The 71,917-nt window shown below is 36.6% G+C and overlaps 5 protein-coding genes across 8 annotated transcripts in view; 4 read left to right on the top strand and 1 right to left on the bottom strand.

The window, feature by feature from the left end:
- The first annotated feature begins 19,451 nt into the window (after positions 1–19,451).
- Positions 19,452–23,879, top strand: LOC133870185 (phospholipase D alpha 1-like). The gene is made up of 5 exons (XM_062307249.1): positions 19,452–19,510; positions 19,781–19,913; positions 21,104–21,166; positions 21,302–23,174; positions 23,293–23,879. The coding sequence occupies exons 2-5, from the start codon at positions 19,821–19,823 to the stop codon at positions 23,730–23,732; spliced, it is 2,469 nt and encodes an 822-aa protein (XP_062163233.1). The 5' UTR covers positions 19,452–19,510; positions 19,781–19,820; the 3' UTR covers positions 23,733–23,879.
- A 6,753-nt stretch (positions 23,880–30,632) lies between these two features.
- Positions 30,633–34,367, top strand: LOC133871951 (uncharacterized). 4 transcript variants are annotated; one of them, XM_062309425.1, is made up of 7 exons: positions 30,633–30,852; positions 31,010–31,132; positions 31,715–31,856; positions 32,462–32,723; positions 33,487–33,574; positions 34,000–34,066; positions 34,161–34,367. In XM_062309425.1, the coding sequence occupies exons 2-7, from the start codon at positions 31,077–31,079 to the stop codon at positions 34,212–34,214; spliced, it is 669 nt and encodes a 222-aa protein (XP_062165409.1). In that variant the 5' UTR covers positions 30,633–30,852; positions 31,010–31,076; the 3' UTR covers positions 34,215–34,367. The 4 variants fall into 4 exon arrangements, with proteins under 4 accessions (XP_062165409.1, XP_062165410.1, XP_062165411.1 ...); XM_062309426.1 differs by lacking the exon at positions 31,715–31,856 and having other exon boundaries at positions 30,645–30,852; positions 32,467–32,723; XM_062309427.1 differs by lacking the exon at positions 31,715–31,856 and having other exon boundaries at positions 30,645–30,852.
- A 16,892-nt stretch (positions 34,368–51,259) lies between these two features.
- Positions 51,260–55,493, top strand: LOC133871786 (EIN3-binding F-box protein 1). Its single transcript, XM_062309202.1, has 2 exons — positions 51,260–51,602; positions 52,739–55,493. Exons 1-2 carry the CDS (start codon positions 51,578–51,580, stop codon positions 54,661–54,663), a joined length of 1,950 nt encoding a protein of 649 aa, XP_062165186.1. The 5' UTR covers positions 51,260–51,577; the 3' UTR covers positions 54,664–55,493.
- Positions 55,494–57,278: 1,785 nt separating this feature from the next.
- On the bottom strand, positions 57,279–68,690 carry LOC133870835 (dihydroorotate dehydrogenase (quinone), mitochondrial). The gene is made up of 11 exons (XM_062308073.1): positions 67,433–68,690; positions 66,004–66,086; positions 63,841–64,164; positions 63,342–63,597; positions 61,860–61,940; positions 61,666–61,773; positions 61,556–61,585; positions 60,473–60,610; positions 59,645–59,682; positions 59,424–59,523; positions 57,279–57,568 (listed from the first exon to the last, which is right to left on the bottom strand). Exons 1-11 carry the CDS (start codon positions 67,565–67,567, stop codon positions 57,494–57,496), a joined length of 1,368 nt encoding a protein of 455 aa, XP_062164057.1. The 5' UTR covers positions 67,568–68,690; the 3' UTR covers positions 57,279–57,493.
- A 2,362-nt stretch (positions 68,691–71,052) lies between these two features.
- LOC133870490 (uncharacterized) overlaps positions 71,053–71,917 on the top strand; it is a 1,248-nt gene continuing 383 nt past the window's right edge. Inside the window, exons 1-2 of the mRNA XM_062307636.1 lie at positions 71,053–71,502; positions 71,601–71,773. Coding sequence (XP_062163620.1) covers positions 71,101–71,502; positions 71,601–71,773 — 575 coding nt within the window. The 5' untranslated portion in view covers positions 71,053–71,100. The remainder of the gene's footprint in view (positions 71,503–71,600; positions 71,774–71,917) is intronic.

Below are 71,917 nucleotides of genomic sequence, written 5' to 3'. Positions count from 1 at the left end.
GGACTTGTGTACTCCCTATAAATAGACCCCTAAGCTTCAAGAGAAGTGTGCTTGGGCTTGTACTTAAATTTAGACAGAAAATTCTTCTTGAAGGTCTGACAAGTTGAAGAAGAGAAGAACATGGCAGGAGGCCATCCCAACACTACGATGAGCAGCTAAATTCCTAATAGGGTGTTGATGTAGCCCTTTCCAAGTAACAATAGTTTAATTGTATTTTAGTTTGGGATTTTCTCTATGCGTGATGTTTGTATAACTGTGAGAATTGATTTTAATGTTTATATTCAATCATTATGAATTTCTTATCTTGTCTTAGAAAGTCTTTATATTGATTAAACTCAATCCTTCATATTTTCTGTGATTATGTGAATGATTGTTATGCAACGGTTTTAATTGATATATGATCAAGAGGATTAGATAGACCATACCTAGGGAAGACGGATTGTACTACACCCTAGTTTAGTGTAATTTAGGTAGACAGTCCGTGCCAACCGAAGATGGGTTATACTATTCCATTGATTATATGTATATCCTAGTAAAGACGTAGCTAGTCCATGCCTAGGGAAGACGGGTCGTACCGCATCTTAGTGTGGACGGTCCGTGCCAACCGAAGATGGATTATACTTATTCTTTAGAGGTAATTTCTTGACTACTCGAGTGAGACGAGCCCTATATCATGCATAGTATGAATTTTCCTTATTAATTTACGATTGATCATTGTTATGCGGTGAGTGGTGAAATCAATTCCCTATTTTTTATCTCATCCCTACTATTTTAAATTTATGTCTTTTACTTTTATGTATTTATTTTTAAAAAACAAAATCAAATCAAACATATTTTAAATTAAGTTACTTTTAATATCAAAAAGCTTGATAGCAATTCCTACGCAGTCCTTGAAGTTCGACACCCTTAATATAGCTCTATCCTACAAGGATTCGTACTATTGCGAGTGGTAATTTTATTATTGATATATTTTGGTAAACAAAACGACCACATCATGTGCCTTGTCTTTGTCTTGTACATCAATCTATTTCAATTGGTTATGATCCACCTTGCTGCAACCCAACCAAGAGATAGGTCAATCAACATGTATTTAAATAACTATTAACCAGCCCACTTAGGGTAACAAAAAAAAAAAAATAGTAAGTGGCTAACCTTTGGTTGCCTTTTGTATACGAAAGACATTCTCCTTTTTCTTGGTCTTCGACGTATGCTTGTTCCTTGAGGTATTCTTCATCTTCGAGGTGTCCTTGCCGGTTGACGTGATGGACTTGATGGGGCAGATGGGTTTGCACCTGATGGACCTGCAAGGGTAGATGGGCCTGCACCTGATGGACCTGCAGGGGCAGATGGGCCTGCATATGGTGTGCCTGCACTTGATGGCCCCGCCCATGATGGGCCTGTATCTGATGGCCCTGCATCAAATGTGCTTCCTTGCCACATATATGTCAAACACATTAGTCACAGAAATATAGTCATTCAACCACTATATAGAAATATAGTCATTCAACCAAAAATATCTATCTTCGGTTTCTTAGGCTGTTTGAGATACTTTTTCCTATTCGAGTTGTCGGGCTTGCGGCAAATCCTAGCATTGTGCCCCTTTTCACCATAATTTCCACATTGCACATCGTAACCCTTGCGACTCACTTTAATGCTCTCGTTTGGCTGCTTATCAACTCTTCTTTTCCTCTATTTTTTGGGCCTCCTGCGCTAGTTCCTTGGCTGCGGTGGTTCTATAGGTTCCACACCCTCATCAGCAGGCCACTCATCTGAGCCAGGCATAGAATTCATCCCGAAGGCATAGGACGTTCTATATGTATCTATCATGTACCAATAGCTGACATAAGTCTCGGGTTTTTCTTTATTGAGCTATATCGCACAAATTGCATGTGGACAATGAATACCATTAAGTTGCTACCTCCCATAGCCACATGTTCTTCGTTGAAGATCCACCACCCGCCGAGCCTCATGGGTACTATCGACCTCAAACTGCATCTGATTGCTCCAACGACAAATATAGTTCTTTGCCTTTAACTTGTTTCTTTACAACTTCTTCACAATCTTCGGACAAATTATGTTTGGTGTCATTGTTGCCCCATCATTTTCCTGACTGAACTAGTTCATAATTTGCCTCCGTCTAGTCTCGAAACATGTTAGTATCGACTGGCCTCTTGCTTCCAACATCCAAGCATCGAAGCTCTCGGCAATGTTATTTAGCAAGATGTCACTGCAGCTGGTGGTTCGAAATGTGTGCTTTGACCACATTTTTAGGTCAACCCCCTCAATATACTCGACAACTTTTTTGTCCATACCTCCAATGACAGAGATGTAGTACTTAAATTAGACTTCATTGGGTGCCCTAGTTGCACCCCATAATGCATCCTTGAACTTCTTCCCCTTCATGTTTGCATGCAAGTGTCTGACACAATAACGATGTTCAAGACTGAGCATTAGATCCTCCAGAGCATCGATTAACCCATGTGCAAACAAAAAATAAATGTCAAACAAATGTTATTAAAATAAAAATGACCATATAATAATTGAATTAGATATTACCTTATGTCGATCTGACATGAATGACCACATATGCTCCCACGGATAACCAATATCCTCTAACAGTTGGACCAAGAACCATGTCCATGTATCCCTGTTCTCAGTCTCGCATACGGCATATGCAATAGGGTATATGTCATCATTACTGTCACGGTCGATGGCGGCATGCAACTGCCCACCCCATTTAGTCTTAATGAAACAGGCATCAACACATATCATCGGCCTGCATCCTGCCAAGAATCCTTCTTTACACGCCTCCAAAGAAACATACATTCTCTGGAAGAACACTCCTTCCCTTTGGATGTAAGCCAAGCTACTGAGATTCCACTTCCGCAGTGCACTGCAATACTCTCGGGTGTGACAATATTGTGAACCATCTCTTCTGTCGAGGATATTAATTGCAATCTTCTTTGCACGATTGCAACTCAACAATGTCATCTGTACATTGAAATCTCGGCATATCATTTCCCTCAACGCCCTAGCCTTAAAGTTTCTTTGGTCTCGAAAAATCTTTACATATTGATTTGTAGCCCACCTTATAGTTGCTTTCTTGTTGTAGTAATCGCTGCCATAATTATGCTCATCATAGAGAGTCTTGATTTAAAAATACTTTCTATTCGGAGTCCAGGAAGCATGTATTTTCCAATGACATAACGATTTGCAGTGGGTGGTTACCCGTTTTTTGTCGTTGTGCACATACTTGTAATCGAAGTTATTTCGCACTACGAATAATTGCAATGCTTCCTTAAATTCTTTGGGGTTCGTAAACCTTAACCCTAGATTCAACTCCACTTTTTGACTTTAGTCCCATTTTTTCTTCCACTCGGGATATCTTTTCTTAAGCTTTACAGTTCCTTCACTGTCTTCTTCGCCACTATCTAGACTGTCGAAGTACTCACTGTCATATGAATCCGCGTCCGGGTCATTTGCTGCATCGACTCCAATGCCCGCTTTGGAATCTCTATCCCAAGTCCGAAACCAGGTATTTATATCATCATTGGGTTGCGTAGGACATCATTTTCCTTCTCTACAAACATGTCCTCCTCCTTGCCGTCTGTCAGAATGTCTCCACCAAGATAGGCCATCCTGTGTCCATATAGTGACCCATGATGGTAAACAAGTAGCTCAAATGTTGGATCTGACATATTCTGCACCCTATGAATTAAACAAAAAAGAATCGTCAAACTCTACCAATAAAAACTGTAAAATTAACTACCAAATAGATGGGCAAAGAAAGTACGTAAAATTAAATTGGAAGACTAGATCTGCTTATAAAATATTAACAGTTTAAAACCTTCCCTCCAATTGTAAGGACAAGGGACACCAATACCATCCGATGTATGCACATTGTTGCAGTAGTTATATGTAGCATTTTGTTGGGTATCATTAGCAATGTGAATAGATAAAGCAACTTGTCTGACATACTATGTAATGCGCCTCCCTTAATCTCTACAACTTTCAAAATTATATTTTAATATAATAATATAGTATCTAGAACTGTGTAAAGGATTTTGTTCATCTATACTTTTGTCTTTTTGAGGATGGTTCGCTGTTAATAACAAGTTCATTGAGAACTGCCTAGCATCAGTCGACAGGCAAAGACAACCATGGCTAATGTTTCTTGCACACAGGGTACATGGTTATGACTCTTTCACAATCTCACGAAATTATAGGGACATCTGGACCTGTATTGATGATAGTTCTACTGCTCTAACATTTCTCATTAATTATATTTAAGTGTTTCATGTGTTCGCAAATCTGTGGACCAAAATATGTGCAATAATGTAATTATTACACTTTGTGTAATTTTTCCCGGCTTAATGTTCTATTAATGTGTATCTCTAGTTTTTACCAAGTTGAGCATGTTTTGATGTGCACTGTTGGTGAACATATTATGGATTAGATCCTTTGTCATGTCTTGACACTTAGTTGCAGGGTGAAACTAATCCAATAATAGTGCTTTTTGTACTTTATTGTTCCATTGTGCCCAGTTGGGACCCTCTCTTTGGATGTGCAACCACAAACACAATAAACAGATAAAGACAAAGACATACAATAAAGTAATACATTCCAAAATGCAATGTGTTGGACAACAACCCAACTAAACTGGTTGTTGGTTTTCTTTACCCAACAAAAGACAAAAACACGTGATGATGGTCAGGCCCTACCCAGCTTTTTTCCACCCACAACAACCGAAAGTTTCGGTTTTTATAACCTCATCACTTTGCCCAACAACCGGCAAGCATTTGTTTCAAAAACCAAAACAAAGATTCAACCGACAATCACAATACACAACCCATATATATAGCACAAAACACATTTCTAACAAGTCCTCTAAAAAACAAAAATGAGCAAAATACCTTGGAATGTGCCAATTTGATGAGCGAAATCCCTTTTTTCTACATCCGGTCGAGGTTAGGTGTGAAATCGACGAAAAGACCACAAGTTACGGAGCACCGGCCAGCCGGTTCTGTGGAGTTGATGGGAGAGAGTTCGGGAGGGAGTCGGCCGGTTCTATGGAGTCAACAAGAGGGAGTCAGCCGGTTCTGTGGATTCGATGGAAGCGAGTTCGGGAGGGAGTTTAGGGATTACGGTTCTTTCGTCCTCTTCTCTTCGGCAATTTCTTTTTGATTTCTTTTTGAAATAAACGATGCTTCTCTTCACTTTCAATTTTTTGTTTGAAATATTTGAATATTTCAGTTTCAGTTTATTTCTTAAATTGTAGAAAATATTTTTCCTTCAAAATAAACAAATGACATGGGTGTGTGATGTGGAGGTGTTTGGGTGATTTGGAAATTAAGTAGATGCTATCGTGCCTGACTGGACAGATGTTGACTTTCTAGTGGTGCTAAGTGTCAGTGACGTGGTGGGCCGTTAGTTTTTGGACGGAGAAGTTAACCCATGTACTAATTCGGTCATTTCCCAAAACTTACGTATCATCTGTGATGCAAATTGAAACTCAAGGACTAAAAAATAAATTTTTTGAAACTCATGGACCAAAAAGGTGTTTAACCCTAAATTAAATTGCAAAATAAGTAAGGGGTTTCTAGAGAAGAAAGTGGTGGATTTTAAGCTTGACAATATATTCACTAAGTGTAATGCCTAAGAATTTTTTTCAAATAAAATAATGAAAATATATTCTCAAAATGCATCAAATAAATTCCAAAATCATTATTTATAAGTTACGTAGATGCCTTAAAACAAAGAGATCGATTGGATTTCGATAAGGGATCCAAAACGGACCGAGAAGGCAAAAAGGTCAAGATAAGAATAGGAGCTCGGTTGACTGAGGTGCACAGTAACCATACTTGGATGGATGTTGACGTGGTGGATGATGTGGCAAAACTTGGAGCCAAAGCTATAATGACATAGCGAAACTTGGAGATAAATTTATGTTAATGTCATGAAACTTGGAGCTTAGGCAGTTAGGATTGGACCAGCTCATAAACTGAGCTTAGTCGACTGAGGTGCTATGTGTATATATAGGGTCGAAAATCAGTAAAAAAAATTCTCATACCAACTTTCTCCCCTTTTCCAAGGTTTTGATTCTAAGGCACTTTTAATAATATTTGTAAGGGTTTTAAGGCTTTAGAGTACTAGAGAAGTGGGCTCTCGGTCTCAAATTTCAAAGCGTTTTAAAGGAAAAATTGCTTGGTATAATCTTTAACTCTAGTTTTAGTTATTTAATCGTTTATAATTTTAAATACGTTGTTACAATGCCTAAATAGGTTTACTTAGTTAAGAAATATATTTATAGCGCCGTCATAATGCCTAAATAGTTTTGGAGTAATAGTTACCTATATTTATAGTGTCGTTGTAATGCCCAAAGTAATAGTTAGATATTATAATAGCGTCGTTGTACTGCCCAAATGAGTTTACATTATTAGGTTAATATATTTATAGCGTGGTGGTAATGCCAAAATGTTTTTAAAGCAAATGTTAAATATTGTAATAGTGTCGTAATAATGTTCGTAAAAAGTTGTACGTGGAAAAGCTACATTTTCGTTACAATGCTTGGGTAACATTATAATATTTTTATTAGGAAAAATTATATTTTAGTCCCTTGCCATGTGTCATTTTTCAATTAAAAAATAATAATTTTTTTAAATATATATTAAAAAAAACTAAAAAAAAAATATAGCCCATTTTGGTCAAGGGGGTGGCTGAACCCTAACAATTTTTTTTTTTTGGTGACCAAACCGGCCTTGGGGCCAGCCCAGGCCAAACGAGGGTGGCTGAGCCACCCCCAAGGCTCTTGGGGGTGGTTTCGGCCACTCCCATTTTGGCCCTTGGCCTCCCCTAAGGCCCATGGAGGTGGTTCGGTGTAGCGCCCCAGTTGGGTGTTACATTCGGCCACCCCCAAACTGGCCTTGGGGCCACCCCCATTGGCCAAAATTGGGGTATATATATATATATATATATATATTTATTTATTTATTTATTTAATTGAAAAATGACACGTGACAGGAGTATTATGAGTATATTTCGACAAAATGAATCTTTTTGAAACTTTTTGGTAGTTTGGAGGGCCAGAGTCCAATGGTTGGTAGTTTGGGGGGATACTTTTAAAACGGCTGGTAGTTTGGGAGGGCTTAAATGTAATTCTCCATTTTTATTATTAGAATTGTATCGTTGTAATACTAAAATTGTGATAGCCAAGTTTGAGGTTATATTAATGTACTTAGTGTGGTAAGATAAGATTTAAATGTCATTTTCATAAAATAATGTAAAGGAGGGGGTTCTACATGCGGTTTGTTTACACATAAGCACGTCGTTATACTGCCCAAATTTCTTTAAGATAAAAGCAAAGCATATGAATAATGTTTCTAGGCATTTGAGAATTCTAGGTTTTGGATAAGACTTATGATTTTGAAATAAGGATCAATTAAAACATAATGATTAAAGGTTTTATTCAGTGTTTAAAGACCATAAGATTTGATAGAGTCTTAAGATTTAAAATGAGGACTTGATCTTATCTGTTTGATGCAGTATAAATGTAGAGATAGTACGGACTTAATACACAAGGGATAATTTCAAAAGATTAAGCCAAAGTGGTAAGTACGAATTTATTAACTTTGAACTAATGTTTTATAAATGCTTATGTTTTATTTGTGATAATGAGACCTACTGTATTTATAATATGTTCATATATACAGAGTATTTTATAACTGTGTTTTACATTAATGATTTAATGGATATTTAGAGTATTTTATATATACAGAGTATTTTATAATATGTTTTACATTTATGGTTTTTGAAAGGAAAATGAAGTTATGATTTAATGGATATTTAGATTTTATTGTTAGATATTAATGCAAAATCCATAGATAGGAGCGAGTTAAACTCTTATTGGAGAGTGAGGAAACTCTCACATTGTTTATTAATGATTGACGAAACCCTCACCCTACTACCTGGCGATCGAGGCAACTCTCACCCTACTGCTTGGTAATTAAGGTTACTCTTACCGTCCTATACTCTCATCCTGTTAAAGTCCACTAATAATGGGAAGTTAAACTCTTATTCTACTATTTTCCATTGATATCTGCAAGAGTTTTTTTCTTTTTCTTTTTTTTTTTTTTTTTTTTTTTCATGTATGTTTGGATAATTGTTGTTTTACCATGTGATATTAATTATTTTACTGCTCTATAGTATGAGATATGAAGTCTCGTATATTTTGATTAATTATATATGTATAAAACATCTCTATTCCATGTGATTTGCCAAACAACTATGATATTTGATAAACTGCTTTGTGAAATTTCTGCATGAGTAATAGTTGATTAGCAAACAGTATTTAGAGTGATTTTCAAAGAAAAAATGAGTTCACATCACACTCATTAAGGTTAAAATGTTTTTCTTTACTGAACCATGTATACACGTTTCCATCTGTAAAATTGTGGTAATTTTACAGGCATAGTTGATGAAGATGTTGACGTAGATTCGTATGCTTTCTTAGGTTTCTAATATTGAGGCATTCATGAAGTCTCTAGCTTTTGGATTGTTGGCTTAAGCTAAGTCAATCTGGTTAGATTTGTAGATATGTCGCATGTGGCATGTTTTGATGATTATGTATCAACAGTAAGGATTAAGCTTTGTAATAACTTTATATTATGAAATAAAAGCTCTAGTAAGTTTTATAAATGAGTTTGTGGTGTCAAAGAAAAAGAAAATTTTATTACAAGTGATTTTATGTTACGAGTATTTTAGTAAGCAGTAGCGTTATACGGAAAATTTGTAAATATGTCGCATGTGGCATATTTTGATGATTATGTATCAACAGTAAGGATTAAGCTTTGTAATAACTTTATATTATGAAATAAAAGCTCTAGTAAGTTTTATAAATGAGTTTGTGGTGTCAAAGAAAAAGAAAATTTTATTACAAGTGATTTTATGTTGCGAGTATTTTAGTAAGCAATAGCGTTATACGGAAAATTTGTAAATATGTCGCATGTGGCATATTTTGATGATTATGTATCAACAGTAAGGATTAAGCTTTGTAATAACTTTATATTATGAAATAAAAGCTCTAGTATGTTTTATAAATGAGTTTGTGGTGTCAAAGAAAAAGAAAATTTTATTACAGGTTATTTTATCTTGCAAGTATTTTAGTAAGCAATAGCATTGTATGGAAAATCTAGATATTTTTGCTCGTGGCTTGCATTTAAAGACATGGTGTTATATAGCCTGCTGTAAAATAAGAATTTTTTATAGGTAGAAAAAAAAATAAAAATAAAGCATAAGTCTATGACTTAGTGAGTTAGCATATAGGAAAACATGTCATGAGGTAGTGAACTCAACAAGTTTGTAAAAGATTAATAAATCACATGCATTATTAAATAGTAGGGTCATTGTCAGAATAATAAGGTAGAAAATCATGCTGATGCATTATAATAATATATATATGATATCACAAGTGAACAAGTCATAGTTATTCCTCATATGGCCTTCCTGTACCTTTTACCTTCTTATGGTGAGGTTTGCTCGTCCTCGAAAGAACATTTAGTACAACATCGATGTCTTGATAAAGTTCAATGCTAGCCACCACTAATTGTAATACCCTTATCATTGATTATGGTTGATTGAGCTTTGGACGGGTTAATGGGTTTGTTAAGATTCGTTAGGGTTTGTTGGAAGTGAGAATGCTGACTTTTGTTCATGGCCGAAAGTTAGAGTAAAACCCTAATGCCGAATGTTTGATGTTAGATGTCTGAACATTCGAACGTTTGTTGTATGTACAATCGACCATATATTAGAAAGTACAGCCCGCGCGTTTGGTATGTATGTCAGATCGTATATCAAACGTTCACATAAACTCTAATAGTACAGGAACGTTTGACAAGTGGCAGTATTGCAAAAATTAGATCATTCTTATCCCCATCACTTTTCTCCCCTATAAATACCCCTCTCATTCACCCTCTCACCTCCATTCTGCCCCTCTATCCCTGACATTCCTAGAATGTATGTCTTAGAGAGAGAAGGATCTCTCTTGGCCCCTTGTTCTTCAAAAGGGGTAACTTTCCAAGCCTAACTCGATTTTGTTAATGTTATTAGGTTGTTATCTTTTTACTTATCTGTTGTTTAGTTAGTTTTAGTGCCATAACTTATAGTTTTGTATCGCTAGTTTGGTTTTAATACTAGATTAGTGTTGGATTAATAATTTGATGATGTTTAACGTACCAATTTCTACATTAAGATATATGTTATTGTGGCTTAGGAATCTGTTAGGGATCATGTTAAGAACTTAGGACTTGCCTAGAAATGGTTTGGTTGGGTTTTAGTTCAAAAATGGGTTTTTGCCCAACATCGAACGTTCGACGGTCAAGCAGAAAGCCTATTTTGAGAATATTAGAACTTAAGCCTAGTTTTAGCTCGGGATTAAGATTAATAATAGGCCTTTTTTTACATATTTTGAAATTGTGGAGCCTAAAGAGGATTTTGTGGAGGAGCTTTACGATACAAGTGAGTAAAACTCACACGAATACATATTATTATTATATTTCCGCATAGTATGATTATTTTATATATCAAACTTGCATATTTTAACTCACACGAAATAATTTTTAGAACAGTGTAAACTCCAATTCTGTCAAAATGAGTGCTGAATTAATAAGATGATGAAAATGACGTTTTGTAGATGCATGCATATAAAAGACTGTGAAGAATAATTGCATCATATGACATAGTACACTAGTACGTGCGGGATAAGGGTTATGGGCTTATCATACATGTTAATTTTATGGTCAAAGGTTTATTTTTATGTTTGGTATTTGATCCAATGGTTCTTGTGACCGGCGCAACCAAGTTTGATTGGTTGTCACTATAGACGAACATCATTACTGGTGTGGCTACCTGTGGTCGGACTCGGTCAAGCTGCTAATAATGCACAGTAGCGTACAATATGCGGGGCACCGATATTATATTACAAGTCCCTCAGAACAACATCAATCTTGCCGGAAGGGGCCAATATCTCAGGCAGACCATATAGTGTTGAGCTACGACATGATTATCTTATTACAACATATATTATATCCATATTGCATTCATGATGACATTGTCAAATAATGAACTGTAACGCTGCATTTTTGGATGTGATTTATAAATAACTGAGTTTTGATAACTTGCACACCATGTGTATTTTACTCTCTAAGTCGTGGACTTACGTTTGTATCTTTTCCACCTGTGAAACATGTAACATCCAATTCCACATTAGAAAGATGAGGATTTACTCACATGGAGTGGGTGATTTATAAAGATGGTCATAAATACTAAAACCTACATTGCCTAGTTAGTAGGTGAAATTGAGTTTTATAATGGATTCTGAAAAAGTTTCAAATTGATTAGTCTTTTGAGTTGATAGCACAGATGTGACTAGTGCTTTTTCCTGGGTCGTTACAAACTATTGTAACGTCCCACATCGCCTAGGTATGGGAATGTGGATATAATTATATGTATATTCGCACCCTTCTTGGCATAATATGTTTTAAAGCCATGATGATCATGAACCTATCAAAACTTCGCAATTAAGCATGATTCTGCGAGAGTAGTACGAGGATAGGTAACCTCAAGGGAAGTCTAGTTAAGGGGAGCAAAAAGTGGACAATATTGTGTCGTTGGGGGTGGGTCGTTACAAATAGTATCAAAGCCATTGCCACGCCTGAGTTCCGTTAGGGTGGGTCGTTACAAAACATGTAATGTTTTTATAGTTGGATCACCTTTAGATGCTAGGTTTGAGATGGACCTCGAAGCAGATGAGGCCATTTGGCGTAGTGATATCAATCTGGTTATATTTGAGGACCGATTGCAGGATTTTGAAGGTCGTTCATGGTAATTAGTACTTTTGGGTGATGTTGTAGCATTTTAGGCTCAATTGTGTATTAAGGTTCAGTTTTGATCTTTTATATCGATGATATGTATATTAATTGCAGTTAATGTGATGACTTTTGATAGATGCTCTGTTTATAATTAATGCTGATAGAATATTTTATGTTTTCGTTGCGTAGTACTCTCTTTTTTAGGAGTAAAGATCCCTGCGTCTTATTTCTTGTGGAATGGGATTGGTAGGCGAACCATAGAGTTAATTAATTTTTCTGGGCGTTACACTAATGATACCGCAAGGTATGACCTTCATCCATGGATGGTTCCACTCATCATTCTGACCAATGGATCCAATGCAACCTAAAATTTAACTAATTTGGATCATAGGGTCAAGCCCATATACTAATATACACATGATCCAAATCCTTCACTCATATTTCTCATGGTAGTCATGTCCGATGATGCAATTAATTAGTTATTTCAATTTATATGCATGCGCGATGCACCATTCCTTTTTTAACACTCCATTTACACAAAAATAGAGTTCATGTTATTTATACAAAATATTTCATGTGAGTATAAATAACTCAAAAGACAAAACTCCTCTAAAAACAACTCAAAAACACAAGGATCTGCATGTAAACACCTTAAATAGTAAGAGATACATAGCAAGGTAAACAAAATAATCCATGTCTTCCAAAGGCTCCAACTTTTGAACCCTAGAACCCTCATCAAACTATCATAAGGCATACCAAGAGTCTCTAGCAAAATCCATACACCCACACTCACGAAATACACTACTCAAAAGCTAAGTTAATGACGCAAAGGGATCCGAGTCAGACGATACTGAACTGTCAGATTGCACATTGATGGCGCTGAATTACCTAGAGCCGACGAATCAGCGCAAGATTGGCAAGAAATTGTGATCTGACCTAATTGGGGCAATTTCCGAGTGTGCTACAGTATTTTGGCCATAACTTTGGCTACGAGTATCCGAATCGCGCATATAACCCCAATTCGAAAGCTCTCTTCAGCGCACACATTGTGGCCACCCAGCTACACTCGATGCGTCTCGTTTTGAGCCCCAAAATCCGCTGTTTTCCTTTCCAAAAACCTAATTTTAGATATTTTTTTTCCATTTATGGTAATTTTTCATTTATTGTTTAGGAGGTGATTCTAAGCCCGATTTGGGCCAGATTTTTGGTAGCCGACTTATTTTATTCTATATTTCGTTTTATTAAGGTTATTAGGGTTTTGTTATTTTTGGCAATTTTCAGCTATATTAGCCCGTCTTGTGGGCGTTTTTGAACACACGATTGATTATTGATATTTTCTCAGAGTTTGTCTCTGTGTTTTGGGGATAATTATTCTGTTTTCTTCCTTACAAATTGCCTATTGAATAGCCTGCAGAATAATCACTATTCTGTCCTGCGTCAATTGGTATCAGAGCTTCAGCACTTTCCTGATACAAGTTCTTCATCAGTTTCGATGGCTGGTGGTCGTGGTGGTTGTCGTGCGCAGGTTCTGAATGAGGAAGCTCCGCACCATGATCGTAACGTTCAGGATGTGATGATTGAGGATTTACAGAGGCAAGTTGCACCTAGCGGCGCAGGAAGTCGGTAATCATGAGATGAAGAACTCCGATTTCGATTCCACCTTCGATAACCCGTATCACAATCCTGCTCCAAATTGGGGGCACCGTGGTCGGAAAAGTCATCATGGAGCCGTCGATTTTAAAGTAGACCTGCCCAAGTTTTCTGGCACATTACAAGCCGAAGGTTTCTTCGATTGGTTGAATGATTTAGAGCTGATTTTCGAGTATAAGGAAGTCCCTGATCGCGATAAAGTGAAATTAGTCGCCATCAAATTAAAGGGTAGAGCATATGTGTGGTGGGAGCAGTTGAAGCGATCAAGAGAGAGGCAAGGCAAAGCCAAGATCACTAATTGGGAGAAAATGAAGAACAAGATAAAGAGTCACTTCCTTCCTTTCGGCTACACTCAAACCCTGTTTCAGCGACTTCACTCGTTGAGGCAAGGCATGAGATAGATGGATGACTACACAGAGGAGTTTTATCAGTTGGTCGCACAGAACGATCTATCTGAGACAGAAGAGCAGATGGTGGGGTGGTATTTGGGAGGATTGAGACAGCCCCTACAATGCCCTCAGCCTGCACTCGTTGTGGACCGTTTCTGAGGCCTATCAGCGTGCACCTGTCGCGGAGAAGCAGCAGAACAAGCGACCAGTGGTCAAAAGCAATCAAGGCAATCGCCCGGTTCGGCCGCCAACGCAGGGTAATTCTAACCCTAATATTAAATATTTTAGATGTGGTGAACAAGGACATAGGGCGACTGATTACAGGAAACCTGCCAGCCAGAAGGGCAAGAACCTCCTACTTGAGGAAGACGTGGTAGCTACACGTATGAAGAGATTGGAGATCCAGTGTATGACGATGATGGAGATGAAGATGTACTTTATGGGGACGGCCTAGAGACTCTGGTCATTCCTAAGAGTCTACTGACCCCCAAGGGCGACTTTGGAGACGATTGGTTGATAACCAATATTTTCCACACAACTTGCACAGTGGCCGACAAAGTCTGCAAAATGATCATTGACAGTGGTAGTTGTGAGAGCGTAGTGTTTGAAGAGGCTGTCTAGAAACTGCAGTTGAAGACAAAGCGACATCCCAAGCCCTACAAGCTGTTATGGCTCAACCAGAGGAGTGAGGTAAAAGAAGATAGACGATGCCTAGTGTCATTTTCTTTTGGCAAGAAGTATTTTGATAATGCTTGATGTGATGTAGTATCTATGGACGATTGCCATATATTGTTAGGCAAACCTTGGCAGTATGATCGCAGTGTGGTGCATGATGGCAGTAAAAATACATATTCCCTTAGCATCAAAAGGAAGAAGATTGTGTTATCACCTCGGCAGGACGGAGTCAATCCTGCCCCAGTAGCCAATAATAATACCTTCTTTCTATGTCCAAGTTGAGTGTGAAGTTAGAGCTTATGCTTTACTGCCTTGTGGAAATAGTGCAGTAGATGAGACTCCATATTTGCCACCAGAGGTCCAGCAGCTGCTAGAATAATTTTCTGACCTAATGTCAGAAGATTTTCCTTCCGAACTACCACCTATGCGAGATATCCAGCATCAGATTGACCTGATTCCTGGGTCGATTTTGCCTAATAGGCCAGCTTATCGCCTCAGTCCCAAGGAAGCGGAAAAGTTGCAGCCACAAATGGTAGAATTGCTGGAGCGAGGCTACATCCGTGAGAACATGAGCCCATGTGCAGTTCCTGCCCTGCTAGTACCAAAGAAAGATGGTTCGTGGCGTATGTGTGTTGATAACAGAGCAATCAATCGGATCATAGTAAAATACAGGTTCCCAATTCCCTGCCTGGATGATATGTTAGATCAGCTGTCCGGCTCTAAGGTCTTCTCAAAATTTGACCTTAAAAATGGCTACCACCAGATCAGAATAAGGCCTGGAGATGAGTGAGTGGAAGACAGTGTTCAAGACGCAGCATGGTTTGTATGAGTGGATGATGATGCCTTTTGGGTTGTCCAACGCACCCAGCACATTTATAAGGTTCATGCACCAGGCTCTGCGGCCTTTTATGGGGAAATTCGTTGTGGTTTACTTCGACGATATCCTCATCTACAACCCGACTTGGGCATCACATTTTGATCACCTCCGAGCTGTTTTCAGTGTGTTGAGGATGGAGCGCCTATTCGTCAATCAGAAGAAGTGTTCTTTCTTCACTACTTCTGTAACTTTTCTAGGTTTTGTTGTATCTATTGATGGTGTTCATACAGATCAATCAAAGATAGATGCAGTCTTGGAGTGGCCCCAGCCAAAGACCTTGCACGATGTCAGGATTTCCATGGGTTGGCGTCTTTCAATTGCTGATTCATTAGGAATTTCAGCACCCTGATCGCTCCCATCACAGAGTGTCTCAAGGGACGTGAGTAGTTCCAGTGGTCTGAGGAGGCAGAGACCAGTTTCCAACTAGTTAAATAAAAGATGACAGAGGCACCAGTTTTGACACTCCCTGATTTCGAGAAGGTGTTCAAAGTATTGGTGGCGTTCTTAGTCAGGAGTGGTGTCCCGTAGCCTTTTTTAGTGAGAAGCTATCGGGATCAAAGAAGAATTATTCCACCTATGATCTGGAGTTCTATGCCATCGTCCAGTCTCTGAAGCATTGGTGCCACTACCTAGTACGAAAGGAATTTATTCTTATCACTGATTGTAAGGCTCTGAAGTACATCAATGACCGACACAAACTGAGCAGACGACACGCCAAGTGGGTGGCGTATTTACAGGAGTTCACCTTTGCACTAAGGCACCAAGCAGGAAGTCTAAACCGTGTCGCAGATGCCCTGAGCTGTCGTACGTTGCTTCTCACCACCATGAGTACTAGAGTTGCAAGGTTTGACGCTTTTACTAATATGTATGCAGCCGATCCTTCCTTTGGGAAGATAATTCAGGAGGTAACAGATGGGCATCGTTATGATTTTATTTTGCATAATGGTTATCTGTTTCGTGGGTTAAAGTTGTGCATTCCAGATTGTTCACTAAGGCAGCAGATTATTAGTGAACTTCATAATAAGGGTCACTTCGAGCAGGACAAAACGTTGGCTCTTATCTCTTCTAATTACTACTGGCCCAAGTTGACCAGTGATGTGGCTCACTTTGTGGAGCGCTGTTATGTATGTCAGAAGTTCAAGGGTGTTCTCACCAATGCATGCCTATACACCCCATTACCGATTCCTGAAGCTCCTTGGCTCGATGTCAGCATGGACTTTGTGTTGGGATTGCCCCGTACCCAACGGGCGTGTGATTCCATTTTAGTTGTGGTTGACAGGTTTTCCAAGATGGCCCATTTTGTAGCTTGCAAGAAGACCATGGATGCTGCCTGGATTGCCCATCTTTACTCAGGGAGAGTGTGCGTCTCCATGGTGCTCCTCGATCCATCACTTCAGATCGGGATACCAAATTTATCAATAATTTTTGGAGGAGCCTATGGGGAAAACTAGGGACAAAGTTGAATTTTAGCAGTGCCTGCCACCCCTAGACGATTGGTCAGACAGAAGTGGTGAACCGGAGTTTGGCAGGGACTAAACCGAAGCAGTGGGATTTGGCCCTACCTCAAGCAGAATTTGCCTACAACAGATCAAAGAGCAGGACTATAGGAATGAGCCCATTCGAGATTGTCTATGGTCAAAATCCACCTGGGGTACTGGACTTAGCTCCTATCCCACGTGTAGGTCATTTGAATCCTAAGACAGATGAGCTGGCCGAACATCTTCGAGGCATCATGAGCAGGTGAAACTAGCCATTCAAGAGAGCAATGCCAAATTCAAGGCTCGGGCGGACCGTCATCGTCGTCAGGTACTTTTTTATGTGGGTGATTTTGTTTAGGCAGTCTTAACTCCTGATCGGTTTCCTATTGGCGAGTACAATAAACTTAAGGAGCGGAAGATCGGACCCTATGAGATATTGCAAAAGATCAATGACAACGCCTACAGGTTGCGTCTTCCCAGTCATTTGAAGACTTATGATGTCTTTAATGTGAAGCACTTGAGTCCTTGTTTTGCGGATTTTGATAACATTGCTGTGAACTCGAGGATGAGTTCTTTCCAACTCGGGGTGACTGATGCAGGGGGATCCAAGTCAAACAATGCTGAGTTGTCAGATTGCACATTGATGGCGCTGAATTACCTGGAGCAAGCAGATCAGCGCAAGATTGGCAAGAAATCGTGATCTGACCTAATTGGGGCAATTTCTGAGTGCGCTGCAGTAGTTTGGCCATAACTTTGACTAGGAGTATCCGATTCGCGCATATGACCCCAATTCGGAAAGCTCTCTTCGGCGCGCACATTGTGACCACCCAGATATGCTTAGTGAACCTCGTTTAGAGCCCCAAAATCTGCTGTTTTCCTTTCCAAAAACCTAATTTTAGATTTTTTTTTTTTTTCATTTATGGTAATTTTTCGTTTATTATTTAGGGTTTTGCTATTTTTGGCAATTTTCAGCTATATTAGCCTGGCTTATGGGCGTTTTTGAACACACGATTGATTATTGATATTTTCTCATAGTTTGTCTCTGTGTTTTGGAGATAATTATTCTGTTTTTTTCCTTGCAAACTACCTAATGAATAGCCTGCAGAATAATCATTATTTTGTCTGGCGTCAGTTAAACAAGTATAAAACATGAAATGTACCAAACTTACAGTGTAGGGTTTACTACTTTTAAATGTAGTCCCAACCAACCCTTTGATCAGCCTTTGTTATAAAAAAAATAAAATAAAAAATAAAAATTCAAGGGTTGGTTGTAACTACCACATCAGTATTATGGAATAGTTGTGAGATACAAATATGGTGTATAACACTTCTCCTTGGACTAGTTAAAAAATAAAATAAAAACCTCAAGAGTTGGTTGAGGTCGATTCTTACATCAGGATTGTAAGATAATTGTAAAATAAAAATATAACTTATAATATTACTCATTTCAATTAATGCCTTGAATTTCTTGCAGTACGAAACTTGCATTAAAATTGAGATTCAAAATTTTTGGAAGGACTATCCAATTTGGTTTTTCTTTTTGCAAAAAAAAAAAAGAAAAAAAGAAAAAAAAGGGTCCATAAGCAATAAAGGGTTCAGGCCGCCGGTAGGTTAGAGGTTGATCCCATTAGCCGTAGGTTTGTTTGTGCAAAGCTGCAATAGATCGAATTAAACCAGCTAGGAGCGCCCACTGACTTGTTTTTCATGAACAGCTAGCTTAGCTTGTTCTAACTTCTAAGTCCTGGTCTTGCTAATCAGTCGTCACTGGTTAATTTCTTCTTCATCTAGCTAGCTAGCTAGGACCCAATGTCTCCTTATACCCACCTTCTCTCTTAAATACCCCACTCTGATCACCCTCAAAAGTCTGACTTTTTCTTGTTTTCTACTGTCTCATGAAAATGGTGATCAAGATGAATTAATATATAAATATACATATACATATAGATATGCATTATGGGTACGTTGCTTGCAGTGTGGGTAATTGGATTAGCTACTTGTCTCTTTCACACATTAATACCGATCGACCTCTCATGATATTGACATGCATGATAAACCCAATAAATTAATCATTTTTCTCTAAATTTTGTACGTGAGCTAGACTTCTTTCTTTTTCATTTTCTTAACATCACGTAAAACATAATAAAAATCATGATATATATATATATATATATATATATATATATATATATATATATATATATATATATATATATATATATATATATATATATATATATATATATATATATATATATATATATATATCATAAAATACGTTATGTATTAATTAAAACATTACGTTTTATTGCCGTTTAGAATCACCCTTTTCATTCAAGGTGACCTTTGTACGTAAGTAACGTTATCCCCAGCAATACAAGCCCTAATTGGAAGCAAAGGTGGGAACTGATTCTAGCTTGAATTCTCTAAAGATATATCTCTTCCGTCAAGAAATTATGTCCATTAGATTCCCTCTCTCTATATATATGGATCGATTCCAACAACAATGCCATGTACTACATGCACTATTAATTTCTCTATTAGCTAGGGTCAAGCTAGCACTGCCTGCATATACACCACGTACGTACTTTTTCTAATGTCTTATTATATTGTCTACATGTCGTTTTATGGTTCGGATTAAATTTTATAGATTAATTAATGGTGAATATATGTTTGTTTAAAATTTTAAACAGCCTGACACTATGTACGTTCGTACACATTTAAATATAATAAAACAAAACTTAAACCATTAAATTGATCGTTTCAATTACTTCTTATGAATCGTATGATATATAGTTAGTGCATGCATGCTAGTGACGTTCTTTAATTTCTTGTTTTGGTTTGGTCTAGATCGATATTACTATCAAGGGAGATTTTCAAGTGAGGAACAATGCGGCAATTGCTCCACGGGACACTTTTTGTAACTATTTATGAAATTGGTAGGAGATCAGACAATGGATGCAGCTTCAAATTATGCCAAAAGGTACATTATGTGATTTGTAAAGGATAAAATTAAAAGGACAGCTCTTAGAAAGAAAGAAAAAATAATAATTTTGTTTTTTGTTTTCCAAAAATTCTCTTTTAATTGGGCTTCCATATATAAGGTTTTGTTTTGAAAAGGAAGGACAAAAAGATTATTAGAAAGGACCCTTCCTATGACTTTATATATATATATAGGAAATGAGATTAATTCTAATTGGGTATAAATGCTTAATTGTTTGAATAGGACCTAAAAGCTGATATTTATAGCTGAGATAATTCTTTAAGGCCAAAGGCCTATGCTACCATGCACGATTGATACCTTTTTTCCTTTACTCAAAACTTAGATAAAATGTGAGAATAAAAAGAAGTTCTTTTGACTAATTGCTTGTCAATTGTCATAGGAAGCTTTTAATTTTTTGCTGGTGCAGTTTTGGAATTTTCTATAGAGTGGGGTTGATGTTTTGGAATTATATGCCAATTAATAGGAACCAAAATAGCAAAAATGGATCATGTTGGAGATCTAGCTTGCAACGAACCTCTTATATATTAGACTTGTTCCTGGTAATTTTCCTAGGCATCCATTTGAGCAATTTTTCAATGGAGATGGGGAACAATTCACTAATCATAAATTCAGAATTTCATGAACGATTGATGAGAATGGAAAAATTGCCAATATCATCATAGAATATTATACCTGGCTCATGATTGATGCTAAAATTGAATGCTAACCATGTACGTTAAACCTCAATTGCTTGTAGAATCACTAGAATTTATTTCCCCTTTTCTAGCAACCAGATCAAGCATAAGATTTTAACTCACAAAAAAATGAATTGAAGCATATATAAGATTAATTTAAGTTTCAATTGTATTCTATTCATTAAGAGTTTTATCTTTAGTAGGTAGCCATGTGATACGTACAAGCGTGTGATCGAGCTACTCATCGATCCTATTAATGTTAAGTTTATTAATTAGCAGAGAATGGATGATAGTAGACTCAAACAAAACATCTCAATTAGAATTATTTTATATCGCGCAATTTTGTTTCTCTTAATTAATTAATTACCCCAAGTCTTAAACATTTTCTTTAGATCAAATTCAAACAGTTTTTCAGTATTATATATATATGTTTTCCCTCAACTCTTTTTCACCCTAGCTTGTGCATTTTGTTTTCTTGAAATTTTGGACAATAAGGCTACACAAAAGTCTGGTAAAAGGTTTCTAGCCCAAGTCAAGAGAGTTGTGTGCCGGTCTGAGGTATGTTATATATTCTTCTTCTGCTATTAACAATCTCATCCTCCTTTTGACTGGTAATTTTTTTTTTGTTTTTGGTATATCAACTTCATCATGATCATGATGTCTTCTTTCTCGACATGTCGGGACACAATGCAGATCTTTGGGTCCGAACTCTATGCAACAGTTGATTTAGATAAGGCTAGGGTTGGGCGGACCAGAAAGATAGAAAATGGACCCATGAAACCCAAGTGGCTCGAGTCTTTTCGCATATACTGTGCCCATTATATCTCAAATGTTGTATTCACTGTCAAAGAAACTAACCCTGTGGGGGCGACTCTAATCGGAAGGGCCTATGTACCTGTTGAGGATGTCATAAGAGAATCTATCTTCGAGAGCTGGGTTGACATATTGGATGAAGACCATAAGCCTAGAAGTTCCAAACTCCATGTCAGGTTACAGTTTGTTAATATTAACAAGGACAATAATTGGTCTCAAGGAATCCAATCTCCCCATTTTCAGGGAGTTCCTCACACATTCTTCCGTCAAAGACAGGGTTGCAAAGTAACTCTATACCAAGATGCCCATGTCCCATCTAACTATTTCCCTCCTATAATTCTGTCTGGAGGAGAGCTTTATAAGCATCAGAGATGCTGGGAGGACATCTTTGACGCAATCAGTAACGCAAGACACCTAATTTACATAACTGGATGGTCTGTGCATACTAAGATAACCTTGATAAGGGATAACCAGGCAAGAGTAGAAAAAGGAGATGGAATTACATTAGGAGAGCTGCTTAAGATGAAGGCTAATGAAGGTGTCACAGTTCTCATGCTTGTTTGGGATGACAGAACTTCTGTTAAGGAAGTGAAGAAGGATGGTTTGATGGCAACTCATGACCAAGAAACTGCAGAATACTTTCGAAACACAAACGTGCGTTGCTATTTGTGCCCTCGCAATCCTGATGATGGGAAAAGCATAGTTCAGAGGTTTGAGATTTCTGCCATGTTTACTCACCATCAGAAGACAATAGTTGTTGACAAAAAAGGGGGTGTTGAAGGATCAGAAAAGCGGAGGATTGTGAGTTTCGTTGGTGGTATTGATCTTTGTGACGGGAGATACGATACACCAAAACATCCATTGTTTGCTACTTTGAGCACAATCCACCATGATGATTTCCATCAGCCCAACTTTACAGGCGCTTCAATCAAGAAGGGTGGGCCAAGGGAGCCTTGGCATGACATTCATTGCCAGCTAGAAGGGCCTGTTGCTTGGGATGTCTTATACAATTTTGAACAGAGGTGGAGAAGGCAGGTTGGGGAGCAGTTTCTGATTCCGACAACCATGTTTGATGAAATTGTAATCCTTCCATCAAGTACAGACTGTACAGTTACATCATCAAATGACGTGGAAACATGGAACGTTCAGATCTTCCGATCTATTGATGGTGGTGCAGTTGTGGGGTTTCCTGAAAACCCTAAGGATGCGGATGCAGTAGGCCTTGTTACTGGGAAAGATAACATCTTTGACCGAAGCATTCAGGATGCTTATATCAAAGCTATTCGGCGAGCCAAAAACTTCATCTACATTGAGAATCAGTATTTCATAGGGAGCTCGTTTGGGTGGAAATCAAATAATATAGTGGTTGAGGATATTGGTGCTTTGCATCTCATACCAAAGGAGCTCTCACTAAAGATTATTAGTAAGATTGAAGCAAAGGAGAGGTTCACTGTGTACATCTTAATCCCAATGTGGCCAGAAGGTATACCTGAGAGTGCTTCTGTTCAGGCAATATTAGATTGGCAGAGGAGGACAATGGAAATGATGTATTCTGATATTGCTCAAGCCCTTCAAAGAAATGGTCTTAATGCCGACCCCCATGAGTATCTGAATTTCTACTGCCTTGGGAATCGGGAGGCAAACAAATTTGATGAATACGTGCCCACAGAGACCCCAGAACCAGACAGTGATTACAGTAGAGCTCAGCAGGCCCGTCGCTTCATGATATATGTTCATGCAAAGATGATGATAGGTACGTACGTAATTAGTGATGACTTCTTTAAGTATTTATAGGGTTTATTTTCTTCTTTTAAGTATTCTAAGGTTTACTTGTTCAATATCAACCTGGCTACTATGAAATATACTTGCAGTTGATGATGAATACATAATCATTGGATCTGCGAACATTAACCAGAGATCAATGGATGGAGCAAGGGACACAGAGATTGCGATGGGTGCATTCCAACCACAACATTTAGCCACCGACCAACAAGCCGCCATGGGTCAGATCCATGGGTTCCGAATGGCATTATGGGTTGAGCACCTTGGAGGGTATAGCCCGAAATTGCTACATCCACAAAGCAAAGCATGCTTGGAGACGGTGAATGACACTGCTGAGGCGAACTGGAAATTATACTCGCAAGAGATATTCAAGGAAGATCATATGTTGGGTCACCTGCTACCCTACCCAATCCAAGTAAGCCGCAATGGAGAGATTACAACACTCCCAGGGTTTGAGTTCTTCCCGGACACCAAGGCTCCTGTTCTGGGTACCAAATCCGACTACCTCATTCCAATGCTTACCACCTAGAATCACAAATATGTAATTCTCAATATTCCATTTAGTATAATGGAATAAGATACAAATTAATATTACCCATATAATTATTTAAATATTTTTAGAGATATTTGGATTTTTTTTTTAAAAAAAAAAAAAATAGACAACGGCTAAGTACTACTAAGTTGTTTTTATTAGGATAAACAACACAAATTTGCCCGTCTGGTGAGGTGATTGGGTGGAAGATGACAGATTTCTTCCTCAGAATAAAACCTATACTCGATTTTCCTTCGGATTCCACCATTCTGACTTCATTTCTATTTCCCCAGTGTAAGAAAATCTCAGGCTCTGAGGGTTTACACGCTCTCTGATTCCTCTCCTCGGTCTCTATATCGATCTACCATATATATATATATATATATATATATATGAAAAACAATAGAAAAATGACTTGCCACAACCAACATATCGATTTTTCCTTCAACTCAAAAATCCCAGAAACAAAGAAATACAGAAAAAGGAAGAATTTTGGAGACATCCACTTGGGTTTTCCTCGTAAACCAAAAGCAAAGATTAACGAAATAAGTTAAAATTTAATGAATCAAGTGACAAGGAAAATGAAAGTATTAGAGGAAGTTTTCAGAAAACCAATTTGGCTTTCTCAGATGTTCAAAAAGATAAAGATTTTCAGCTTTGAGGTGGAAGGAGATGGTCTCCGCCCCATTTTGGGTTTTTTTCTTTTCTTTTCTTTACTTTTTTTTTAAAAAAAAAAAATAATAATAATTAAGTTTTTAAGTATTTTTAATGAGAACATGGCCATGTGTCACCCCATCATTTGGCCACGTGAATTTCGGTTAATTTTATGGTTGGAAGTTTGATGAAAGTACAATCTCCATTTGTAGTCATAAACAAAGTATCTTCTACGATATAAAATAAAACTGAGACGGATAAAAATAAAGTTTTTAACTACGGGAGGGTAACTAATGAGCATTTAAACCTTGTATTTATTTAATTCCTTATTTGATTTGGACATTAAAGGGACATTTGTCAACATTTTATACTGACACTTGTTGCAATTCTAAGGTTCTATTTTATGGTCCAAATTAGATCTCGTAGAGTATGATGTATATATTGCCACATCATTTAAAATTTTAAATGATGTAGCATCATGTACACCATGTAGTGCCATATACATCATTAAATGTTACAAAACAAAATCTTAACTGTAAAATGAATAGTCTCTATTTCAGTTGAAATGGAAAGGATTCTATTTTATCTGGCGGCAGCTATATATATATATATATATATATATATATATATATATATATATATGTTAGGTTGCATCGAATTCAACATAAAAATGATTTATGAGAAGAAAAAAAATGTTCAAATTTATTAAATAACAAAAAAGTGGAAAATACACTTTAGGCATCCTTGAACTATAACTACTTATTCACTTACATTGCTAAACTTTTAAAAGTGGCATCTGGATAACTCATACTACCACTTTGTGTCAAAAGACCACTCTAATAGCGAGTCATTAAAATGGATAGAAAAGTGGTCACATGCATGTGCACTACAGGTGACCACTTTGACGTGTTAGAATAAATTATGATATTGAACTTATTGGTTTACGTTTCTTAGTTTAGGTCGATTTATGTTTCATTGTATAAATAAATTTAGGTTTCTTTATATAAATTGACTTATTCAACTATAAATAGAAACATATATATTGTAAATAATCAAGTCAAACAAAGCACAAATGTAGCCGTAGGGGTCATTGGTCTCTATTCTCTAATACCGAACCACCTGTAATTCTTTGTCTTTTTTTTTCTCTCGTGCTTCCGCTATTATTTTCCTTATTTTAGATTTCCTCACAAATTTCAACATGGTATCAAAGTTGCTTTTCTGTGGACTCCAGTGTTTCCTTTTAATTTTTCCAGTTTTCCACACGGTGGTGACTCCTCAATAGTTTATGCCGGCATTCTTCACAGTCGTTCATCCACTGTTCTCTTTGTAATTCAGCCTTTCAAGCCTAAGCACATGTTCAGAAAGCTTGGCAGCCAATCTACACAACCCCGTTTGATTTAGCCACAGTACCCAGTCAACACCACACGCCCCCACAATCATCCGATAGATCTGCCTCCGAAGAGTACTCCAGAGTCGCTGAAATCAACATGAAACCACCATGCACGCGCCCTCATGTGCCTCCAGGAGTTTTTGTCTCGCATTACACGCACCATCATCGTCCTCCACACGCCGACTTAATCAGCCAATTTCAGATAACAAACCAAGATCCAAGATCGTACTAAGCCAATCTACATGTTCATGAAAATCACACATCCCAAGGAGCATCCACGTGATGTCTCTGCTGTCTACATGGTTGTTTCACGTGCCAGAGCTCACCCGTTTAGCTTCTTGCGCACCACACCGGATCCCACCCTACAGCTCCACCACTGTGTGTTGCACCCCATCGCAACCTGTGAATCCATCTGCCCACACATCACATCGGATTGTAGCCCATGGATTCACCTGCAAGCATGTTACACTAGATCGGAGTTCGTGGCTTCACCTGTATACACCAAACTGGATCACACCTTTTAAGATCATTGCCACCTTTTTTGCTACTGCGTGCACCTAATCCGCGCCCTCAGCCTCATTGTGTACAAGCCGACATCAGATTAGCTCCCAATCAAACCAAGCTCACAGTCCAGTTTGTGTTTTCACCCACACCAAATCTGAATTTGTGCAGCAAATAATAATAATAATAATAAAGACAGAAAGCAGAAGAAGAGCGGTCCAACCGGACCACATCACGAGCGCCATGTGTGAGTTGAGTTCGGTGCACCGTCCCGATGACCACCCATGTGGGCTCATTGCTTTTGGTTTTTTGGCCCGTTGTTGACCCTTTTGGATTTTGGCTCAAGTCGGCCTAGTTGTGTTTGGCCCAAGTCGACCCTACATTTCGAAGCCACCAATGGTGCCACCTATTGCCGCCCTCCTGCCAGCCTCTATCTCCTCCAGCTTCTTTCACCGTTAATATTCATCATTGCCCTACGTTTATTAGCCACCTGCCGTTGTCGCTAGTCGCTTGCTAGCCTCTGTATCCTCCAACAGCATCCACCGTCAATCTTTACCACTAGCCTCTGTTTATCAACCATCATCTAAGGCTCGTTCCCAACTTCTGTCGTCACTGTCGTCGCTAAAAAAAAAAGACTATTGTTTCTAGTTTCCAAACTCAAGCTTTCAGAATCTTCGTCCTGGAGTTTGAGGATAGATATTACAATATTTTGATATATATTTACCTTATTGATTTGTGTTTCCTAGTATATGTTGATTTATGTTTCCTTGTATAAGCCGATTTAGATTTCCTTGTATAGGTCTACTTATTCAACTATAAATAGATACCTATGTATTGTAAATAATAAACTCAATGAGAGCACAATGTAACCCTAGAGGCCATTTAGAGTGGTAAAGGTAGGTGTCTAATACCAAATGTTACGTGAACGCATAACAGATCTAGTAACTCAGCCTTCGGCAAGAATAGGAGCAAAATCCTGCTTCTTGTTCTTACCTATTTTGATAATTTTGAAGAATTAGCGGTAGGAAATTAGAGGATCTTAAGACTCTTTATCAAACACAAGGTTTTGGTTAATTTTTTAATAACTTCTTATTCAAGAGTTCATCTCTTTAAATAGATGACATAACCTTCATAGGATTGACCATAGGATTGATCCACAGCTCGAGACACTATTATCACGATTCAACAAAATGACCATTTTACCCCTCTTTGAAATCACTTACCGGCTCCTGGCCTCTCCATTTCATTTGAAATGGAGAGGATCCTTCTCCTCTATTCGGAAGTAGTAACATAGGACTCAAACTAATATAATCGAAAGCGATAACAAAGAACTCAAACTAACCTAATAGAAAGCAATAACATAATACTATAGATAACGATAACATAAAACTGCAAATAACTTATCCTTCTTAGAGAAAGACTCCTAATTACATACACTTGAATAAACCTAGACTCACTACACGACTCCTGCCTCACTTCCTTATCTATATCACATCCATATCATAACATTCCACCCTCCTTAAAACAATCCTTGTCCTCGAGGACAAATTGTGGAAACTGTTGTTGCATGATATTGTATGTCTCCCATGTTGCATCCGCAGGACTATAGCCACGCCAGTGAATTAAAACCTCTTTCTTACAGGTTGTTCCCTGAGAGTCCTAGATGGCCATAATTTGCTAGTTCATTGAATTTTTTCCTTGTTATTGAGCACCAAGCATAATAGCATCTAAAATCATATCAGCATAATCCCCCTTTTAACATGGCTCAACCCCACCCACACCTTAAGACCCCTGCACACAGGCCCGTGCAACTGAGTCTCTCCCCATGGCTACTGTGACTTGAATCTTCCCCATGTCTCTGAGTTTCAAACCCAACTACTCAGCGATTTTATGGGTTGAGGAAATTATGGGTGCTCCCGGAGTCCATCAATACTCTCACCTTCAATTTGCCCAAGTAACCACCGACACGCATGGTTTGCAGATTTGGCGTTCCTGTTAATGCTTGGAGAGATATTAGCGGCTCTTTCCCAAACCAATCATTGGTGTCATGGCTTTCTTCTTCTGTGCCTTCTTCCTCCTCTATATATATATTCCTTTGATGACAAATAATATTTACATCGATGGCTTGGAACGAACTTGTCGTCGCAGTTGAAACACAACCCTTTAGCTCGACGATCTTGCATCTTTGCTGGTGAAAGGTGACCGCTAGGAATCAGTTTGGTGTGCGTCAGACTTGACGAATGCAAGGGTGGAGTTGTGTCCCTTGGACCTATGCGTCGATCTTCATATATTGGAGGTTTCTTCAAGCTCCAATTGTGTGCTTCATATAACTTGGCCACTCTGATGGCTTCTGTCAAAGAGTTGGGTCATGAGGCTTGCACCTCCGTTCTCAGCGAATCTTTAAGCCAGCTAATGAAGCATCCCAATTGATGTGGGTTAGACATCCTTCCAACACGGCTTAGGAGTTGTTCAAATTGTAGTTGATACTCCTTAACAGATCCGGTCTGTTGTAGCTTTGTGAGATTTCCAAAGTGATCTTCAAATACAATTGGGCCATAACAGATGTGGAGCACTATCTTTAAGTAGTCCCAAGTTAGGACTTCTTCACTTTCTCAAATAGTTGATACCACATTTGAGCATCTCCTTCGAGATGATAAGCTGCTATGAGTAGTTTCTCATGGACCTCTGTTCTTTGAAACTCAAAGAATCGTTCTACTCTGCAGATCCAACTCGTTGGATCTTCCTCCACGTTGTATCTTAGGAAGTCCAGTGTAATGACCTACCTCCAACGACACAATATTGTCCATTTTTGTCTTCCCCGAATCAGACTTCCTAGGATGTCACCCATTCTAGTACTACTCTCGCAGAAGTACGCTTAACTGCGGAGTTCTAATAGATTTATGGTCATCACGGCTTTAAAACGTGTTGTATTAAGAATGATGCGAATATACATATAAGCACATACACATTCTAATACCCATGCGATATGCGACGTCACAATCACCCCCTCTTGGGACCCAGCATCCTCGCTGACGACCCTCATGGGATCACCATATTCTTGGCATCCCAGCGAGTGCCCATTGGCGACCTCCATGAGCTTGTGCACGCTCCCCCATTTCAGGTTGGGCAATGGTTCTGATACCATTTGTATGACCCACCCCCAACGACACAATATTGTCCGCTTTTGACTCATCCGAATCAAACTTCCTAGGAAGTCACCCATCCTAGTACTATTATCGAAGAAGTACGCTTAACTGCGGGGTTCTGATAAGTTCATGGCCATCACGGCTTTAAAACGCGTTGTGTCAAGAATAATGCAAATATACATATAAGCACATACCCATTCCCATACCGAGGCGATATAGGACGTCACATCTAGCTTGGTTAGTTTTGGTGTTGTTGAGCCAGAAGTATCGTGATTTTGCAGTAACATGGGACTCAAACTAATCCAATAGAAAGCGATAACATAGAACTTAAACTAACCTAATAGAAAGCAATAACATAAGACTGCAGATAACTTATCATTCTTAAAGAAAGACTCATAATTATATACACTTGAAGAAGCCTAGACTCACTACACGACTCATGCCTTCTTTATCCATATTACCTCCATATCATAAGAGGAATGCTAGATATCATCCCCTTGTCCTCCTTTTGTCCTCCCAAAATTGATGTGGCTCTTAAAATCACCATTGAATTTATGATAGATCATTGTTGGATTTTGATCCAATGGTGATTTTAAGAGCCACATCAATTTTTAGAGGATAAAAGGAAGACAATGGGATGATATGTAGCATTCCTCATATCATAATACCAAACCACCTGTAATTTTTTCTCACTCTTTGATTTAAAGTTAGTGCATCGAACAGTATATATGAAATCAATGTTAATAATTTTTTTTAAAAAAATATAAATAATATAAAATTATGTATACCATTTAATACAATAAGTTTAAATCATGACCATAAATAACTAAATGAGGAGATCCTTATTTACTTAAAATAACGTCAGTCACTTCAAAAAGATATGTTATTTTTTGCACAACTCTTATATAATAATTGTAAATTTTTAAAAAATACTGAACACATTAACATTGTTATATAATTGTTATACAAAATTATTGTACAGCTAACATATCTCCGCATCTAACATAAAATAAACGCGGTAATTAAATGCGAAGAATAACGTCGTCCATGTGACAAATAATGGTTTAACCGTCATTTACTGTGAAACCAAACAAACCCTTAAAACACAGCAAATCACAATTCTTGCAAGTTGTAACGTATGAACAAATCGTACCAAACTTGTTAGTTGTTACCCAAAAAAGAAAGAAAGAAAGAAAAAAAGAATAATCTTTTTGTTAATTATTCTTTTCTTTTCTTTTTCTTTTTGTTCTAATCCAAACGAATCGTGACTCTCATCCTTACACCAAACGGTCCAAACCTTCTCTTCTTGTGCACTCAATTGGTCTGCATCACAAAGTACAGAAGTAGAAGAAAAACAAAGGCAAAGAAAGTGATTAAAATAATAAACAAAACAGGGGGCAATCCAGCCAGCCATGCCATATCTGAGGTCTGATCAAGCCCACAGAATTTCTTCTCTTTTTTTTTTTAATTTTTTAATGAGGGAAATTTCGAGGGAAAGTTATGGGAATTTTTCCAGGGAACCAAACAAGGCTGATCTGTATTTAATTCTGGGTCGTTGTTCGACTTCGTGATTGAATATGCAGGACCGTCAGGCCAATCCTTCAAGGACTTAGGGCTTTGCTTGAGAGATCTCTGCTTGGACGTGTATAAATGCAGCACTGTAGATACGTTCCGCCTTGGCTCTCTCATCTTCTCGCATGCATGGGGTGAGTTGTCTCTTCTTCTATTACTCTAGGCCCTGTTTGGTTGCTGAGAAAACTGAGGAAAGGGAAAGAGGAACTCGGAAATTTCAAATTTTGCTTGCTGAGAAAATATTTGAAAGAGGGAAAAATGGAAATAGAAACGCATTTTTTAGAAGCATTACAATTTACTTTGGTGTGCAAGAATATAAGACTGTCTGTTCAGATTGAGAGAGCTTCTGTTTGGCTCAGTTGAGTTAAATTTGCAACTTTTTGGAATACTGAGATTACGAGAAATACAAGATTTTAGATTCTTTCTTTGCTTTTCTTTTTTTCTTTTTTTATTAACTTTCTGTGTGAGCATACAGAGGGTGTCAGGTTTTCTTGTAGTTTATGGTTTCTTTGTACTTTCTGGAATCTTATGGACTGGTGTTTGCTTGTTCAGCAAGCGAGCTTTGAGTGTGAGTGGACAGGGAGACATGCTTGGGGCTTTTTCAATTTCCTTTTTGGTTTGCCATACTTTTCTTGGAGTCTTGGGAACTTGGTTAGGCTATATACATAGGATTTTGGCTTTTCTATAGGGGGTTATATAGGAGCTATGTATTCTAGGTGTTGTTTGTTAGCTCAATCGGAGAGATGCTTCGGGAAGAAACCCTGCTGTTCGTTTTGTATGTTTTCTGGAGCGTGCTTCCGCGCTCTTGTGCTTTTGATGATGGAAAGGGTCAAGGCTAAATGGAAGAAGCTTTTCAGTGTAAGAAAGAGATTTTTTTTTCCTTTTATTTATGTTTTGTGTAGAAATGAAATACATTTGTTAGTGACATACGTAAATATTGATCTGGTGGTGCATATTCGATTTGTTAAGTTTATGGCTTAATGTGGTGATTTTAATTCTTAGTCTCCTTTTCTTTAATAGGAGAATTGGTACCAAGAATTTTGCTTCAGCTTGTTTCACTTTGCCAATGTCAATATATTTGAAAGATCAAATGCAGTCATTTCAACAACCCCCCCTCAAAAAAAAAAACACTCTTTAAGTCTTCTTTTTGTTTTGTTTTTTCTATTTTCTGTTGAGAAATTCTTCTGTAACAATTTTCGGATCAATAAATGCAAATTTTGCACAAAGTTATATGCGTGGCGTGGATCTCTTTGTTTCCATTTTTTTTTTCTTTTGAAGGGGGGGGGGGGGGGGGGGGGGGGTGGTTGTTCAAAGGGGAGAGAGGCAGGCAAGGAGTGAAGCTCATGTATGAGTATATTTATAGTATAACTCACACAATAATTGTATTCGACATCCTTAAATTTTGTTTCAAACACTGTATTTGGTACTAATCATTTTCGTGGTTAAACCCTGATTTGTAACAGAGCAGAGGCTGCCTTGGATGCTATACTAATCATGAACTAATTATCGCGGTGGATGAGCCATCAAAGGGGCTGAAAATTCAAGGTCAATCTGTGAAGAAACCTAGTGTATCAGAGGATTTCTGGAGCACCAGCACTTGTGAAATGGACAACAGTGCTGTTCAGTCCCGGAGAAGCATCTCATCAATCGGCACATCAAACCAAGTCCTTGTTCCTCAGGGTTGTCCTGGCAGTGTGAGCAACCCTTCCGAATTCATAAATCATGGCAAGTTCATATTTTGCTAGCTTGTTCTTCTATTCACAATAGCTGATTGTTGTGTTAATTCATTTCACTATATATTGCTTATGCTTTTGAAGTTACCAGTTGGAATCTATTGTGGCTTGTTTGATTGGGCTTTTGTCCAATGGGCTCGGGGCTAGTGGGTTCTAACAATCTTGCTAAGACTAGTGGTTGTTGGAGGCTTGGAGCTCTTTGAGCTAATTCTTAGCTGTGTAGTTCAGCTGTCTCAATATTTGCACCAATATTTTCAAATTTAAAAGGACCTTGGGCCCGTCTGAAGTTCAACTGCTTTGAAGTAGTTTCTGTGCCAGATCGTGTGCAGTTCATGTATTATTACTGCTATCTGTTCTTGTTGTTCCTCTTTATTATAATCATAATAATAATTACATGATAAATGTTCTGGCAAGCTTGAAGCCCCTATAGCCGTTTATTTACTTTTCTTTGTTCATTTATTTGAACTTTTAATTATTGGTTGTGTTGTTCTATGCAATTTCTGTATCTCCTTTGGTGTTGGTTTAGCCAAATTAATAATCTGCACGAGTGTACTCCTCTGCACCTATACATTGACACAATGAATGGGTTTTGAGGTGCTCCTTGATGTAATATACAGGCTTAATTTCTATGCCATCTTATTCAAGCCTTTTCTTTTAAAAGAAAAAACCTTTTTTCACCATTAATCCTCTCTATTCATTTGCTAAAATGTCTGTCAAGCCAACTCTTTTTATAATGGAAGCTTTGTTGGATGCAGGTCTGATTCTGTGGAACCAGACCAGGCAGCAGTGGCTTGGAAACAAAAGGTTGCAGAGCCATCGACAAGGTCGAGAGCCCAGAATAAGGTGAAAAACTTCAATCGACTTTGATACTGAAGTATTTAAAAGTATTCTGTTCCATCTATTGTCACGCAAGTATACATGTGTAATCGCAAACAAATTCTCTTCATCTCATGGAGTTGTCTCTGGCCAAACGAAAGAAAGAAACACCTGAGTTCTCAAGAGTACCTCCCCCCCACCCCCACAAATCCCACAAGAAAAATCAACACAGTTATGTCGAAGCATGTGGATAATTAAGTTACCTTTAGTATTTTACTAACTTCTACATTATTAAAAGTCTTGCTCTTGCTCACATATGCGTGAGTTTTTGGAGGTCTTGAATCCTTTATGGGACACTCCACCTGCAATAGCTACAATCCTGCAACTGAGCAAAGCCTTGGTCAAGCGTTCTGTTGTTTTACGTCTTATGATTAACCATTATGTTTCTGCAGTTGGAATGCAACTTATGAGAGTCTACTTGCGACTAACAAGCCTTTCCCCCAGCCCGTCCCCCTTCCTGTAAGTTTTTTATGGATTAGATTGTTTCCTCGATTGTTATTGCTTGAACGTGATAGCACTCTATTCTGACTGTTTACCGGATTTCAAATGGCAGGAAATGATAGATTTCCTTGTAGATGTCTGGGAGCAGGAGGGTTTGTATGATTGAACACGCAAACTCGAAAAAACTGCAATTGTTTTGTTTTTTTTTTTTTGAAGTCCCCATTTGTGATAATTATATACAAGTGCTACTGTATATTTTATATTTTTGTACATCTTCTCTGCTTAGATTCTTTATGAATGAGGCACACGAATTGCATTATTGTACTGTCTTCTCGTTGCCTTTGTGTTAGGATGTTTTACATACAAAATATCACTTGCAATTCTGGAGATGCCAAGGCCGTTTTTCGTTTTCCTCTCTCTCTCTCTCTCTCTATGGCAGCTGACAGCTGACGGGTATGTTGGTAAACGGATTGGTAACGAAGTAGTCTAGTCTCTTTTTGTTGTTACTAATATTGCTTATTGATTCTTTTAGTAATTATGTTGTAGTTTGATAATACTTCTTTCAGTTCAATCACTCATAGGATATATGCATTTGCCACAAACCTGTCTCTCCTATCTGAGACTTCCCTCTCTTCCCAGTGAGATCTCTCCCCGTGAGAGTTCCCCTCCCTACCCCTGTGAGCGTCCTGGGGGAAGGTGGATCACTGGATCCTCCCCCTTCTTCCTTTTCTCCTTTTCTTTCTCATCCTTTTTCTTGTTTTTCTTTTCTCTTTTCTACTGCTTCCTTTGCGCTTGCCGTCCTTGATCCTCACCCTACTGCCTCTATCACGCATCTTTTGAGCCCCTATCGCCCTCTCTGTGTCCTTATTTTCTGCTTCTGCATCTCTTTGCCGCCCCAGTTGACTCCTTTCGTCCTCTTCCTTTTCTCCACCACTTCCTTCCGATGCCACTTTCGGAGTGCAGTGGTGGAAGTAAAAAAAGTGGTAGTAGTTAAGGGGAGAAAGTAGTTTTTTTTTTTTTTTTTTTTTTTTTTTTTTTCCAAGTGTTGGCTGGGTTGGATCCCTTGTGTTAGGTCCCCTCTTGTTTTTATTGGCTATATATGTAATCTTTTGTACTCCGTTTATGTTTATTCTCTAATGAAATTTTATCGTGTTTAAAAAAAAAAAAGTAGGGTAAATTGCATTTTGTCCTCTTAAATTACTACCTTATTTGCACTCATACCGCTAAACTTTGACTCATTTTGTTCCAAGTTACCACCTGTGTAAGATTGGGCTATTAAAGTTGGCAGAATCCATCACACGAGTCTTACGTGACGCAGAATCATATATACGCAATACATATATGTTATATATGTAGTCCTTGTTAGGTATTGGGTATGTTAGGAAGTATTATCTATTAGGTTATTCAGTTCAATAGTGTTTTATTGCTTTACTAGTTTTATTAGTTTACTATTGTTGTGTGGATAAATGTCTCATTTATCTTTTTATGTTGTTATTTGGATATGATTAGGTTGTTGAGTTAGGAGTCAAATGGAAGTTCTATTTCATGTGGAACTCTATTTTCTATTGTATTTCGTTCTTTTAAATACTGATTTGTTATTGAATACAAGTAATTAATCAAGTAAATTATCAAACATTGTGTTTGTGAGTTCAGAACACCTCTAATTGCTAATAGAAGGTCTAAGATTCCTCGAAAATTCTACCATATTTATCATTCTTGTTAAGTTCTAATATTACGTTACATAAGCACAACACGTAACAATATATTACAAGGGAAAATTAGACTTTGCCCTCTCTAACTATAAACTCATTTGCACTTACACATCTAAAATTTGACTTGCTACAGCTTGTTCCATGCATGTGGCGTGTTTTTCATCTATATTTGACAAATTTGACAACCCAATTTGACTCGGGATGCAACTTGAAATAAAATTGTGATTCGTAGGGGCTAGTTGCAGTGAATCAAAATATAGTAGTATAAGTGCAAAAGGAATGGTGGTTACGTGGCAAAGTGTAATTTACAAAAAAAAAAAATATATATATATATATATATATATATATATATATTAAGAGGTGCCATTAAATGATATGATTATTGATTAATAAGCTATTACTATAAAAGAATAACTTTTATAAGTCCTTGGCACAAACCAAATTTTTTGTGCACTTCATTGAGAGGACCACACATCAGCATGGAGCAATAAAAGTAAGTGTTATCAAAATACTAAATCTTTACCTTTCTCTATCCTGCATCGACAAAATTCAAGAAATAAAGAACCCATGAAATACAAAGTAAAAAAGAAATGAGATTCTAATCAATTTGAGCAAAATCTATCATCCCAACAATACTTCCGGAACTCAAAAAAACAAAAAACATCAAATTTAAAACAAGAAATTTGATGTTTAGAATATGATTTAAACATCTTATTCTAATTTTTGAAAGAAAGAATGGCTGACCAATTCTCCGACAACCAAATCTTTGAGTTCAAGTTCAATGAGGCATTCACCTTGTTCGACAAGGATGACGATTGTCCGACTCTCTTTTTCTCTCTCTCCAATTAAATTGATGTCTTCTCTTTCTGCTTAGATCTAGTTCTCATGGAATGTGAAAATATAAATCAAACTCCAAATTACACCTAGAAGGGGGTTGAGTATATGTCAATATAATGCGAAATTTAAATTTTAGCAACCACATAAACATTCACCGAATATAATGAAATTAATTAAACAATCAACACAGAATTTGGTAATAAAGTAGAAACTTTTTGAACCTCAAAGAGTAGCCAACCCGTAAAGCAATCCACTATAGAAGAATAAGAATTACAAGAAGTTCACACTTAAAAAACTTTTGAAGTTGACACTCTTTTGCATAAGGCAAGTGATCCACTTGACTTCTACCGCATTAGTCCCCTGAGAACCTCTTAACAATTCTTCTATTTAATTTCCTTCATCGGAATTTTGATAGGCTTCAATGGTTGACGAATATTTTGTATGGTTTACAAAGAACAAACTCTAAAAGAGATGATGTATGATTGGCTCTAAGAACTAAAGTTCTCTCTTAGCACATAGAATTCTAGCCTAATAAATCCTTTAAAAAACGTGCCTAAATCCTTCTTCAAAACACTTAGTTTCAGGAGCAAAATGCACCAAGCAAATTTCTGAGGCACAAATTAGAAACATAGATTATTTTGATTATCAAAGTAAGCCAATAAAAAAATAAAAGAAAGGTTCTTTTTCTCTAGGGATTTCTATGGATCCCTGTTTCTGTCTTAAGCATTATGTGGTTTTAAATTTGATGTTTTGTTTTTTGGGTTCCGGAAGTATTGTAGGGATGGAAGATTTTGCTCAGATTGTTTAGAACCTGATTTTTTATTTATTTTTTAATAAAATAAAAAAAATTATGGATTCCTTCTTTCTCGAAGATTTTGCTCAGATTGTTTAGAATCAGAGGTTTATTGTGTCAAAAATAAAACACTGAGCTAATTGAAATTTAGGGTCCACTTGGTTCAGTGTAAAACGATTTTTGAAAAACATTTTTCATATTTTTCGGTGTTTGGTGCGACTGAAAATAATAGTCAAACCGAAAACATTTTCGGTTTGGCCAAAAAGGCTTCTTTAATTTCCGTAAAATAGCTTCCATTTTTTGAAACCGTAAACAATTTTCCAACATTGAGCTTTTTATTCTCAAATCGCCGGAACACTATAAGAACTCTGCCGGAGTTTGCCAAAAATGATAATGTCAATGTGGCTAACACTTTTTAGCATTTTAACAAATACCTGCAAAAAGTTGAGATAAATAATAATTTGAAAAAAAAGAAAAAGAAAGAAAGAGAGAGAGAGAGAGAGAGAGAGAGAGAGAGAGAGAGAGAGAGAGAGAGAGAGAGAGAGAGAGAGAGAGATAGAAATAGCCAAGAACATTGGTGTAAATACATGAAGCCACCAAAATGGACCATATGACTAAAGCAACATGTTTCACGTTTGATTACCAAAATGAACTCATGATTCATGCATATGTTATTTTTGAAATTAAAAAATAAAAATAAAAAATAAAAAAATAAAAAAGAAGAAGAAGATATTTTTATAGATTATCTATCCTCACTTTAGTGTGAACTATTTCAACATCTTTTCTGTTTCCTAACCACTCCCATATGAAAGACAATTCACAACATTAAATTTGACAATAATTCTTTTTCCCTTGGCTCCAACATGCATAATGCTCGTGGGCCCCCAACTTTGATACTTTACAGGATATGATGGCCCACCCCCATTATTGATGTTGTAACTTTACTCCACCGCTCAAAATCCCACAAATACTTCTTCCCAAAAACCCTAAAAGATAAATTGATATCTATAATTTGTTAGAAATGTTTTTTTTTTAAAAAAAAAAAAAAATCATTGAATCTGTAAGACTCACACGTGGGTCATGTGCAGGTCTTACAGATCTAAATGGTTAATTTTCAAAATTAGAGGATGAGAAAAATACCAAAATGTACTAAATAGCATGTCTTTCAATTTTTAGGCTAAATGGATCATAACTCCCTAAATTCAATAACGATTTGAAAATGGTCTTTCACTTTCTAAAAATCAATATTAACTTCTTCAGTTTTTCGCTAATTTGAAATCAATCATTCTGTCACTTTTTTTATCAACTTTCGCAACTTTTGTGAGTGTCACGTCAGCTTTTTTGCCACATCACCTTTAATTATTATTTTTTTTAAAAGAAAAATAAATAAATAAAAAATTGAAAAAAAAAAGAATGGCGAAGGCCACCCTGAAATGGACCTAGGGGTGGCCTGAAAGCCACCCCAAAATGGATCTAGAGATGACCCGAAAGCCACTTTCAGGGGATCGGGGGTGACGCGCAGCCACCCTAAAATGAATCTAAAGATGAGTCAAAAGTTAGATGTTAAAAATATGTTCAGTTAGTTAGATGTTACACCAACATTATTATTGTCTTTAATTCTCTTATCTTCTTCTTCTTTTCTTTTCTTTTCGTTTCTTTTCTTTTCTTTTCTTTTCTTTTTTTCCATTCTAATTCTCTTATCTTTTTGTAGTTAGCGTTCAATGCCTAGTACTAATCATTGATCGATCATGCTCCTCTTCTCTTTTTTGTTCTTTTTCTTGTAGCCCTAAGGTCCGACGGTTTTGAAAACACATTTTTTTAAAAAAGAAAAAAAAATTATTAACAAATAAGTCAAAATACAAAACAATTTTTAAATGTAGACCCTATTGGAGAAACACTTTTCACCTTAATACTACATTAAAACACTTTTTCAAAAAAAAAATTTCCCATGCTCTCCTTTCCTTTCATTTCCTAAAAATTATCCAACTTCCTCCCTTCCTTTTTCTCTCCCTTCATGATTTTTTTTTTTTTTCTTTTTTTTAATCTCCAGTTTCTCTTTGTTTTTCTTTTCTTTGCTTTCTCTTTCATTTTCCTACAAAAACCCCACACGCCATACAAGGAAATCATATTTTGAGTTTTTCCAACTTATAAGATCTAGTCCCCTCCAACTTCCGGCTCCTCAAACACGCCGCTCCATCACCCTCCTCGATCTCTTTATTCTTCTCTGTTGTCCTCCGAGCCTCCGACGTAAGGGCAAAATTAGATTTGTTAATTTTTTTTATTTTTTTTTTAAAAAAAAATATATATATATATATAGTGACTAATTAATACTGTCACATCAATAAAATAAAATATTAATAAGATAAAAGTATAATTTTTACCTTTACTCATTGTTATTATAAGTATAAATTTGATGAGCTGGTAGGCATCATCAATTTATTTATTTATTTACCGAGTCATAGGAGAAGCGACTTCAAGTTAGGTGTAGGATTTTTTTATATTATGCTCGTGGAAATCATGATCATATATATATATATTATATTCCAAGTGGGTGGATGCTTCCTATATATAACTTTATTTTATTTTATTTTATTTTTTTGTGTTTTTTGTCCTATACGGTAACTTTAATAGCAAGGAAAGGTGATTGTGAGGGGATATATTGTCATATTGACTTAGTGAAAGGATCCGTTGGTTAATTCCTTTGTTCAAGGGGGTTTATACCTCCTAATTTGGGAGAGAATAGTGAATACTACATTTTGCAGTTCACCTTACATGCATGGCGTAGCTCATCTTACATGCATGGCGTAATCGAAACAAAAGAATAAATTTGTGTTAAGGTATTAATTAAATAATTAAATTTATTTATTTTTATTAATTTAAACTTTTGAAATAAGTGATGATTTAACATAATATTAAAGTAGCCATAATCCTGTCTCTTTAATTTATCTCACATTTCAATTAAATATTTCACTTGAGCCTTACCAGTATTAATTGAATTTATCTCTTTTTATCAATTTAAACTTTTGAAATAAGTGGTGATTTAACATTTTAAACGTTACAAGGAGTAAGAAAAATAAAAAATAAAAGTATTTCAAACAAATCAATCATAAATTTAATTATAAGATAAATAAAATAATGTTCAATATAATTTTTTACATAGACTGTATATCTAACTCTAGATTAGAATTCACTGAAAGGCTCTAATAAAAAGAAAACAAAATAAGTTATTTTTTTTAAAAAAAAAAAAAAATTCCTAACACCCCTTAAAATTAGGGAATAACCTGTCTAACTTCTTTTACGATATTATATGTTGTTGAAACAAAGGGAAAAGTGTTGTTAAAGTATAGAAGTCAAGACCCGTTTTTTAGAGAGAGAAGCTCATGTTTTCTAGAGAGAGTCCTATTTAAAGCTGTTTCACCGAGGGGGGAGGCTCCACGTCTCCTCCTCCTAGTGGTGGTACCTCCTAACCCTCTTAAGGCTATGAAGTGTTTTTTGCCCTTCCATGGTGTGTACTAGTGGAGGTTAGGTTTTTTCCCAGCCTTTAGGGCTGTGGAGTTTTTGTTCCCCCCAATAGATCCGGTTGCAGCTGCTCTTCCATAGTCCTTTTAAGGCTTGGGAGATTTGTGTTTTGTTCTTTTGTTCTTTTCTTATCGTTTTCTGACAGGAAGCTTCTCTTCGAGACGTTCGGTGGGGTGACGCTACTCTGGTTCGTGTCACCGGTGGAGAGCTGGCCGGATTTTTCATCTTCATCTCTATTTTTTGAAGCCAGATCTATGCTCTTTTGTCGGCTTTTATGAGACACGCACCCCTTAGTCGTGTTCATCATCGTTTTCCGGTCTTGCCATCACTTGCATCGGCCGTGCAAGTCATCGATGACCGGCGCATGACCATCATGCGCCAAGGTTCCTTTTCTTCTTGGGCTGGGCGTGATGGCTACACTCCGTCTTTTCTTGATGTGCAAGGGTGGCGCCAGGGGCTGTGGTGACCGATCTGCTGTAGGGTGACTTCGGGGACGGCACGTGTCCTACAGGCATTGTTTTCAGGCGAAGACAGTGTCCTCTGCCGCCGACTTGGGTTGAATTTTTCTGTCTGTTGTGTTGTGTATTCCCTTTGTTTCTCCATTCACAATCTACCTTTGTATTGCTTAATTTTTACTAGAATATTTGTTAGCTTATAGCTAAATCGGCTTTCTTTTATTTTTAGAATGTGTTTTATTGTAAAGAGATGCTTAAATGCTATTCTTGTAAGGTTTGTGTTCTGCCTAGACAGCTGTTTTTTAAGTTATATCCTTCTAGCTTAGAGTGTAAGGGGTCTTGTCCCTCTAATCTCAAGTTGTAAGCCTTTGGGCCTTTTCAGCATTAATGAAAAGTATATGCTATTTGTTAAAAAAATAAAAAAAATAAATAAAGTGTTGGTAAAGTCTTAGAAAATTATTGGGTTTTTAAATTTATTTTTGGAAAAAAAAAAAGTGAAAATTGAGAAGTGTATATAGTATCGTCTATGGATCGGCATCTAAAAAAAGTACTGCCTGTGGGCTCACAAATGAAAAATCTTTTGAAAAACTGACTAGTGTTTTCTAAAATACAAAAATATTATAAGAGCTTTCAAAACATAAAAAGAAATAAAACAAAAAAAAATTGTTGTAGGCTGGCCTACACCCGTAAAAGATGACACCCCTTCACTAAGGGGAGAGATGGGTATCCGGCGCTCCGCTTCCCTTGTTCGAGAGTGACATGCAAAGGATTGGTCTCCACCCACTTCCACCTCTTTCTTCTACGGATATCCGCCCTGCAAAAGGGAGCTTAGGGTTAGGAACGAAACTAGAAGTTTAATTCTAAGGGACAAAATGATATAAAAAAATAATAAGAAAACAAAAATATAATTTTTTTTAAACATATTTAAAAGTAAAATAACATTTTTTTTAATACTTTTTTAGAGCTGGGAGGCTGGGAGCGGGCGGAGGCCATGCCCTCACCAGCTTCCTTTTAGTATTTTTTTTTTTTTTAATGCTTGACATTTTGACATTTTTTTTTCAGAATTTAATTCCAACCTGATATGTTATAATCCTATGAGATTATGACACATTTTTCAAAAACATAAATCTAATGAAATTGTGACACATCAAGTTAGAACCAAATTCTGAAAAGAAAATATTTTAATGTCTAGCATTCATTTTCCCTGCCTTTTTCAAGAGGCACAAAAGGAGTGGCCCGGGTGGGTGTCCACTCCCTCCCCTTTACGGGGGTAAAAGATCATTCTACACTTCAGTAGGAGGTGCGAAGCGGTGAACTGCAGTCCGTGACTGTAGGTGGCACAAAGGAGTGGGTCTCAATGCCTATGCAGTATGGTCCGTGTGGAGGTGGGAGGGGAGGAGACCCATGCACAGTTGGTGAAGGGGTGCTGTTTCAACTTTGGGTTTTTTTTTTTTTTTTTTTTGTAATTTTTTTTTTTTTATGAAGTATTAAAACTAGCCACCATACGTAAAAAAGTGAGGGTGTCTGAGGTCATCTTTGTAGAAATTCAGTAATCCATTATATACAAAATTTGCTGATAAATCTTCTTTAACAGTTTCTCCACTCAGGACCATCACAGTCGTCCCCCAAGAGGAGTTGCTGCCCTTTGCTTAAGTGGTCGTCCAAGTGTTAAATTTTTAAGGGATAATTGTACCGTTGATCTCTGTGGTATGTCATAATTATTTTTCACTTTTTATGATTTAAAAAGTGTATGGGAGGTCCTTGTGGTATGCAATAATTACAAATCGATCCCTGGCGTCAAATTCTGTTAAAATTTTTAACAGATTCCGTCAAATGCCACGTCAGCGACACATGTCCATCTTAATAAAAAAATATAATTTTTTAAAAAAATAAATAAAAATACTTATTTTTTTTAAAAAAAAATAAGTAAAATTCAAAAAAAAAAAAAAAAAGTTGAAAGGGTGGCTGGGCCACCCCTTTGAGGGTGACCTGGCCGCCGGGGGTGGCGCGCAGCCACCCTTTCAGCTTCTTTTTTTTTAAAAAAAAAATAATAATAATAATAAGTATTTTTTATTTATTTTTTAATATATTTATATTTTTTTTATCAAGATGGACACATGTCGCCATTTTATTGGCGACACGTGTCGCTGACGTGGCATTTGACCGAATCTGTTAAAAATTTTAACAGAATTTGACGCCAGGGATCGATTTGTAATTATTGCATACTACAAGGACCTCTCATGCACTTTTTAAATCATAGGGAGTGAAAAATAATTATGGAATACCACAGGGACCAACGGTATAATTATCCCAATTTTTAAAACAAAAGTTTTGAATTCAAATTTAGTATCTATTATTCACTTTTTATTTCAATTAAATAGTATAGGTAATACGTGGAGGTGTGTTTGAATAATAATTAAGTGATTAAAGCATAATCATAATGATCTTGCGACTTGCGAGTGGGTTTCTGACCGCAAGCTTTTTGGTCTGCATGTTGGACCGTTGGTTGACGAGGAACATGCTAGCTTGCTTGTTTCCTCGTCAAACATTGCCCTTAATGAGAGTTGGGGTGGATGATTTAAGGGGAAAATAAACAAACATTATTGGAACTTGGAAGAGAGAGCATATACCAATCCAGTCCAGTCAAAGTGCATGATTAGGGAAAGAAAAGACAATGTAGCTAGGAAAATCTTATTTTTATGGATTATAATTTCTTAAATTATTTGTTTGGATTTGATAGGGAAATTTTATTTTTATGGATTATAATATTCTTAAATTATTTGTTTAAATTTGAGAAAATTCAGACGGGTGATTGTGAGAGACTATTTATGGGGAGTAGTGATTCACCACCACCTAAATATACCACTTTTCACCGCATTGTCTATGTGGCAAGGTGGTCCCCTACTACTTTTTGAGTTTTTTTTATTTTTTAAAAATAAAATAAAGTGGGGGACCACCTTGCCACATAAACAAGATAGTGAAAAGTGGTATATTTAGGTGGTGGTGAATCATTACTCATTTAAAATTTGGACTCACCTGATCAAATAAAAATTAAATTACCCAACCAGTGGAAGAAATTCGAACAAATAATTTGAGAAGATCATTATCCCTATATATATATATATATATATATATATATAAAGTAAGAAACCTTAATTAGTTAGGGTCAAAAGTGTCAAGTAATAAAAATATCCTAATGAATCCGTACATTTCCTCTCTCGTGAGAAAATTAATATGCAGTTTTATGGACAAATTTTTTTCAAAATTAGGTTAGGAGTAATTCTCCTAATTCAATTTATTAAATTAAAGTTTGTTTTTAGAACATATATTTTTCACATGCATTTTTAATATATAATGTGCTTCTTACATGTATTTTTAAAAATATATGCAAGAATTACTTACTGTAGAGACAGATATCAGTTTAATAGACTGAATTTAAAAGAAAAAAAAAAAAAATTCACCAACCCGATTTAAAGAAAGACGATGCGAGTTTTATTTGTGAGTTAAATTTTACGAGCTTAGAAAAAAAAAAAAAAAAAGTTAAATGTTACAGTTTTGGATAAAATAATATAATTGTCTAATAATATTTTTTTTCCTTCTTCCTCTTGTTTTATGTTTTCAAAACAAAAATATTAACAAATAACTAAAAACACAAAACAGTACTTAAATTTATTTTTACATTTATGTCGCATCAAAATACTTTTTTAAATAAAAATGAAAAATACTTTTTAAAAAGCATTAACAAAATAGTGCATTTGCTCGGGAAAGAACAAAAACTTAAGTTACATTCGGTACACAGAATAACTATTCTATTAGAAAAAAAAATGAATAACTTTTATTAAAAATTGAATAATATAAAATAAAATAGCCTTTGTGATCTAACACTTTGAATAATCATTATTATTACTTTAAGAGAAATAAATATTCATCAATTTAAGAAATAATCATTCACTCATAGGTCATGAGAGCACTCCCAATGGCTTATGCATTTTTATATTCAAAATGGTTAACCAAAACTTACTTTATCTATTTTAACTAATGGGTTCAAAATGACTATACATCCGATTATCTATTATTTCACTGTATCATTTAATTTTTTTTTAAAATTTGTTTTCTTTATATTTATTTATTTTAAGAGAAAATTGCACCACTGGTCCCTGGGATTGGCCTAAATTACGAATCACTCCTTGTGGTACAAAAATTTCATGAAGGGTCCTTGTGATAAACTATAATTACGAATTACTCCATAAACCCGTTTTTCGTCCACCAAGTTAACAGAATATATTAGTTTGTAACGTCATATAAATAGTAAGACAACCTCTAAATATCATTTGTATTGTAATCTACTAACGGACTTTGTTTACTTGGTGGACGGAAAATGGATTTTATGGAGTAATTTGTAATTATAGTACCACAAGGAGTTATTCGTAATTTAGGCTAACCCCAGAGACTAGTAGTACAATTATCCCTTATTTTAATTCTAAGACATTTTTTCAACGATAAGTCTTTTTTTTTTTTGGATAATTATTTGTTATAAAGTCAGCAAATTTTTTGTTCTCATATGAGGTGGTTCGCATGAATGTGACCTTAAAATGGTAAACATATATTTTTTCATATGGACATACTCTAAAATACAATTTCTCATATTCAGAGATATATTAGAATATTGTTATGGCATAAATAAGTTTTGGTGAGAGAGAGAGAGAGAGAGAGAGGGAGTGAAAGAAAGAGAAACAAATAAAAAAAGAGATGCATGTGTGAATAGTGCAACTCTACATGTGGAGTTACACTATTCACATATGCATTGCTAGGGGAGTGCACTGGGAGGGGTGGGGCGGATTTCCGCCCTTTTTGCCCTATCCTCACACCTCTGTGGATTGCGAAAATCGCACCCGCAAACCGCACAAAAAATGAAGAATCCGTGTGGTGCGAGGTGAGCGGGGCAGGGGTACGGGTTGTGCGAGGCGAGACGGGTTCAATACCTAAATCTAAAAACAAGAAAAACCAAAGCCAGATTTTCTCATGAACCAAATAAATCATAAAGAAATCACAAACAAATCAACGATTATTATTCACAAAATTGAAGCAACATAAGAAATCATCCAAATTTATAAACATTCTCTTAGCAACCAAACACTAAACTAAACCAAGCCAAATAAAAATGAACAATTTTTTTTAAAAAAAACTCACCTTAATTACCATCGTGGACTCCATAGCTAAAGAAACAGCTTCTCAGCTCACCGGAATGCCCAAGTCTGTGGGACGATATGATCTGAAGACTGAAGAGTTACGGGGTGTGGGTATAGAAGGGATAGATCTGAAAAGTGAGAGTCGAGATAAGGGGAAAACAAAGAAGATGAAGCGCGGCGGTGGGGTGAAGCCATCAAAGTTAAGGAAGAAGACAAAGGGGGTGAAGGAAGAAAACAAATGGGCAGCTGGGAAGAGTCTATAAAGAACCAATGAAAAAAATGAAGAGGCACTAGGGTTTACTGGGTTATGGGGTTTTTTTTTTTTTTTTTTTTTTTTTTTTCTTTCTTTCTTTCTTTCTTTCAGCGGGGCGGGGCTCCCTGGGGTTTTTAAAAACCCCAACCCTCAACCCGCCTCACCTTGCATAGATATATCATTTTTTGATCCGTACTAGCAAAAAATAAACTAAATATCGAGATTTTCAGGGCAGCGGACGAGAGGCGGTGCGGGTGGGCAGGTTTTTGCCCACCCCTATGCATCACAAATGTATTTTGCATTTGATTTGTATAATCAGATGGATGGACTTTCTATTGAATTCGTTAGCTATTTTAGTCTAAAAGTAAAAATGGCTAAGAGCTTCTCCAGCAATGGTTTTCATTTTAGCCATTCAAAATACCACTTTTTATATTTTAGCTACTAACTTTTCACTACAAATTGTACCAATTCACTCTCTACTTTTTTAAAATATTATTTTTTTAATCATTTTATTTTATATATATTTTTTTTTCTTTTCTCCCTCACTCTCTAGTCTCCCCAACCCCCAACCCCCAACCCCAACTCATCAAGAGACTTAGCCATCCTCGCCTAGGAGATGAAGCCCCTTCTGGAAGGCTCAGACCAGAACACCAGCCTCGTCGTGCGATCTAGAGAAGATGGAGATCGAGAGAGAGAGAGAGAGTGACAGTGGGAGATCGAGAGAAATCAGGAGAATACCCAACTGACCCAAAGGATGATCGGAGGCCCGATTGCTGGTAGATGGAACTGGGTCGACGCCGGTGAAGCTGGGGGCACGATTCTGGTGGCCGAAAGAACGTGTGATGAGGGAGAGAAAACATCAGTTGGTTGCGGTGATGATTTTGGTTGATGTTAGTTAATTTTGATTGTTCTAGAATATGCGTTTTGGTTGATTTCAGTTTGGGCAATGGCCATTCCCATGTTGCTAGCCCCAATGAGTCGGCAATGACGAAAGTCTTGGTGTGGTGATTGGTCGGGGACGGAGGGGCAGCGTTGTGGAGTGATAGAGAGGGAGAGGGTGAGAAGCCTCGAAGCTCATCGGGGCCGGAACAGTGGTCTCTGGCGGCCTTTGATGGCATCGAAGTGGGGGACTCAGGGGGAGACCAACAGAGATGAGAAGTGAGGGAGAGGGATGCGGGTGGAGTGACAAAGAGGGAGAGAGATAGAGAGAGAAAATATTAATAAAAAAATTGTAAATAGATGAGCAATGAATCATGTTGGTAAAAAAAAAAAAAAGTTACAATAACTTGTCTGTTGGAGTGAAAAAAAAGAAAAAAAAAAAAAAGAAAAAAGATAAGGGCTCAAAATAGTCAAATTTAACTATTTTAAAGATTTTAGAGTATTTGCTGGAGATGCTCTAAGCCATTGATAATGCTCTAGAATAGTTATTCCAATACTATTTCATTCCACATTCTTTTATTTTTAATAAAAATTATTCAATTTTTTTAATAAAATAATTATTTCACATACCAAACATAATTTTAAAATGTCATTAAATAATAATGTAAACGTATCTAGTGGCACCCGTCCACTCGCTTTAGTTATTCGCAATTTATGGAGAACGTCGGATTTCAGGGAGAACAATGCTCATTCATATACGAGTTCAATGACGAGGATAATTCATTGTACTATGGGATTATACTATTAGAGATAATATTGATAAAAATATATATACCTTTTTTTTTTTTAATTAATTAAGATGGAAATATATACTTAGAATATGATCAAGTTGAACGAGTAAAACATGGTTGGGTCAAAAAGGTTGAGCAATAAAAGAAAGTTTGAAACAGTGGTGGCCTTAAAAGGTAATGAACAAGTTGTCTCATATGGAGCCGTACATCCTCCTTTTCCCATTTTTATAACCGCAGGCCCATCCATACAGACCCCCTACCCAACAACTTTTGACTTTGTCATATATACGTTTCTAGCCATCAAAAATGGCAATAACTTTTTTTTTTTTAAAAAAAAAAAAATAAAATAAAATCAGAGCATCAAAAAGTCAATTAAACATTAGATTATTTAAAAAATCAAGAATTTAAATATTGTCTCTGCCAGTTACCTCTAATTTCAATTTGTTCATGTCAGTTTAAGCTTTTGCGCTAAGTGATTATGTCATGATATACTTATCAGATTAAGCTTTTGAGAATTAGACATTTTTTTTAGCTTAAACTTTTAGAATAAGTGGTAATTTACTATTGCCATGTGAATTGTTATGCCAATTTATAAATGTGGAAGGTACCATGTAGACTATCGTGTCACGTCAACCGCCACTGGCGTCATTTATATGGGGGGGGGGGGGGGGGGCTGATCTGTATGAGTACATATATGATAAAAACTATAGTCTATAGTAAACTGATAAGATCCACCATGTGTAGTACTGGCAACAACTAATAAGACCATGGTTTCACACCAAACCCTAAATTGCAAAATCTAAAAAGAACATGCTTGTGAGATGTTTTAATTAATTAAGAAAATTCTATTGTTTTTATCTTAATTAAGATTTTTTTTTATGTAATATATATATATATATATATAATGGAACCGACCCACTTGCCCCGTGCAGCCTAATTATATAATAATTATATAAAATACCCATATGCCATGTTCCCTTAATAGATCCTAGGACATGGTGGTCCAACTGGATCTTTCAAAACTCATTAGAGTACTTCAAGTTGGATGTATTGTGGTTTGGGAGCTGCACCTGGATAGATATTTCAAATGAATCATATATATATTAAACTTTGAAAATGATAAAGTTGGGATGAGATGAATGTACAAGGAAAATGTTAAAGTAATAGGGAAGAATTTGATTAGAAATCACTCAACTTGGGATATCATGGAGGACTGGAAGTGGATGGTTTCTGTTAAAGGGTAAAGAACCTACCGAAAAATATATAATTGATCAATCACATCTTGAGCTCATTTATTTTTCTAATGTTTTTAGGCGAGTCATGAGGTCATTTGCTCCCTTCTCGTCCATCCTTGACTTTCTGCCGATAAGCCAACCTCAAAGACCGATTAGAGATGGTTAGATCACTTCTAATGATCGAATTGAGGGTGACTGAACCATACGCGTGGCTAAAGGGTACAATATTTGAGATTTTGCACACGAATTTGATCCATGAACCAACACGTATGGAGAATGTAATAACAAATCAGTGGCCTCAAAGAAATCTTCAAAATGGTTGAGCATGTAGCCATGTGTTCGGGTGAAAGTTCGATTCTCGAAATGAAAATTCTCATTCTTATTAGTATGAGCTACCTTGAGTCTGACTGAGTCTATGATAAGATTGAATCATTATACGGCTCAATTAGACTTTAGAGAACTTATATAGTTTTTACTGTCTAAACCTCTCATGTCACGCTCATATATTATTATAGTCACGTTCAAGTAAAGAGTCTCGGGATAACCCATGCGGAGAATGCGGCAATTAGGGCCCAAAACAGTCGATGGGATGCAGTTCATGTATGACAAGTTGTGAATGGAAATTGAAGTAGGCTAGGCTAAGAAATTGAAGGTACAAGGCAGCTTTATTGTGAGATCGAAGGAAGGTTCGAGAGTTATGGCTGGTACATGCATGCATCTGGCTACAAGAGAAAAAACCTAACATTTAAAAGATGGCCCCTCTGTCGTCGCCCTCCTTTTAAACCAACAAAAAGTCAATTAACGCGGATTCAAATTCAGTGCATTCCCCTTCTTACGTACTTTCCAGAGGAGTCTAATTTTTCTTTTTCTTTTTTTTTTTTAAAAAAAAAATATTCTAATCTGACATAAATGTAATTTTGAGTATTTTGTTATTTGTTAATATTTTTATTTTTAAAAAAAAAAAACAAAAACAAAAACAAAAGAGATCATAAAAAGAGATTATTATTATAATTATTATTATTATTATTATAGCTTTGTTAAGGAAGCATTATCCAAAAACTCTTTTAAATTGATTAAAATTACATTTTTTATCTATGAAATCGTAATTTCAAACGCACTAGAAGAGCCGAATATAACTATCTTTTTGATTAATCAGATGTGAATGCTCTTATGTGTATTAAATAATTAACCTTATTAATGGCCTAAAAAAATTTATTTATTTTATAAAGATTTTGATTTGTGTCCTATACACGTGTCCACGTGACAAGACTTTTGTGTATAATATATGTATATATATATATATATATATATATATATATATATATATATATATATTATAAAAGGAATTTATGGGAGTGATTTTATGAATTGAACCTGGCGTATAGGTTAAAAGAGTTGGAATAGATTAATTTCCATGTAAACAACCCCACCCTGGTCCAAAAGCAAAACCGAAAACCAAAAACCACCATCTGGAATCTGGTTTCCATATGGTGGGGGAATATAACAGAGAAACCCCACTTCTAGGCACAAATACATTGCATGTGGTGACACTTGCGTGTATTGTCATGTACAGAAACCCCATTCCCCACAAAATAAAAGCTATCGATAGACCCACACCCCACCGTTCATTTTTCTCCTTGCCTTTCTCTTTCTCCCTCCATCTCCTCGCCTCTCTTTTTGCCCTATCTGATAGGGTTTCCATGTCCTCGTAGATCCCAATTCTCTCATGAACTCCTGCTTTGAAGCTCTGTACGTCGTCGTGTCAGCCTTAGTCTTCTTCGGCTCTCTCTTTTTTGCTCTCTTTGGAGGGTTGTCTGGTGCAAACCGGTGCAGATTCCACCTCCCGGGGTTTTTTGAGCTATTCCCATGTCTAAGCTCTTCGGTTTCAGTGGTAAGCTCTCGATTATTTCACCTGCTTCTTTCAAAGTTCATGTTTTTACGATGAATATATATATATATATATTTGTGGGTCTGTTTGAAAAATCTGATTCTGAGGTTGTTTAGCTGGTATAGTTGTAGATCAGATACCTAGTTTTGACTTTTGAGATGGGTTTTTTTGGTTTTGGGAGTGGTTGAATCGTGGGTCAACTTTTCTTGTGAAATTCATGGATGGGTCTGTTTGAAACATCTGATTCTGAGGTTGTTTAGCTGGTATAGTTGTAGATCAGATACGTAGTTTTGACTTTTGAGATGGGTTTCTTTGGTTTTGGGAGTGGTTGAATCGTGGGTCAACTCTTCTTGTGAAATTCATGGATATATATATTGGACTAGTTGTTTCGTAAACTTGTAGTTGATCAGGTAGGTTTGTTGGTCTCTCTGATATTTTGGTTATGGGTTTCTTGTGTAATTTAAGGTTTTACTGTAGAGCCTAGGATGTTTCTAGTTTTATCTGTTTGTGGATTTCATGATAATAGTGGACTCACAAGAGTCTGTTAAAGCTGGTTCACTTTTGGATCGGGTATTCTTAGTGTTGATCAGATGAGTTTTGATTCTTATGTTTGTGTTTAGTTATGAAATTTTTTATTTGGTTGTAGTGGATGGAGTTGGATGTATGTGTCAGAGGTGAGATAACCACTTCTTTATGTTGGATCTGATAAGAGATCTTAGATTATGATCTCTGTTTTAGTCTGTGGAGCTGTGTTGGTATTGGACCGTTATTTTTTTCTTTTATAAGAAAAAGAAGGGAAATGAAACTAGTGAGTTTCATGATTTATGTTGTTTGTTTCCCATAAATTTAATAGTTGGATTAGGCAAGCTGCATGGAGTATTTATGTTCCGTTGGGCCATTATTGCAAAAATTCTAATATAGAAATTCTATAATTTCTTCTCTTATTTACTTTTTATGAGAAAGTATGCTACAATAAGGGATCACTAATTGTTTGTATACAAATTTAATTGACACACACACAGACGTTTTGATATTTGATATACATCAGGATGTGGATTGTGGAAATTATTGAATGTAGAAAATTATTTGGATTATTCTGTTCGAATATTTTGTCTGAATTATTGGTTTTGGGTTCTCAGGAGATGATGATTTTTGCCCTCGGGGGTCAATATACCCAAACCCCAAGGAATCTAGCCTCTTTTTGTCACTTGGTAGTCATGTGGATGTTTATTTTCCTCCTCGCAAGAGGTCTCGCATCAGCGCTCCATTTGTTTTCAGTGGAGAAAGGGTTGAGCAGAAGAAGCAGGTCTCTATTGATGTTCTGCCAGATGAATGCCTCTTTGAGATCTTCAGGAGGTTGCCTGGAGGCCAGGAGAAGAGTGCCTGTGCATCTGTTTCCAAGCGTTGGCTTACTCTTTTGAGCAATATCTGTAGGGATGAATTCTGCAGCAACTCAACCACTGAATATTTGAAGCCTGAGGAAAAGAGTGCTGAGAATAAGGCTGAAGATCCAGAAATTGAGAGTGATGGATGCCTTTCTAGGAGCTTGGAAGGGAAGAAGGCAACAGATGTTAGACTTGCTGCCATTGCTGTTGGAACTGCTAGTCGTGGTGGTTTGGGAAAGCTTTTGATCCGGGGAAGCAATTCTGCTCGCAGGGTGACTGACGTTGGTCTCAGGGCAATTGCTCGTGGCTGCCCTTCTCTGAGGGTGCTTTCTCTGTGGAATCTTTCTTCTGTAGGAGATGAAGGTCTGTGTGAGATTGCTAATGGGTGTCACCAGCTTGAAAAGCTTGAAATTTGCCAGTGCTCTGAAATTACTGACAAGGCTTTGCTTGCAGTTGCCAAACACTGTCCTAATCTGACTGATTTGACAATAGAGTCCTGTTCAAAAATTGGGAATGAAGGCCTGCAAGCTATTGGGCGCTGCTGCCCCAATCTGAAGTCCATTTCCATTAAAGATTGCCCCCTTCTTGGAGATCATGGAGTTGCAAGTTTATTAGCTTCTACCTCTTATGTCCTAACTAAGGTGAAGCTGCAGGCTTTGAACATTACTGATGTGTCTCTGGCTGTTATTGGACACTATGGCAAGGCTGTAACTGATCTTGCCCTCATTAGCCTCCCAAATGTGAGTGAGAGGGGCTTCTGGGTCATGAGCAATGGTCATGGGTTGCAGAAATTGAAATCCTTCTCAATTACATCATGCCGAGGAGTAACAGATACCGGGCTTGAAGCTGTGGGCAAAGGGTGCCCAAACTTAAAACAGTTCTGTCTCCGTAAGTGTGCTTTGTTATCTGATAGTGGGCTGGTCTCTTTTGCCAAAGCTGCAGGGTCACTTGAGAGCCTGCAATTGGAAGAGTGCCACAGGATCACCCAAGTTGGGTTTTTTGGTTTACTTAACTGTGGTGCAAAATTGAAGGCTCTTGCTATGGTGAACTGCCTGGGTATTAAGGATCTAAATATGGGATTGCATCTACCATCTCCTTGCAAATTCCTGCGATCATTGTCCATCCGTAATTGCCCTGGGTTTGGTGATGCTAGCCTGGCTGTGTTGGGGAAGCTGTGTCCTCAACTGCAGCATCTAGACTTGAGTGGGCTTCAGGGAATAACAGATGCTGGGTTTCTCCCACTGCTTGACAACTTTGAGGCTGGTCTGGTGAAGGTTAATCTTAGCGGTTGCGTGAATTTGACAGACAAAGTGGTTCTATCCTTGGCTGAACTGCATGGTTGGACTATTGAAATGCTAAATCTCGATGGTTGTTGGAAGATCAGTGATGCAAGCATGGTTGCAATAGCAGAAAACTGCCAATTGCTTGGTGATCTTGATGTTTCAAAGTGCATGATCACCGATTGTGGGATTGCAGCACTGGCCCTGGCAAACCAACAGCTCAATCTCCAGATGCTCTCAGTTTCAGGGTGCTCTTTGATAACGGACAAAAGCTTGACTGCCTTGGAAAAATTGGGCCAGAACCTCTTGGGGTTGAATCTCCAACACTGCAATGCCATCAGCATTAGCACTGTTGAGCTGCTTGTGGAGCAGCTATGGAGGTGTGACATCCTTCACTAAGCAGGGAATGGCGTGTTGAAACCCCCCTTTCCTGATTCATGGAAGGACAGGGTTGAACTAAATTAGGTCTCAGAATTCCACTCGGGTTTTGTGAGCAGCAGGTTGTGTATTTTTTGGGTCCATAAGCTATGGGTCTTCAGTAATTCGGTTACCCGGTTCCATTTTCCAGGGAGTACAGCCATTGACTCTTTTTTACAGGTTTCCTTAATTGGAATCTGTTCCAGTTTTTTTGCTCCCAAGTAATGGGGGCTTCACTTTGTCATGATGGCTGTATTTCCCTGAGAACGTAGTTACCGAGTCCTGAATCTATGGTTTCTTACGAGTGGTCATGGTTTTTGTATTGCTGGGTGTCAGCACCTGGTGTTTTTAGCCTAGCCTTCATGCATGTATGTGCTAGGGCTATTCTCTCTCCCCTTCCCAGTTGTGAGTCTGTCCATTGTCTTTTACCGAGTCTTTCACGTTTTTGAACTTGTGTTCTGCACGTGATGGTTGGGTCTCTCTGTTTTCCTCAAAGGGCAGGTTATGTTCCTGGATCCAGTTTATTGTGATGGTTGGCTGTGGCAGTTTGAAATTTTTGGTGCCTTGTGGTTTCTGGGGCTTTGGCCGTGGCAGTAGGTTTATATACAAATTCTGCCATGACAACCTCTTCCTCACGGAGGGTTGTTTTTTTTTCACCAAGCCCTAGTTTTTCAGGCTTCCTTTGTTTGCAAACTGTGCTATGCAACCTCCTCCTTATGATGTAATGAAAATTGTTATCTGCCCTTTGTGATGTATTATGCTTTTCACCCTATTGGGGGATGATAAATAAAAAATTTCTGTCTTTGTATTTAGATGTAGCTGTCAATGAAATATGTTGTGCCTTTTGCTTTTATTCTTGCTTCCCATTGATGATTTTGGGGTATTTGATCTGAATATGGAGTTGGTACGGGTAATGAATTTTTTACATCCCATTGGTCTACATTTAACTCTATACCAAAACACAAGGGTTTATACATGGGTGAGTTTTACATCCAATGTGTCTTAGTGTAGACTTAATCAAAGTGATGTAAAAATAACTAGTCACATTTGGAACACTTTCACTTTTAAGAAGTAAAATCTAAAATCTCGACATCTTGAGGCGTACTATCATGTGCTTTGCGGTCAGCCACCACCGCTTCCTGACATACAAAACATGGAGTTATGGAGTTGTATTATAGCACGAGAAATGATATATTTACATTTCTTTTCTTATATATATTCTATACATTTTCATATAATCAAGTGTCAAATTTACTATTAAATTTATGGGACTCAATGTGGATCTCATAAATTCAATAGTAAATTTAAAAATGAGATGTATAAGAAATGTAAAAATATCATCTCTTACAGTACATGAGTCTTTGGCAATAACCTATTCCTAATACTTTGATGTCACTCTTATTCTTTCGAATAAGTTAACTTTAACATATATATGTCGTATTTTCTTATAAAATAACTTCTCTTAAATCAATTGCAAGGGCCATGACCCCTGCTAGCCTTAACAAGGCTTCGTCATTGTATACATCTCATACACATCTCTATACAATAAAGTTTTAAATTTACCATTAAATTTGTGGGACCCAATGTAGGTCCCATAAATCCAAAGGTAAATTTGAAAATGAGATGTGTAGGATATATATATATATATATATCCTAATTTTAACGAGCTCTTGTTGAGATCCCAGTGGAGGCGTGAATCAATTACTTAACAAATTTTCTTATAAAACAATTTTTTTTTTTTTTAAAACCAATTGTAGAGGTCACAGCCCTTGCTAACCTTAACGTGATCCCATAAATCCAATGGTAAATTTGAAAAAAAGATGTGTAGTATATATATATATATATATCATAATTTTAACGAGCTCTTGTTAAAATTCCAGTGTAAGCGTGAATCAATTACTTAACAAATTTTCTTATAAAATAATTTTTTTTTAAAACCAATTGTAGAGGTCACAGCCCTTGCTGACCTTAACGTGGCTGCGCCACTGCTCGTCCGACTCATATGCGTACATATAATCGGTTATATAAAAATATAACTTATAAGTATGTATATTTATATATGTTAGTTAATATTAATATCAATATTATCATCCTTCATTACGTCTTATAAATTTATAAATAATCTCATATCATATGATATTATTTTTTAGTATCATAATGTCGCACAAGCATACAACATTGTACGAATACAATATATAGTTCGATATGTATGCACAAATGTATACAAGTGCAACAATGACATTGTGACTCAATACTATCAAATTAAGTGATTAATATTTGGAGTAACAAATGCATTTGTTATGATCACAACTTAATCATTATCAGAATTCACAAGTATGTCCTTACAATTTAAATCATATTATTATAGACTTATAGTCTATATATCATATGAATTATCATTCGAATTAATAATGTGAATATAGTATGATCATATCATGTATAGATCATATCATTATCGTATGAATATAATCTACATATTATCATTAGATACGTAACAATGCAATTAATGTAATCATAAATTAAGTTATTAGTATAATGGTATTAGGATCAACAATGTGTTTGTTTATAATCACAAATTAAACAATATAAAAAATTAATAAGCCTTGGAATCTATACTTTTATTATTAACTGGATTACCTCAAAACTTTTCATTTTCTACAAGTCAAAAACTCTCCACCCCCACAACCCGAAGGAGAGCAGAAATAACAGTGGATAACCAACAATTTTGATGTAAGAATGGAACACTCAAGACATGACAAAATACAGCTCCGGAATCTCTTTGTACTTCTGGTCCTCGAAACATATACAGACGTTATCTGCAATCTGCACCAACTGCTTCAAGGATGGACTTAAAACCATCCCTTTCTAAGCACTCGGCCAGTTCAGCCTTCCAAAAAAAAAAAAAGCATGCCACAACATTAGACAGAACAAAGGAGGAAAAAAAACCTTTAAAAAAAAAGAAAAGGGGCTTCTGTGAATCCCCAACAATGCATCGACTAACAAAAATAAAATAAAGAGGAAAAGAAAATAGAAGAAACAATACAGCTGAAAACAAGCTACCAATATACAAAATGGAACATCAAACAAAATTTTATCTTTGTTCTATAATGTGAGCAGTAATCACAGGTCTGGAAAGATTTGGAGTTTGAAATTCTATTTTCCTCCAAGTCCTACTCAGAGAAAACAAGCTATGCAAGGAGAGAGAACAGCTGCACTTTCAAGCTTGTTGAGTATGATGCCAAAAGATTCCAGGGTGTTTGCGTTGAGCATCTCTCTCTACTCTCTACACTCCTGCACAACATAAGTAGTTTTGACCAATTTATCTAAACTAACAGCCCACCTAGCCGAACTCTTTTTTTATTTCGTAACAACCAACAAAACTCTCTTCAGGCAATAACTGTCTTTCAATTCCTAATCTATTCTAGTTCTGTTCCATCTACAAATCCTTACATGTTTCTTCCAATTTGACCAAAAGTTGAATGTGTTGTCCTGCGTTAGTATAGCTTCAATTTGAAGTTACTATCATTACATGAATTATCTGTTTTAAAACCAAAATATATATATATATATATATATATATATATATATATATATATATTATTCGTACTATATAATATACAAAGGCAGGCAGACAAAGAGACGAGGAGAATATCACATCCAAAAACAAGCCTGTGAACAAGAAAAATTAAACAAAAACTTCCAAATGAACTAGGAGGTATGAGAAAGATTGAATGATTGATAACCTTCCTAAGAAAATGCCTCTCTAATTGCCAAGATATATGCTTCAAAATAAGCTACTACTTTTATACTCATAGTATACAAAAGCCATAGAGGATAGATCATGAATTTTTAGAACAAAACGGGCATTACATTCAACTTGAGAAGCTGACTTCATTGAAATAATCACCACAAAGAAATCACCCTCCAACAACTACCTAACACCTCTGCTCAGATAAAACCAACTAACAAGTTAAATTTTATTGGGAGAAGATGAAAAAAGAACAAGATGTTTATACAGTTTAAATGATCTCCAAAACTTGCCCCAAAAACAAGTTGGGTGGAGTTACCAGATAAATATCCATATATTGAGATTCTAGTTCAACTCATATTGCAGGAAAAGGTTTCCATCTAAAGATGAAAACTATTTTTCACTCTACTAATTAGAGATACCTAAGCACAAAGAATTGGTTAGAAACTCCCAAAAGAAAGGCTAAAATTCTTACCTTCGGACAAATATATCTTCTCAGTAAAAAAATCATAAATCACTTAACCAATAAAAATTTACCTAAAAACATGAGTATAGCACCCAAAACAAATTGCAACTTTTATGCTTCCTAATCTCGCATATTCATAAATTTTTTTCAATTTCCCCACTTTTGGGTCCGTAATAGTAACCCCCTGGAGTAAAACTTTACTCCAAGCCCTAGACACATTTAAAGATGATCCCAAAACTCCGTAACACAAAAAACAACACAGAGAGACTGAAACAAACTTCTTTCCCCTTTAAATCATCATCATGGTACATCCACACATTATTAATTAATTCTTGCAATTTCCCTGTAAGTCCAAACCCTAGACACATTTAAAGATGATCCCAGAACTCCATAACACAAAAAACAACACAGAGAGACTGAAACAAACTTCTTTCCCCTTTAAATCATCATCATGGTACATCCAAACATTATTAATTAATTCTTGCAATTTCCCTGTAAGTCCAACATCATAAATGCATCACAAAATACCTTCATCTGAGGAATAAGGGCAGGTCCCCCATAAGCAAATGCTGTATAAAGCTGAATAAGAGTTGCTCCAGCTCGAACTTTTTGATATGCTTCCTCACCACTGAATCAAATGCATACTATAAGGTTCTAGAAAATAGAATTTATTAAAGCAGTTGCTATGTGGGCGACAGACGAGTATCATGAAGACAATGCTGAAGCCTGAAGGAGTGTTTTGCTTTTACCTGCTAATGCCCCCACAGCCTATTAAAGGGATCTTTCCCTGATAAAGAGAGAGAAACAGAGTGTCAAGCTCTCACACATGACAGCACACATGAAGAACCTCAAAAGAAAAACAAATCCAGATTTAAAAATATAGAAGGAGCAGTATCCAAAAAGGTGCCCAATACTTCACAGAAGACAACTGAGAATTCCATAATAATGGATATGGATCTCTGTACATATATCAGTATAAGCAACTCAGCAAGACACCACAATGAGCTAAGATGCATGGACTCAGGTGCTTGTATCTGTGTTTGTGTGTTGATATCCTATTCATCTCATTCTAAGTTCATATAACACAAGGCAAAGGCTAAATCAGCCAACATTCCAAGGTTTCCTCTGCCATTCCCCATGAAACATGATGGGACAACAAGCTCAGAGAATAAAATCACCAGCATGAGTGATTCATGCTTTTTGAAAAATCCTAGTAATAGGTAACATTATGAATAAAGTGTCCTGTAGAACCATGGATGAATTCCCTTCTTTACCAGACCACCAATCTGATGTGTCCAACAGCAATTGTCGAACGCTCAGATCCATATCCTTGCCAAGGAATACATCACCATTTTGGATACTTTTGAATAGGGCAATTGTAATTGGTCCTTTGGTTCTCTGTAGCTGACCTAGAGGACCTGAGTAGCCAAAATTAATATCTAGTGTCTAAGTGATGATGGTCAACATGGAGAGAGAGACAGACAAACAGCAAACACTTTGTGTTCACTCAATGTATATCACAGCATGGAAGCTGAATGAAAAACATGTTATGTGAATTACAAAAGTAGCCAACATACCCTTGTTAGAATGTACATGTCCTTTAAGATGTTGGTAGAGAGATTAAAAAGAGGCTTCCCACTTAAGCCACCAGCTTCTGCGGCCACTGGGTTTTTACTTACAGGATCTGGTCTTGAAACTGTTGTATTTGATATTATCTAAACACAAACAAAATAAAATTATAATAATAAAATATATATTTATATAAATCAAAGAAACAAAGATTGGAACGCATTACAGGGTAGTTTTCACCCTCCAATACTAATATCAAAAACTGAAGCAATAGCAGTACTAGAATCATGAGCTCAAACCACATTGACATCCCAGCCAAAAGAAGAAAAAAAAATCCATTATTATTAATAAGAACACCATACAGACAACATTTTACAGTATGAAATAAGGTACTTCAGTACTTCCTTTCGAGAAATGAGAAGAGGGGGGAGGGGAAGATATTTATTGCTCAAAGATGAGAGTCATACAGGTCCACTGTCGAATGAGTAATCAGAGCTTCTTCATGCACTGATGCACAAAGAAAAAATAAAAAAGAGAGAATCTTAAATTTCCAAAAACTGAATGAAACAATTTTTTTTTGATAAGTTAAAAAAAAAAAAAAAAACTGAATGAAACAATGAAGACACTAAAGCATATTTTCATCAAACCTTGACCATAATTCTGGAACTTTTACGCATTAAGAGGGCTCAATTCAAGCCTAAATATATTACTTCTTGCTCTTTCAAATATCATTTTGAATCAGCAATGTTAGATCAATTCTTACTTCTTAGATTCAAAACTCAACAACAACAAATTATTTAACCTTAAATTTTGCCAAAGTTTGTACAAAATCACGGCAGACCTGAAGTTTGATGTCGATAAGATTAAGGTGGGTGGTTTTATCTAATTGCAATGTAATTACAGTATAATCTATGGAACTCCTAGGTTTTTTTTTTTTTTTTTGGGTATGGAACCTCTAGGTTGTTTCACAAAGTTGGGCCTCCCAACACTACCATCAAAGACAAGTCAAGCAATGATAACAGGCGAAAGAGACAGTACATGGAACACTAAATAGGAGAAAAGAGAGTCTATAATGGGGAAAAAAAAGTTACCAATCCATCCAAGCGGAGAGCAAGGGCAACCTATAAACATAGACAAGGAACCATTAGAACAGCACATTAGGAAATAGAGGAAGTATCATAAATCATGCGCATATGCATACTGCTGCAATATCTTCAAGGTCTTCTTTAGACAGGTCTGGAGCGATTTTCACAAGCAAAGGGGGTGGGCCCTCCTCTCCCCATTGCATTTCATCACGAGCAGCTTGAACCTTGACAAAGCAAATGTTACAAAATATAACTTCTGGTCACACTGTTAATTATATGGAAAGATGAGTAAGATCATGCCATGACATACCTTCTTTACAAGGTCCTTCAATTGCTTTCTTCCCTGAAGCATACGCAACCCTGGGGTATTGGGTGATGAAACATTAATCACCTACAGTGCAATATCACATGCATTCTCAGATTAGAGAAACGAAACTTAAACTTCGAAACATCTGAAGAGACACTGAAGCCTCTTGATGTGTAGATCATGAAAACCTAATTGAAAACATTTTCCCTCAAGGAATAACACAAAAAAATAAGGCAAGATTCGACTTGTAAGATATGAGTTCCAAGCATGCTCTAAGGCCATAAAAAAATGATAATTCAGCTTCAACTACCTTAGTTAACAGTTTTCTTCTTCATGAATCCAGATCACTCAAGATAAAATATCTCAACATTCATATATCGATGCAAAGTACTGAGAGTATCAACATCCTAGATGCTCCTGACATGACTTATAAGATAATCATATGCTGAAACTCCATATTGAAAACTTGAAAAATCAGGCTCCTTTAAAAAGGAAAACTTTATACACCACAGGAATATGATTCAGGTATATGCTGAAGATAAGAAAGGAGGGTCCCAACCTGCAAACTATAATTTAAAAGTGATCTAAGAAACTGCCTAAGCGTAGTATGATAGCACTCTGCTCCAAATCCATTGAGATGTAGAACCAATCCGATGACAATAAGCAAAGAATTTGTTAGACAAGGTAACTGTGCAGTAGCATCTACTCGTGGTGGTTGATAAGAACTGAAATCTCATGTATTAAGGTAATGGAACCACCATCCGATCTCCCCTTCAGGCTTCTAAACATTCTGTAACCCCTCCCCCCACCACAATGAAACGCCAACAACAAATAAATGGAATCCAATTTACCCAAACTAACAATTTTATCAGTCTTATTGTTCAGAATATAACATTTTATTTAGAGTAGTCACCAAAGTACTTTCCAAATTCATCAACTCCAACACTGTTTAACTACAAAATCATCCTTTGCAGAATAGTGTGTGTGTGTGTGTGTGTGTGTGTGTATAATAGGAGGTTTAGTATAACTTTTCAAGTCGAAACATCTAATTAGACCCAGCATATGCCATGTGACGCCATGTCAACTAAGTATCATCCCGTCAAATTTATGTGCAATATCAGCAATTTCTGTTGCACTTATCTGGCATTAATCTAAGCAACAGTGAGTTGAATCATTTAAAAAATCAAAGGACCAAATTGACCCAATTAGAATAACAGGAACAAAGTTTGAAATACATAAGACTATAAGAACCACAATCATATTTTAACCAATTTATTATATACATTTTAATCCTATCAACCAAGATCAAATTGTCAGATAGAGTGAAAGCATATAGCCTATTCCATGCAGCAGGGTGTAGTAATTATCCGTGTAGACACAAAAAGCTAAAGAACTCTATTATCTATTATGTATAGGCAAAATTTTAAAGTCTCATAAAAAACATAAAAATAGATAAACTACAATAAATCAGAAAAGAAAATTTACCAAGTAGTCAGCATACTGGGACAATGTATGAACCCCTTGTACATAATCAGCAGCAGCATCTTCACTTGTCTTATTCTTTCCAAGATTGACCCCAAGAATGCCAGGTCCAGCTTTGCCTCCATGTTTGACTTCATCAATGGAGGAAGATGAACTGCTTGAAGTTTCATCCAACTTCCTCTTACCATGCTGGGCACCCAACCGCTTTGCAACAGCAACAATTCCTTCACTATTGAAACCGCACCGGTTGATGATAGCACTGGCCACAATTCAAGCGGTTTGATAGCACATAAATCAGAGAAGAATTTTACTTTAAGTTTATACTATCAGAAATCTAAATTTTCACAAGTCGATCCTTCACCAACTATCCAAAGTGCAAAGAAAATTTGACTCATTAAGAACTAAAAAAACAAAACAGAGGATCAATTCAAAATAGTGATACTGCCTACAAAACAAGATATGAAATCAGAGTTTGAGAAAATAGGATATTATACATTCTTACCCTTCCTGGGGCAATCTAAAGATGCGAGGTTTTGGATTTCCCTCCTGTGGAACAGGGGTAACAGAGCCAACCTCTACAAAGCCAAAGCCTAAACCAAGTAACCCATCAATAGCCTCGGCATTCTTATCAAAGCCGGCAGCTAGACCTATAGGGTTGGAGAAGTTCCTTCCCCAAACTTCTAGGCCTATATTGGGTGGATCAGGCCTCTTCTCTCTTGGAACCCAACCACGGGCTGCCGCAGAGACAGCTAGTCTGTGAGCAACCTCCGGATCTAGAAGGGCAAAGAAAGGATTCACAATTTTCGTTGCCGAGAATAGCCAGCCACTGCAAAAAATTCATAACCAAAAACTAACAACTAATATTACTGATGTTTAAACTTCAAGTTAACTACAAATTCAGACAATTGAGGTTACAATAACTTTTACTAGAATAGAGGAAACTTGTGTACAAGAAGTCAAAAAATATAGAAAGATCACACAATATAGATGTATGTAAGATTAAGAAAGGGCCATATTCAAAACCTAGACACAGGCAAATAAGTTTCAATTTGAAAACTTTTTTTTTTTTTTGATAAGTAAGAAAATTTCATTAAAAAAGCGTAAGACGCCCCTAAGTACACAGGAGCAACTCAGCTAGCCCACATGAAAAACCCATAAGAAACTACATACCCACAACACCCAAAACCCACATGAAACCAAAGATACAATAGAAACCCTCCAACAAACACCCAAGATACAAAGTAACCCCCATAATAAAATAAAACCCAATAGACTCAAGATACAAAGTAATCCCCCATATTACAATAAAACCCAAGATTCAAAAGAAACCCCCCATCAAACACCCAAGATACAAAAGAACCCCCCATGATACAATAAAACCCAAGATACAAAGTAACCCCCCTCATACAAAAAAAAACCCCAAAGAAGAAAACCCCCCAAACAATACCCCCAAAACCCACACAACAATACCCCAAATACAAGAAAGCAAACCCAAAATACAAAGAAAAGCCAGAGCTACAGGAGTTTAAAAAATAATCACTAGCATAACAACAAAAACCTTTGTCATGACAAAAGAAGAGTACCAAAAGATCATTCATGGATACAACAGAATTTGATGGAACATAAGTTCAGGGAAAATAACAATTCAGAACTACTAATTACCAAAACCTTGTCCTACATATTGAGAGTTCCCTTCCCTAAAAACATGGAGACACAGACTAGAAAACTTTGCATTTACAAAGAGGGTATGGATTTGAGAATGCTACATGATATTTTTAATTTTCACCAAATGAAAGGGAAAAGTTTATCGTTGAATGATAATTGACACAACGAAAATACAAGATATTAATTCTTTTTACAGAGTAGAATCTTTAAAAGAAGTCTATGGAATTATATGGGTGCTTGTTACTATTTTGACTCTAGTATTGGGAATCACAATAGGCATACTAGTTATCATATGGTTAGACATAGAAATATCCACGGGCCCGCAACAATGTATTGGACCTAAATACACCGATCCCCAACACACACAGAGACAGAGAGAGAGAGAGAGAGAGAGAGAGAGAGAGAGAGAGAGAAGGGAGCCTATTCGTGAACAAGTAAATTTAGTTTATGTGAAGCTTAGTGATTGTAATTTTTTTAGATAGCAAAGAAGAATATCATGTCCTACTACTGTATTTTTTCGAAATATATAGTAGGGAAATACTTATTTGGTGGGCTTTTATAATAGCACATTCTTGATAGCCAATACTAGAGTCTAGATAGATAAGTTCTTGAGTAGCTAGAGTAGACCTTTTCGGACAATTTTGATAAATTTTTCCCAAAAAATATTCCTTGTAATCTGAATAATAAATAGCTTTCTCCAAAGACTGAGCAAAGAAGGAAAAAAAAAAAAAAAAAAAAATCAAACTGCACCATCTCCATATTAAGTGAATGCCTCTTTTACACAAAGATGTAGAGCAATATACTGAGAAATTTCAGTCAAGCATCAGGGTTGGCTGAAGAGAACCCATTATGTGTTATGTTAATTTTTGTTTGGAAGATAACCAAGAGTTGGTCAGTTTAAATATATAAATGCTTACTAAAACACTGCCACTTTATCGGGGGAAAAAGAGGTTAATCATGACCTAAGCAAAAGTACCACTCAAAGACATGAATGAAGTACCAGAAAGTTGCTTCATCCACAGTACTCACATAAGCTCCTCCAGCTATAACTAGGCCTATTGTGGCTCCCGTCAATAACCTTCCCTACAGTTCAAATAACCAAAGGCTATACTTCAGAATCAGACAAAAATGTCTTCCATTTACAAAAAGTATACCAGTGATCCAATAGGAAATAATATGTATTATATAATAAACAAGAGATTGACAATATCCAGAAACAAACTTTGCAATTCAAATTATCTCAAGGGTTAGAAAATTGGCATATTCTGCACATAAAAAACTTGATTTCATTTCACTATGTGGATGTCATAAAAATAAATAAAAAAAATAAAAAAGAAAATCACTTTATAAACTAATTCCTTTTTTTTTTACTGTTTCACTGATGAAAGCTCAAAGTTTTATGCAAACTTTGATTCTTTGGACAAAACGAAGTAAGTTGCCCCAACTCAATATAAAAAGGCGCAGTTAGAAAGCAACTATATTTTAGAGAAGTGCATGCAAGACAAATGGTATACCAACGCAGTTGCATATAGATTTCACTCCTTTTCAACGTGATTATGAAAGAAATAAATAATATTTCCAAGCCTTTTTTGAAAGCAAGAACATTTATCCGTGACTAAAAGAAATTGGTGCTAGCTAAACTTGGTAAAGCTTCAAACATGATAACAAACTCCCTGCCAGAAAACATATAGAAGACAAAAACAAAGGAGTGGTTAAGATATAAGGAAGGGAGTGGAGAAAGGCACCAGAGCAACCATACTTTAGTACTAATTGATACCCAGCTACTCTCTGAACTAATAGGTACAGGATTGTGATGGAATATGAAATATATTCTACTAAAGCAAGACATCTCCACTTATGGAGAAATCAAAAAACAAAAAGATATTTAGGCAACTTCAAAAGACAGTTCCGCAGTTTCTTCCCTACAAAATTATACTATCAAAACCACCCTGACTGACAATCCTGGGAAATGGAATCTCCTCCAAATGACATATACACTCAACCATATCAAAATGACCCGTACATACTGTTCTATTACAAATCCTTCTCTTCATGCAGAAATTGGAACATGGAATGCAAAAGTACGAAATTCCAACTAACTAATGTAGGCCACAACTTAAAACTTAAAAGCCTACTATGCAACACAGATGGGGCATGGATTCAGTACAACAATGAGAGAACTACGACACAAACTTCAAGAACAGGACATAGATATGATGACCTAACATGATTCAATATTTTCTCCAAGTGAATATAAAATAATTAAAAATATTCAATTTCCAAAAGTCTTCAAATAACCTTTCTTTTCGTTTTCCAGGATACAAAAGGCTCAACTGACCTGAACATAAAAACACTATTTCCTACCAGGGAGCTAGTTTCCATTTCTCAGCAACCAAACAGATACAGAATCTCACACACACAGAGCATACCTTCTTGGGAGAGTGAGGGATTTTAGGAGCAGCTTGTGCAGAAGAAGAGCAATGTCTGGCACTTACAAGAGGACCCAATATTACTTTTTTGTTCCAAAGATGTCTGGATAATTTCCTTGAAGCACTGAACGCCATCAATAAGAAAAACCCACAAAATATTTCCCAGCAGTTCGAACTAAAAACCCACTAAAGAAAGAAGCCCAGAACAATTTCACTAATGCACCAAGCAGAGAGACTAATAGAGAGAATTTCAAAATCACGAAACAAGATTTTTAAGAGAGGTTTCTACGATTTTTGTTGCAAGGTTGAAAGAGAGGTTAAGAGAGGTATAATCGTCGTGGTGAAGACTTGCTCAGGGTTTTGCAAGTGCTTGTCCGAACCCGTGAACCCGCAAAGGCCAAGCAAATGTGTAAAAATTAAAAACCCAAGAAACTGTATCTATCACTTCCAAAACCTAGGGTTTGAATAGCATAAAATTATCCAAGCGAAATATAGGGAATTTCAGAGAGAAAAAGAGAGGCACTCACGAAGAGAGCGAAACATAGAGAGAACTAACCCTAGCCTCTGCGGCTTGATAATTATGCCCAAAACGTAACCATTTCAATAACCGCCCCAGCCTATTCCCAACCAGAACAATGCGTTTCACAGAGACAAACCAAAAAGGAGTTTCGGACTGTGAAAATTAAAAGAGGAAGCGGCAGAGAAAGAGGCAAAGAGAAAATCAGAACAAAAATGGGGTCTCTGAGTCTGGGAACAGCGAAATAGGGTTTCGTTCTGCGCGATGTGAGATAGCGAGATAGCGAGAGAGAATGGGTGAGAGACGGAGAGTGTAATTTCTGTTAGTTTTGGCTACTGGCTACTGGCTACTGGGGAGTGAAAAGTGTGAAGAACAGCCTCCCTTGGCGTCTTTTTATATATTTTGTATTTATGCTGCTGGCTTTTGCAATACCTATGGCCCTTTGGAGCAATCAACGGAGCTAAAACTTCGCCTTTACAATTTCGGATGATGATTTTGATATCCATCTCTCTTTGCATGTCTATTCGCACAGCTGCATCTCAATTGAATGAAAATTGTCATTTGAGATACATAGTTTGATCTATTGTTACTCTCGTCTTCAAACAGAAGTTTGTATTCTGAAAAGCCTTCAAGGAGTGAATAGGGAATGGTGGCCGAGAGTTCCTTCAAAGACCACCACATTCCAACGTAGCCATAGTTTTCGAGCAACAATCGCTACAAATTCCACTTCGTTATGCTCCAATTCTTGTAGGACGGATTCCATAATGGCCATTTAATCCTCATGCTCTATACTTTTTTTCTGAATTTTTTCTCACGCATGCTCTAGACATCCTTGGCAGTAGGGGTGTGCAAAACTCGCAATCCCCGCCCCGCCCCGCAGAGGACTGGGTTTTCAAATTTTTTTGCGGGTTAGGATCTTAATTTGAGAAATTTTTACGGGGTGGGGTGCGTTGCGGGTTTAGCCTTTTAAAAAATGCGGGTCCCCGCCCCGCCCCACCCCGCACCGCACAAACGGGAAGAAAAAAAAAAAAAAACTAGCTCTATGGTTTAATTTCATTGTGTGAGAAATACAATTTTTATGGTTCAATTTCATAAGATGTTAAAGTGTACACATTTTTATTGTATTGTTATTTGAAATAATATTTTCATTACTTTTGGAAAAGACAAGAAAATTGATTACATGGAATAGTGAAATATTATAACTTTTTATTCTTTACATTTATTCAATTATGCTTTGTTGATCGGAGAAAATAGAAATCATGTTTCTTAGAATTTTATCTTATAATTAATAGGGCTTTTAGTTTAAAAGGCTAATTCCATGAAAAATGTTCTTGAATGGAAATATGAATTTAATTTTTTATTTAAAAAACTAGTATTTTGTTTGAATTATTATTTTTTACAAAATAAAATCAAAATTACGTAAATGCCACTTAAAATCCCCGCCCCGCACAAACCCACCCCACAGTGATCCGCCCCGCACGGTTAGTATTTATCAAATGCGGTTTGCGGGTTGAAAATTTTCAACCCGCAAAGGTGCGGGGCGGGGCCAAAAAAGGCGAAAACCCGCACCGCCCCACCCCACCCCATGCACACCCCTACTTGGCAGCCCTACAAACCCACAAAATATGTCTTGTAATCTCATGTGCAAATTCATAGATCCGACAAAGGGAGTCTTTCCGCAATGCTATATTTTCCGTTTAAGGCTTATGTTTGCATCACATCAATGACGAGAAACTATGTGTAAAGGATGGCAATTTGTATTTGTAACGAGTTTGAGTCATATCAAGTTATAAATACATGAATATATAGATCTATCATAATTTGATTAATTAATTTTACATTTCAAATAAAAATTAATTAACCGTCCTAAGTCAAAGTCAATGACAGGTTCTTTCTCTTTGCAGGCTGCTAAATCCCTTGAAGTTGTAGTAGTAACCTACAAAAAAAGTTTTGAGTACCTTTTAAGGAAAAGAAACGCCGCCAGATCAAAAGTCAGAAAACAGAGCGAGAGTCAAATGGGTAATAAGCTTGTCAAGTTTGTGACGTCACTTTGGGAAGATTTCTACATATAAATGTGTTGTATATGACGTCATTTAAACTGTTCCGTTTATAAAGAAACGAAACTGATAAATGTTCAAAAATTCATTATTATTATTATTATTATTCAAAATACGAAGTAAATGACAAAATAAATAATTGTGTGATTACCTAATTGGAAGCCTCTTGTTTGCTCATATTGGTATGACTATTAACTAGGAATAATTACACCACTAGTCTTTAGAGTTAATCTAAATTACAAATAATTTCCTGTAATACAAAATTTTTATAGAAAGTCTTTGTGGTAAACTATGTGGTAGAAGAGCAACCTCAACCCACCTTGATTCAAAACCGACACCATTGACATATTAAACAAAATGCACGTAAAAGAAAGAGAGTGATTCTTAATTATAATTTAGCACAGGGACCCTCCATAAATTTTTTGTATTACAGTGAGTGATTCGTAATTTAGACCAATTCTATGAATCAATAGTACAATTATCCCTATTAATTACAATAAATGAGAATTTAAAATGCAGAATCTAAAAATATATATTTTTGTGGTATCGGTAGTAAAAACTCTACGGTTCGAGTCTTTTGTAGGTCTATTGATAGAGACCAATCATTTTGTTTAATTCTCTTACACAACTTTTGTTTATTTTCGTGTAAAAGATGTATAAATTTACAATTAAATTTATAAAATCAAATGTAAATTTTACAGATTTAATAACAAATTTATAAAATTAATATAAATTTGTTGCAAAAAAAAAATAACACCAAACACATATGGTACTCAAATACATATTCGAACGTGCGCTTTATAAATTATTAACAGATGTCAGCGTGTAATTGAAGGGAATTACGAATGTATGGAAATGTAGCGGCGTAGATAACTCCTGCCTGCAGAGAGTCAAGCGGCTACGAGGAGGGCCCTCCCCACACAATGACACGTGGTTCAAAAAGAGCACGTGTTCCCCGTACTGTGCCTTTTCCGTCCACCGCTCGATCAAATCCATAAGATATATATCCGACGTGCCTTCCTTCTTCTATAAAATGCCTACTAAACAAAAATCAATTCAAAGAAGAAAAATAAATAAACAGAAAATAAGAAAAAATGCTTCTCAGAAGTGCTTCCACACCGATATTGAGTAAGGAATCGGACGTGGGTCTCCGGATAACGATCACCCGGACCGTATCCATGCCTCTCTCGACGATGAAGATCCCTCGAACGACGTCGGATGGCAACCTCAGGCCCTGGAGCCGTGCTCTACCGAAGGAGGAAAAGAATCTCTCTGAGTTGATCAGGGGCTCGATGGGGTTGGAATTGGATGAAGGGTGTCATGGCGGCGGCGGCCTTGTTGGCGGTGGCGGTAGGAGTGGCGGTGGAGATGGGAGTGAAGGGAGACGGGAATGGGGTAATGGGAGCGAGAGCATGGATGGGTATTACCAGAAGATGATCGGAGCGTACCCTGGTGACGCTCTTCTTCTCGGAAACTATGCCAGGTTCTTAAAAGAGGTATTTAAACCCACTAAAAATCTTAATTAAAAACTTGGATTCAATTTGTCATCTTTTCTTATTTTTTGGGTGTGATTTATTGAGGTTCGTGGGTTCAGGTACGAGGTGATATAGTGAAGGCTGAAGAGTACTGTGAAAGAGCAATTTTGGCCGAACCCAGTGATGGAAATGTAGTGTGTCTCTACGGGGAGTTGATATGGCAGAGACACAAGGATGCTCATCGTGCTCAGTCCTACTTCGATCAAGCCATTCGCTCTGCGCCTCATGACTGGTAAAAACAACGACCTGACATTTTTTGTGGCGAAATTTGGGTTGTTTTTCATTGACTTTTTGTAAATATTGTTAGCATTATTAATCCACCATTGGTTTTCCCTAAAGATGTTAATTAATGATTTTATTAATTGATGTATGTTGA

Source organism: Alnus glutinosa, chromosome 6, assembly GCF_958979055.1.
Source record: "Alnus glutinosa chromosome 6, dhAlnGlut1.1, whole genome shotgun sequence".
NCBI lineage: Eukaryota > Viridiplantae > Streptophyta > Magnoliopsida > Fagales > Betulaceae > Alnus > Alnus glutinosa.
The sequence above is the reverse complement of the archived record's forward strand: the minus strand, read 5'-3'. Positions and strand labels throughout refer to the sequence as shown.

Bases quoted from the DNA above. Each gene is read 5' to 3' on its own strand.
- LOC133870185 (XM_062307249.1), top strand. From the start codon at position 19,821: ATGCGGCAATTGCTCCACGGGACACTTTTTGTAACTATTTATGAAATT. The intron at 19,914-21,103 runs GTACATTATGTG...TTGGACAATAAG, and splicing joins GCTTCAAATTATGCCAAAAG to GCTACACAAAAGTCTGGTAA. The intron at 23,175-23,292 runs GTACGTACGTAA...ATATACTTGCAG, and splicing joins TCATGCAAAGATGATGATAG to TTGATGATGAATACATAATC.
- LOC133871951 (XM_062309425.1), top strand. From the start codon at position 31,077: ATGCAGCACTGTAGATACGTTCCGCCTTGGCTCTCTCATCTTCTCGCA. The intron at 31,133-31,714 runs GTGAGTTGTCTC...TATGTATTCTAG, and splicing joins CATCTTCTCGCATGCATGGG to GTGTTGTTTGTTAGCTCAAT. The intron at 31,857-32,461 runs GTAAGAAAGAGA...GATTTGTAACAG, and splicing joins AATGGAAGAAGCTTTTCAGT to AGCAGAGGCTGCCTTGGATG.
- LOC133871786 (XM_062309202.1), top strand. From the start codon at position 51,578: ATGTCTAAGCTCTTCGGTTTCAGTG. The intron at 51,603-52,738 runs GTAAGCTCTCGA...TTGGGTTCTCAG, and splicing joins TAAGCTCTTCGGTTTCAGTG to GAGATGATGATTTTTGCCCT.
- LOC133870835 (XM_062308073.1), bottom strand. From the start codon at position 67,567: ATGGCGTTCAGTGCTTCAAGGAAATTATCCAGACATCTTTGGAACAAA. The intron at 63,598-63,840 runs GTAAGAATGTAT...AATTGTGGCCAG, and splicing joins TTTAGATTGCCCCAGGAAGG to TGCTATCATCAACCGGTGCG. The intron at 59,683-60,472 runs GTATGTTGGCTA...TCTCTTTATCAG, and splicing joins ACATGTACATTCTAACAAGG to GGAAAGATCCCTTTAATAGG.